Raw genomic sequence first — 72,089 nt, forward strand, 5'->3', positions numbered from 1 at the left:
AGGTCCCGCCCGAGAGACAACACTCCGCATTATCCGCTTCACATACACCCGCTGTGGGCCTCAGGCCATGAACTACAACCTGCGGCTGCGGCCTTTCCTCGAGCGGGGCCCCCGGGGAGGTGGGCTCTGGACCGTGCGGGGCCCCCGGGGAGGTGGGCTCTGGGCCCGTGCGGGGCCCCCGGGGAGGTGGGCTCTGGGCCCGTGCAGAGCCCCCGGGGAGGTGGGCTATTGGCCCTGGGCCCGTCCGGTGTTGTAATTTCCTCGACCCCGAGTTGGACTCAGACAATTAAGAACATAATAATTCGGAACAGAAGTAGGCCATCGAGCCCCTCGAGCCTGCTCCGCCATTCAATAAGATCACGGCTGATCTGGTCGTGGACTCAGCTCCACTTACCCGCCGTCTCCCTGTAACCCTTAATACCCTTATTCGTTAAAAATCTATCTATCTGTGATTTGAATGCATTCAATGAGCTAGCCTCAACTGCTTCCTTGGGCAGAGAATACCACAGATTCACAACCCTCTGGGAGAATAAATTCCTTCTCAACTCGGTTTTAAATTGGCTCCCCCGTATTTTGAGGCTGTGCTCCCTAGTTCTAGTCTTCCCGACCAGTGGAAACAACCTCTCTGGCTCTATCTTGTCTATCCCTTTCATTATTTTAAATGTTTCAATAAGATCAACCCTCATCCTTCTGAACTCCAACGAGTAAAGACCCAGTCTACTCAATCTATCATCATAAGGTAACCCCTCATCTCCGGAATTAGCTTCGTGAATCGTCTCTGTACCCTCTCCAAAGCTAGTAAAGCCTTCCTTAAGTAAGATGACCAAAACTGCATGCAGTACTCCAGGTGCGGCCTCACCAATACCCTATACATTTGCAGAAGGACCTCCCTGCTTTTGTACTCCATCCCTCTCGCAATGAAGGCCAACATTCCATTCGCCTTCCTCTCGCACTTTCTTCGCTTGTCGCACTTTTTTTATTTACTTGCGAAAGGGGGAGCAGCTGCTCAATCACCGGATGAGCTGGTCACTCCCCCAACACAAGATATCGCACATATTTATACACACAAGTAAACAGGCTCCGTGTATTAAGTGTAATGAAATTAATGTCATCAGTTAGTTGCAGGAATAAGTCACATTATTAGAAAGTCTCACAGGATCTCAGGTTAGCTGATTAAGTTAAAAACAATAAATTCTTTACATATCGCAAGCCATAGGTTTTAGATCTGCGCTTATCTCTGTCAGCCTTAGTTGTCTGATCGCAGTTTTTCTTATTTTAGGCCATCCTGAGTCTGCCTTACAAACTGTCGTCGTTTATCTTCCCCTTTCTGACCTTTGTGTAACTATGTCACACGATAACGATAGCACAGCATGTGGTTTCAACTGCTGATGCCTTGATTTAAAAGTTTTGGGTTTTTTTAAATTCTAAGTTGGCCAAGTCATATCCCAATCGAACCTTGTAACTATATTTTCACAAGGTGTAACTTTCCTGTTTTCCTCTTATATCCTCACTGATTTCCTCTCATTAAATTTTATAAAGTGTTCACCATTTCATTCATGAGCCCGGAGGAACTTTACTGTCTAATAAAATATCATTAAAGCAGGAATGGGGGAAAAAAGTTGCATGTTCAGCCATGAACTCATTGAATGGCGGTGCAGGCTAGAAGGGCGGAAAGGCCGAATGGCCTCCTCCTGCACCTATTTTCGATGTTTCTATGTTTCTATGTATCATACTGTCTTTAAAACATCGATCAAACATTCCCACCAAGTTTTGACCCAGTTTCTTTGTTTAATTTTATTTAACCGAACCTCTTCTTGGACCTTTTATTCTCCAAAATATGCCACAGAGCAATTCAGTCTACAAGAGGAATGATGGTAGTTACCTTTAGCATAACAGTCACCCACAAAAACCTATTTCTGAATACGTAGTTTGGACAGAACCACAGAGACCGGACTTTTTCAAAAATAAAACTTAATTATCACAATTTTCAGCTAAATTTTCCTTCCCATTTGTTTGACCAGCAACGCTTAGCAATATATATATATATATATATTTAGAAAATGTTTTATATTACACAAACAAATTATGCCCAGACTTTGTCATTTTACAAAGAAGACAAAAGTAACAATTGCGTTTGGATGCAAGTCATTTATCTTCCCCTTCGAGCAGGGTATCTTGGACAATAGGATTACATCGGATATACGGCACAGAAACAGGCCATTCGGCCCAACCAGTCCATGCCGGTGTTTATGCTCTACTCGAGCCTCCTCCGTTCTTTCCTCATCTAACTATATCCACATAACCCTCGATTCCCTTCTCCCTCATATACTTGTCTAGCCTCCCATTAAATGCATCGATACTATTCACTACAACCACTCCCTGTGGCAGTGAGTTCCACATTCTCACCACTCTCTGGGTAGAGGTTTCTTCTGAATTCCCAATTTGATTTCTTGGTGACTATCTTATGTTGATGGCCTCTAATTATGCTGGTCCCCACAAGTGGAAACACTGTGTCTACTCAATCAAAACCTTTCATCATTTTAAAGACATTAGCTCACCCCCTCAGCCTTCTTTTTTCAAGAGGAGAGAAACCCGGCCTGTCCATCCTTTCCCGATAGGTACACGCTCGCCTTTCTGGTGTCATCCTTGTAAATCTTCTCTGCACCCTCTCCAGTGCCTCCGTATCCTTTTTATAATATGGTGACCAGAATTGCACACACAAAGTCTAACCAAGGTTCGATACAAGTTTAGCATAACTTCACTACTTTTCCATTCTGTAACAATTCAATTCTATAACAATGGATCCCAATAATTTAAATCAATACTTTAAATTCTTAATTCCAACTTTGTCAGCTTGCTGCGACATTCGATGTTTGCAGATAACTGGAGATAATTTTGTTTTAACTGCTGAATCTTTTGCTATGCCATCAACCTCTTATCCAACTGGAACTGGCATTGCCTAATATGGTCGTCTTTAGCTACGGCATAGTCCAGAGACACAAGTCTGCATTTTCTTCAACACACATCAGCAATGTTAGAAGCACGTAAATCACTGGTCTTCCTGTGGCAAGCACATATCACTTGTGTCTGAACTTTTCTTATTCTAACACAATATTTCTAATCTAAACATTCTATGATGAAAATATCCACGGCCAGTTGGTTGGAAACACCAACTGTTGCTCAGTGAAATTTCTCTCTAATGATAACAACCACATTTTCCCCGATATGGAATGAACTAAACATGAACACCTTTCAGAAGCTGAATTAACCGAGTTCCCGATGCCAACACCCCTCACATCTTCCATTCACTTCAACTGAAAGGAAAACGCCAGATTGTATCAGTCGGGATTTGAAAGATATTTACAACAGATGCTAGATATTCTTAGAGTTAGCTTTGTTCTCTATTCTGTCTACTCGAGGAGTTTGATAACAGACTTTCTCCTGTGAATGTAGAGCTGGAATATTGGGCCGGGATGTATTTACTTGTTCATCTTGTTGACTCGAAAACGTTGTCAATTATTTGATGTGATCTGTATTTTCTTAAATACATTTCCTGAGTGGATTCAAATTTAAATTGAATCCAGGTTTGCAGGCGTGATGCTCCATTCACACATCGAAAGTGAGAGAGATGCTGTGGGGAACACACTAAGTCCAGTATCTGAAAGTGATTCACAGACTGGGTTTTGTGTTCAGTGATCACAGGCATGTTATCGACACGTTCCCTCAATACCAAGGCTAGGAGAGTCACTCTGGAAGGTAAGGGGAACTGGCACTTTTCCACGAGAGTAACCAAAGGTATGAGAACTGAAATAATCCAGAGTTAGAAAGGAGGAAAGGCCCTAAAATGGTGCACTCAATAACAGGACATCAATTAGTCTCCTCTTATCTTGGAACATTAAATGTCGACACACTCTGTTATTGAAACATCAAAATATTATATTCCAGCCCAGTTATAGGGGTTATTATCATCGGAAACAAACTTCAACTGTTGGAATAGACATGATTCAGTCGGGATGTGATTAACAGCAGCAATGATAGCAGAATCCAACCCCTGCAGTCACTTGTGTACTCGCTGGTGTTTCAGCAGGTTTGATGACCGAGCGAATCCCTTCCCACACTCAGAGCAGGTGAACGGCCTCTCCCCAGTGTGAACTCGCTGGTGACTCAGCAGGCTGGATGACACACTGAATCCCTTCCCGCACTCAGAACAGGTGAACGGCCTCTTCCCCAGTGTGAACTCGCTGGTGTGCCAGCAGGTCGGATGACTGAGTGAATCCTTTCCCACATTCAGAGCAGGGGAACGGCCTCTCCCCAGTGTGAACTCGCTGATGTTTCACCAGGCCGGATGGCTGAGTGAATCGCTTCCCACACTCTGAGCAGGTGAATGGCCTCTCCCTCGTGTGAACTCGGTCGTGTTGCAGCAGGTGAGTTGACTGAGTGAATCCCTTGCCACACTTTGAGCAGGTGAATGGCCTCTCGCCGGTGTGAACTCGCTGGTGTTTGAGCAGGTTGGATGACCCAGTGAATCGCTTCCCACACACGTGGCAGGTGAACGACCTTTCCCCGGTGTGAACTCGCTGGTGTTTCCGCAGGTCGGATGACTGAATGAATCGCTTCCCACTCACGAGGCAGGTGAACGGCCTCTCCCCTGTGTGAACTCGCTGGTGTTTCACCAGGCTGGATGGCTCAGTAAATCGCTTCCCACACTCTGAGCAGGTAAATGGCCTCTCCCCAGTGTGAACAAGCTGGTGTTTCAGCAGTTCGGATGAATGAATGAATGGCTTCCCACACACGGAGCAGGTGAACGGCCTCTCCCCGGTGTGAATGTGTTGATGAATTTCCAGTGCAGATGGCAGGTGAATCCCTTCCCACAGTCCCCACATTTCCACGGTTTCTCCGTGCTGCTCGTGTGCTTCCGTCTCTCCAGGTTGGATGATCAGTTGAAGCCTCCTCCACACACAACACGTTTACAGATTCTCCACGCTGTGAATGATGCGATGGTTTTTCAGGCAGTGTAACTGGTTAAAGCTCTTTCCACAATCAGTGCACTGAAACACTCTCACTCGGGTGTGTGTCTCAGTGCTTTTTCAGTCACACTGATGTTTGTAATCTTTCCCCACAGACAGAATAAACTAACATTTCTCCTTCCACATTCAAAGGCCGATGATATTCAAGTCCTGATGAATCGAATGACTCTATCAGATCTTGACGTGATGTTTAGTTTGAGTTTCCCTCCTTCAAATCCTCCCCTTCTAACACCCTGCAAAAGGACTTTACAAAAGTCATCACTGTAAGTACAGGATCGAAATTCAGAAAAGACAATTCTAGTTTCTATGGAACATTCTTTCCTTCTGCTGTGTGATTTTAAGTATTGACTTAATAAAAAATAATAAAGAGGGAGAAGATAGATTGAGAGTAAACTGACAAGAAATATAAATACAGTCACAGCTTCTACAGATATATAAAAAGGAAGATATAGCTAAAATAAACGTTGGTCCCTTAGAGAATGAGACGGGGAATTAATAATGAGAAACAGGGAAATGGCAGAGACTTTAAACAAATATTTTGTGTGGTCTTCACGGTGGAAGACACTAAAAACATCCCAATAATAATAGATAATCAAGGGGTCACAGGGAGCGAGGAACTTAAAACAATCACTATCACTGGAGAAAAAGTATGAGACAAACTATTGGGACTAAAGGTGGACGTCCCCTGGACCTGATGGCCTGCATCCTGGGGTCTTAAAAGAAGTGGCTGCAGAGAAAGTGGATGGATTGGTTGTAATCGACCAAAATTCCCTGGATTCTGGCAAGGTCCCAGTGGATTGGAAAACCTCAAATGTAACACCCCTATTCAACAAGGGAGGGAGGGAGAGAGAAAGCAGGAAACTATAGAGCAGTTAGCCAAACATTTATCATTTGGAAAATGCTGGAGTCCATTATTAAGGAAATAGTAGCAGGACATTTAGAAAATCATAATAGTCAAGCAGAGACGGCATGGTTTTATGAAAGGGAAATCACGTTGACAAATTTGCTCGAATTCTTTGAGGATGTAACGAGCAGGGTGGATGAAGAGGAACCAGTAGCAGTTGTGTATTTGCATTTCCAGAAGTCATTCGATAAGGTGCCAGATAAAAGGTTACTGCACAATATAAGAGCTCACAGGGTTGGTGGTAATATATTAGCATAGATGTAGGATTGGCGAACTAACAGAAAACAGAGAGTGGGGATAAATGGGTCATTTTCAGGTTGGCAAACTGTAACTAGTGGGGTGCCACAAGGATCAGTGCTGGGGCCTCAATTATTTACAATCCATATTAATGACTTGGATGAAGGGACGGAGTGCACTGCAGCCAAATATGCTGCTGATACAAAGATAGGTGGGAAAGCAAATTGTGAGGAGGACACAAAGTATCTGCAAAGGGTTATAGACAGGCTCAGTGAGTGGTCAAAAATTTGGCAGATGGAGTATAATGTGGGAAAATGTGAGGTTATGCACTTTGGTTGGAAGAATAAAAAAGCAAACTATTATTTAAATGGTGACTACAAAATGCTGCGGGACAGAGGGATCTGGAGGTCCTTGTGCATGAAACACAAAAAGTTAGCATGCAGGTACAGCAAGTAAACAGGAAGGTAAATGCAATGTTGGCCTTTATTGCAAGGGGAATGGAGTATAAAAGTAGAGAAGTCTTGCTGCAACTGTACAGGGTGTTCTTGAGATGATTTTGAGGAATAGACAAAATGTCTAAGCATTGATAAATGCATCGTCTAACATCTCCAACTGAGATATAAATGTACAGCATTTGTTTATCAGGATATAGAACTATGCAGATTCTCCCAGTGGGACGAAAGTTGCTGAAATGACTTTGAGGTATCCTGTCATTAAAGAGCTTCTCTTTGTCTCCAACCTGTGGTGTATATGAGCTGAGAGCGCTGAATGTAACAGCTTTGGCCACAAGTCCGACAAATATTCTGCTTCAGATTAACAGCCCGCCCCTTGGCTAAAATAGGCAACAAAATTAATTGAGCGGCTGTGTGTGTAACTCACGATTGGAAGAAAAGGCCTTTATTATTTTTTATTTAAGAACTGAAAGGCAATCGAGAGATTCTCATTGATAAGAATTGATGTTGTCCATCAGAACAAGAGAAATATTCACAAAACTGGGTTTACCTCTGGATTTATTGACGGTTCTGTTGGTGATTTTCAAGGAAATCGGTTTATGTCCCACCACACAGGAGTAAGAAGCGCCGCTGGCCCACTCCTCGGCTGCAACGGATAGCAGGCTGTACATGAAGAATGATCTGCTGCCGTTCTCCGCCATCACCTCGGTGTTCTTGTAGTTGTTGGAATCCACCGTCTTGTCATTGACGGTCCATTTGACGAAGATCTCTCGGGGGGAGAAACCTCTCACTAAACAGGTGAGGCTGACCAACTTCTCAGCAGAGACATCTTCTGCCGAGGGCAGGAGGACAGACACGGCCGGTACCCGTGGATCTTTCGCTGTAGAACAGTTACAATAAAGGCCAATGAACTGGACAGTTCCAGAGACAATGGTGGGAGTTTTAATCTAATAAAGCAGGCGTGTTGAGGGTGTGGGGGTGATTAAATTGGTAAAAATCGGAATCCCGACATCAACCCGACCACTCCTGGTTGTAATATTGTATTTGAATAATATATTTATAGGAGGCTGGAATCCTCTATTTTAACCTCCATTCGGTGTTTAACTGTAGCTGGTCCGGCTTGACATACTGTGTAAATCCCAGCAGTTACAGCGATGCGTGGACTGCTGCACCCAGGTGGTTATTGCCCTTACACCTCCATCCTGGATCCAGGGTCACTGCCTAACCCACCCCCCGCGATCCGAGAGCTCCTCACTCGGATTCCAATCCTCCTCTTCTCCCGGGTGGCCTGTGAGACCACCACCACCAACTCGCCTTCTCTGTTTAAATTCGCCAATGTCCCGTAGTTACACGTCAGAGAAATATGCTCTTCGTTGACATTTAACGCTTTATTATTTCTCCTCTGGGGCCTCCCTGGTTTACCATCCCGCAGCAGAGTGAACATAATCTTTCTCTCTGAAATCTTGAAGGGTTGGACTTGAATTTACTGCACAGATCAAGGCGATTTGGCCAACTGGTCTCTGCCTGTGTTTATGCTCCATACAAGCCTCCACCTGACTCAGTTCATCTAACCCTAATAACATACCCTTCTATTCCTTTCTCGCTGATGGACTTATCCAGTTTCCCCTAAAATACATAACCTCAGGTCCAAGAGTGGGATTACTAAACTGAATGATCAGAGTAGCCCATTAAACACTTTATATAATGAATTGGCCCTTGCACATGCACCGGAAATAGTCACAGTATCTCACTTATTGCAACAATCTCCCCGCTCACCCTTTTCCTTGTGGATGGAATCTCTGATAGGAGTCGGCATATCCTGATGGCTCACCACGCAGTAGAACTTATCCCCACTCAGCCAGTCTTGTGTCGAGATGTTTAAGTTGCTGATCACACTGTTGGGATCCTCCCCGGGTTGGACGGCAATCTCTGATTTAAAACCTCCTTTTCTCGCGTCCTGGACATGGTGAGCCCATAAAGAGCGTCAGACACGACGCAGGTTAAGGTCACCGTCGCCTCCAGTAAGACCTGTTCCAGTGACGGTGGGCGAAGAGTGATTTCTGAATCGCTGCATGGGACATCCACTGCAAAACAGGAATGAAAGTCAGGAAAAGCTGCAGCTTCAGAATCCGGACACAATATTTAGCCTTAACTCGTTCAAGGGTAATACATCACTTTTGAGATATCAACCTCTCGCTGTTGCTTTAACACCGGCGGTATTGGAAGGACAATCAATTGGCAACGATTCCGGGAGATCTGTAACATTTCTTGTGTATTTGCAGCCAGAGCCACCTGTAATGGGCTGTGAAGCAAATAACCAGCGTAAAACGGGAATACATTGTGGTGCAATTGTGTTAGGCACTGAATAGCGCTCTTCCTGAAATCTCTTGCTTCTTTACACCCATCTATAGATCCTTGCATCCAAACGCATCTCCACTGGTTATAATAGTGAAGCCCAAATAGCCCGAAGTTCAAAACAAGTGTCAAATTGATTTCAGGATTTATGGGATAACAGAAAACAAAGTTAAGTTTCTGGTCACTTGCTGTGATCTTTATTGCGGTGAAAATGTGCAGGAACTAGTCACAGCCCCCGTCAGAGGAGAAGTGCAAGGTCGGGAGAATGGAGTTCCAAGGGGTCTTTTGTGGTGGGGCATCATTTTTAATGAGGTGAGGTAGTTTGTTAATTTCTGTCATTACTGAACATTTATCATGTCTGGTGAGAGAGAGTCAGAGTTAAATATGACCTCAGGGCATTAATAGCAACATAGGAACTGGATGAGGCCACTCAGCCCATCCATCCTGTCCCGCAATCCATTTAGATCAGGGCTGATCTACACTCAACACCATCTTCACGCCTTGGTTCTGTAACCCTTGATAATCTTGCCTAACAAAAATCTATCAATCTCAGTTTTCAACTTTTCAATTGAAACCAAGCTTCAGCAGCTTTTGGGGAGGGAAATCCAGACTTCCTGTGAAGAAATCCTTCCTGACATCACTTCTGCACGATCTAGCTCTAATTTTAAGATTCTGCTATTTGTTCTGGACTTTTCCATCAAAGGAAATAATTGTTCAACATCTACTTGATCAATTGTATTTATCTACTTGAACACCTCAATTGTATCACCTCTTAATATTCTCTACTCGTCTCCTCATCATTTTATTTTATTAGCCCCGGTATCATTCGGATAAACCTGAACTTTACCGCCTCCATGACCAGTATATCCTTCCTGAGCTGCGGAGCCCAGAATTGGGCTCAGTGCTCTGAATAGAGTTGATGCCCATTCCAACAGTGGGTTCCTGGACAGCTAGCAGTAAAGGGTTCCAGACTCTGACTGCCGCTCCGTATATGCTCAGCCAACTCAGGATAAACCTGCGAATAAGGGCACGTTACTCACTGCCTGAAATCAGAGCAGGGGGAAAGCTTCGTTGGCGAGTTTATTAAATCCTGAACAATGAGGAATCCTGAACCAGAAGATCGTGGGTTGAAGTCTCACTCCAGATACTTGATCACAAAATGTAAGCTGAGTCTCCCAGTGCAGTACTGGGGGCGTGGTGCACTATTGGAGGTGCCGTCTTTCGGATCACGTGTTAAACCGAGGATCCGTCTGGCCTCTTAGGTGGACGTAAATGATTCCCTGGATCTATTTCAATGAAAAGCCGAGGACTTTTCCTTAGTGGCCTGGGAATATTTATAGCTCAAAAAACACCACTAAGCAAAATATAATCTGGTCATTATCACACTGCTGTTTGTGGGAGATTGCTGTGCACTAAATGATTGCTGCACGTTGTACATTACAACTGTGACCACATTTCACCACTTAATTCATTGGCTGGCAAGCGATTTGGTTCAGACTAAGGTAGCTGAAGGCGCTGTTTCAAGGCAAGTTTGTAATCACAAGAATACACAAACTGCATGATTGGAAATTAGGAATATTTCGGTGCTTTTTACTAATTTCAATAAAAGTCCTGACTGAGATCAGCGCTCAGAATGGTCTGTAACCTCCTGGGATTGTGCCTCTTACTCGGAGATCTGGTGAAGTTACGGCTTTGCGTGACCCCTTCATGAGTGTCCTGGCAGGTGTAGACCGAGCCGGTGAACCATTCCTCGGCGGGGACTGTCAGCCGACTGGCCACCGAGAAGTTCCCATTCACCTCAAATACGGGAGAGGTGACGGTGCCAGAATCCAGGAGTTGTCCACTCTCCAGCCAATTCACGGTCAGTGACTTTTGCCGGAAATCGATGATTGAACACACGGCGCTTGCATATCTGCTGCTGGTGATTTGTTCAGTAGAACTCAGCGTGAGGAGAACAGTTGGAGGGATGATGTCGCGTTCAGAATCTTCAAGAGAAGACAAATTATTGACATTGCTTGCAAAATCAATCATTAAGAAATGCAAAGTGTCCTTATATTTTAACAGGTTCTTCGCTGTCAGACTAACACTAACCTGGCATTTACAGAGAGCAGACTGTGCACAGTCTTTTCAGTGTAATCTGCAGACCGGAACTGTGCATAATATTCTTAGTATGATCTGGAGACCAGAACGTTACACAGTATTCCAAGAGTGATGAGGAGACCAGAACTGTAAACAATATTCTTAGTATGATATGGAGACCTGAACTGTGGACAGTATTCTAAATGTGATATGGAAACCAGAACTGTGCATAATATTCTAAGTATGATAGGGAGACCAGAACTAAACACAGTATTTTAATTGTGATATGGGAGACCAGAACGGTGCACAGTATTATAAGTGCGACAGGGAGACCAGAACTATACACAGTACTCTAAGTGTGATATGGAGAACAGAACTGTACACAGCATTCTAAGTGTAATATGGAGACCAGAACTGTACACAGCACTCTAAGTGTCGTCTAACCAAATTTCTGTACAAGTTGAACATACCTTCTCTTCTTATCACAGTTTGCCCTGTATCCCACATCACTAACCTAGGATTGTGATGGCCCAGACCGACACACCACGTCAAACCTCGCAGTAGATGGTGCTGCTGCACACCTCTGACTCGCTGATGGTTAACCGGCACTTTATCTTTCTTCCAGGAAAGGCTGGTGATTTTATCTTTCTTCCAGGAAAAGCTGGTGATTTTGGGGGAGTAGTCCATCGCCAAACAGCTGAAGCAGTTTCTCCCTACTCAGCGCACTGTGACCTGGGCTCTATTCCATCCTATTGAATGGACGTCTCTTGAGTTTCCTCCTTCCTCCCACTCAATAAATAATCCGAATTAAATACCATTCCAAAATCCGGTTAATTGGAAGTTTCTCCTTAAAACGGTCCATTTCAATTCCCATTGTTGTTCTTGTTATATAACAATGACCTGGACTTGGTTATAGGGATTCCATCTCAAAGTTCGAAGATGAAGCAAAACCTGGCAACGTAGCCAATAGTGAGCATGATAGTAACAGACTTGAAGAGGAATCAGAGAGATGAGTGAAATGGGCCGGGACATGGCAGGTGCAATTTAATGCGGATAATTGAGAAGCGGTGCACTTTGGGTGGAACATGTAGAGGCAGTATCATCTCAATAGTATTGTTTTGAGGGGATACAAAAACAAAAATATCTGGATATTGCCCCCGTGTGAATATTACTAAAAATGTTCGTAAATGCTCACTGAAAGCCGATGTGCATGTGTTTGTATGTGGGGTTGGGGTTGAAGCCCAGATTCTCACAGAGACAGAATCCAGGTTCTCACAGGACCAGGATAGCCGAGTGGTTGAGGCGTTGGCCTTAAAATTCAATGGGTTTTTCCCGCGTGGGTTCGTACCCAACTCCTGGTATTTCTCTAATTTAACACGGGGATTTCCTCCCATTCTGATCAATGAGACCGGATTTTCATCGGTTGAATCAGCAATTTTCTGTAACAATGTGACACTCTGAACCGATAATGAAATGAAATTGTGAAATGTATCTGTGTCGCTCGGTCTCTGCCTCTCTCTCTCTCTTCAGAGAGTTGTGTATGTGTTTGTATGTTTGAGTCTTTGTCTCTCTCAGTCTGACTCAATCTGTCTGTCCCTGTTTCTCTGTTTGTCTCTGTCTCTCAATCTGTCTCTTTCTCACGGTGCCACGTCTGTTCCAATGGGATTCTATCAGACTCTTTGCCTGACTGGCTCTCTCTTTCCCATCATTTCGGTCTGTCCATGCCTTTGCCTGTCTCCATTAGTCCCTGCCTGTAAGCTGAGAAGTATTTCCATCATTTTCTGTTTTAGTCTCTTTCGCTCTCTCTCTATCTGTCTCTCCCCTTGTCACTGTCTTTATCATTGTCTTTCTCTCACTCTTTCCCTGTCTCTCTTAATAGATCACACACACACATCTCTGTTTATGTATATGTTTGAGTCTTTTTCTCACTCAGTCTGTTTCTCCTTCTCAGTCTCACACTTTCTGTCTCTCGTTGTCTCTATCTCGCTGTCTGTCTCTCCCTGTTTGTCGGTTTGTCTCTGACTCTCAATGTGTCTGTCGACTTCTCATGGTGTCCAGTTCTGTTCACAGTGGCTCGATTCCTGCTCTGACAGAGCTCGTACCCGTCAGTTCCTCGTTAGTATAATGGTGAGTGTCCCCGTCCGTCACGTGGGTGACCGGGGTTCAATTCCCCGACGCAGAGGCAGTTGTTTCAAAATGTAGAATTTTACTTCTGTTTCTTGGTAGAGATTCATATTAAAAAGTTCCAGAGCAACAAAGAACTGTAAAAGTACACGTAGAGGTTAGAGCCTCTTCCAGATTTTGAGCAAACGGAGACTTTTTCACGATTCTATGGCCGTCTGCTGCACAGAGTTGGATGACTGAATTTGTTCTGAGTGAATCTCTACCAAGTACTCACCAGGTTCTCACAGGACCAGGATAGCCGAGTGGTTAAGACGTTGGCCTGAAAATTCAGTCGGTTTTTCCCGCGTGGGTTCGTACCCGACTCCTGGTATCTTTTTAATTTGACACGGATTTCCTCCCATTCTGATCAGTAAAACCGGATTTTCATCGGTTGAATCAGCAATTTTCTGTAACAATGTGACACTCTGAACCGATAATGAAATGAAATTGTGAAATGTATCTGTGTCGCTCGGTCTCTGCCTTTCTCTCTTCAGAGAACTGTGCATGTGTTTGGATGTTTGAGTCTTTGTCTCTCTCAGTCTGACTCACTCTGTCTGTCCCTGAAAGACACAGTAGTCGTGGCCGAGTGGTGAAGGCGACGTTATCGAAATCCATTGGGTTATCCCGCCAGGTTCGAATCCTGCCGACTACGATTCTCAGCATTTTTCATTCCATTTCACAATTTAACCGGTTCTCTGCCAAACTGATCCTGAGATAGATGGAATAACGTCCCACACCTTTCAACACTGACATTTTTTTCTCATTTTTATTAATCTGCAATATTCACGATATATCCGTTTCAAAAATCGCAAACATCAGTCAAAGTTGCGACAGTGATTCAGCCTGTCTATCCCTCGAGATGTCTGAGGCATCTGTGCATGCCCGTTGGTGCGTGCAAATTTTTGGTTATGTGTGTGTGGGTCTTTGTGTCTGTCTATCTCTATATATGTATCTGTGTATGTGCAACTGTCTGTGGAAATCATCACCATGAATTTGGTATGTCCTGGAACTTATAAAAAAGACTTGGGGAAAATAATACGTTTGTGAACTTTTGTATCGGCTTTGGTTCAGTGGCAGCATTCTCGACTGAATCGGGAGTTTGTGTGTTCAAGTCGCACTCCTGAGACTTGAGCATTATCATCTTGGCTAACACTCAAGTGCAGCACTTGGGGAATTTTGCAATGTTGAAGCTGTTGATTTTCGGATGAAATGTTAAATTGAAGCTCCGTCTGCACCCTCGGGTGGATATGAAAGGTCCCAGAGCATTACTCGAAAAAGAATAGGAGAGTTGCCCCCGTGTCCATATTACTAAAAATGTTCGTAAATGCTCACTGAAAGCCGATGTGCATGTGTTTGTATGTGGGGTTGGGGTTGAAGCCCAGATTCTCAGAGAGACAGAATCCAGGTTCTCACAGGACTAGGATAGCCGAGTGGTTGAGGCGTTGGCCTTAGAAGTCAATGGGTTTTTCCCGCGTGGGTTCGTACCCCACTCCTGGTACCTCTTTAATTTGACACGGATTTGCTCCCATTTTGATCAGTAAAACCGGATATAAATCGGTTGAATCACCAATTTTCTGTAACAATGTGACACTCTGAACCGATAATGAAATTAAATTGTGAAATGTATCTGTGTCGCTCGGTCTCTGCCTCTCTCTCTTCAGAGAACTAAGCATGTGTTTGGATGTTTGAGTCTTTGACTCACTCTGTCTGTCCCTGTTTCTCTGTTTGTCTCTGTCTCTCAATCTGTCTCTTTCTTACGGTGCCACATCTGTTCCAATGGGATTCTCTCAGACTCTTTGTCTGACTGGCTCTCTCTTTCCCATCATTTCGGTCTGTCCATGTCTTTGCCTGTCTCTGTTAGCCCCTGACTGTAAGCTGAGAAGTATTTCCATCATTTTCTGTTTTAGTCTCTATCGCTCTCTCTCTATCTGTCTCTCTCCTTGTCACTGTCTTTATTATTGTCTTTCTCTCACTCTTTCCCTCTCTCTCTTAATAGATCACACACACACATCTCTGTATATGTATATGTTTGAGTATTTTACTCACTCAGTCTGCTTCTCCTTCTCAGTCTCACACTTTCTGTCTCTCGTTGTCTCTATCTCGCTGTCTGTCTCTCCCTGTTTGTCGGTTTGTCTCTGTCTCTCAATGTGTCTGTCGACTTCTCATGGTGTCCAGTTCTGTTCACTGTGGTTCGATTCTTGCTCTGACAGAACTGGTACCCGTCAGTTCTTCGTTAATATAATGATGAGTATCCCCGCCTGTCATGCTGGAGACTGGGGTTCAATTCCCCGACGGGGAGGCAGTTATTTAAAATTGTAGAATTTTACTTCTGTTTCTTGGTAGAGATTCATATTAAATGTTCCAGAGCAATATCGAACTGTAAAAATACAGATAGAAGAGATTGCCTCGTCCAGATTTTCAGCAACGGAGAATTTTTCAGGAGTCTTTGGCCGTCTGCTGCACAGACATGGATGACTGAGTTTTTTCTTAGGCCAAGTACGGACCACGTTCTCAAAGGACCAGGATAGCTGAGTGGTTAAGTTGTTGGTCTTAAAATTCAATGGGTTTTTCCCGCATGGGTTCGTACCCCACTCCAGATATATATTTAATTTGACACGGATTTACTCCCATTCTGATCAGTAAAACCGGATTTAAATCGGTTAAATCAGCAATTTTGTGCAACAATGTGACACTCTGAACCGATAATGAAATGAAATTGTGAAATGTATCAGTGTCGCTCGGTCTCTGCCTCTCTCTCTTCAGAGAACTAAGCATGTGTTTGGATGTTTGAGTCTTTGTCTCTCTCAGTCTGACTCACTCTGTCTGTCCCTGAAAAACGCAGTGGTCGTGGCCAAGTGGTTAAGACGACGGACTCGAAATCCATTGGGTTATCCCGCCAGGTTCGAATACTGCCGACTACGATTCTCAGCATTTTTCATTCCATTTCACAATTTAACCGGTTCTCTGCCAAACTGATCCTGAGATAGATGGAATAACGTCCCACACCTTTCAACACTGACATTTTATTCTCATTTTTATTAATCTGCAATATTCACGATACATCCGTTTCAAAAATCGCAAACATCAGTCAAAGTTGCGACAGTGATTCAGCCTGTCTATCCCTCGAGATGTCTAAGGCATCTGTGCATGCCCGTTGGTGCGTGCAAATATTTTTGGTTATGTGTGTGTGTGTCTCTGTGTCTGTCTATCTCTATATATGGCATGTTCGCCTTCATAGCTAGGTGATTTGAGTACAGGAGCAGGGATGTCTTACTGCAGTTGTACAGGGCCTTGGTGAGGCCATACCTCGAATGTTGTGTTCAATTTTTGTCCCCGAATCTGAGAAAGGACGTCCTTGATATTGAGGGAGTACAGCGAAGGTTCACCTGCATGATTCCCGGGATGGCAGGATTGACATCTGAGGAGAGACTGGATCAACTGGACTGGTATCCACTGGAGTTTAGAAGAATGAAAGGGGATCACACAGAAACATATAAAATTCTGACGAGATTGGACAGCTTAGAGACTGGAAGAATGTTCTCGTTGCTGGGGAGTACGCGACCAAGGATTAGAGTCAAAGAGTAAGGGGTAAGCCATTTAGGACCGAGATGACGAGAAACCTATTCACTCAGAGAGTGGTTATCCTGTGAAATTTTCTACCGCAGAAAGTAGTTGAGGCCAGTTCGTTAGATATAATCAAAAGGGAGTTAGATATGCCCCTTACGGCTAAAGCGATCAAGGGGTATGGAGAGAAAGCAGGAAATGGGTACTGAGGTTGAATGATGAGCCATGATCTTATTGAATGGTGGTGCAGGCTCGAAGGGCCGAATGTCATATTCCTGCACCTAATTTCTATGTCTCTATGTTTCTATGTTGATGCATGTATATTTTTGATTATTGTGTGTGCGTGTATCTGTGTATGTCTATCTGTATGTATATCTCTGTGTATGTGCAAATGTCTGTGGAAATCATCACCATGAATTTGGTACGTCCTGGAACTTTTTAAAAAACTTGGGGAAAATAATACGGTTGTGATCTTTGGTATCGGTTTTGGTTCAGTGGCTCCATTCTCGACTGAATCAGAAGGTTGTGTGTGTAAGACCCACTCCTGAGACTTGAACACATCATCTTGGATGACACTCAAATGCAGTATTTGGGGAATGTTGCATTATTGAAGCTGTTGACCATCGGCTGAAATTTTAAATTGAAGCTCCATCTGCCCCCTCGGGTGGATGTGAAAGTTCCCAGAGCCTTAGTCGAAAAAGAATCGGAGAGCTGCGCCCGTGTCAATATTACGAAAAATGTTCGTAAATGCTCCCTGAAATCCAATGTGTCTGTGTGTCACTGTGGGGGTGGAGCTGAAGCCCAGATTCTCACAGAGATAGAGTCCAAACACTGACAGGATCAGGACCAGGATGGCCGAGTAGTAAAGGCGTTGGACTTAAGATGTAATGGGTTTATACCCGCGTGGGTTCAACCCCGCCTTCTGGTAATTCCTTAATAAAACGGAGATTTTTCCCATCCTGCTCAGTGATACCCGATTTTCATCTGCTGAATCTCCAATTTTCTGTAACTCTGTGACACTCTGAGCCGAAAAAGAAATGAAATTTTGAAATGTATCTGTGTCGCTCTCTCTCTTTAGAGAGCTGTGTTTGTGTTTGTGTGTTTGAGTCTTTGTCCCTCTCAGTCTACCTCTCTCTGACCCACTCTGTTTGTCCCTGTTTCTCTGTTTGTCTCTGTCTCTCAATCTGTCTCTTTCTCACGGTGTCTAGTTCTGTTGCCATGGGATTCTCTTAGACTCTCTGTCTGACTGCCTCTCTCTGTCCCATTATCTCTGTCTGTCCATGTCCTTGCCTGTCTCTGTTAGTCTCTGTCTCTAACCTGATAAGTATTTCCATTATTTTCTGTTTTTGTCTCTATGTCTCTCTCTCTATCTGTCTTTCTCTCTATCTGTCTCCCTCTTTTTCTCTCTCTTTGTCCCTGTCTTTTTCTCTGTCATTCCATCACTATTTGCCTCCCTCTCTTTATGGAGCATGCAAATACATCTCTGTGCATGTATGAGTTTGAGTCGTTTTCTCATTCAGTCTGATCCTCCCTTTCAGACTCAAAGTTGATGTCTCTCTTTGTCTCTATCTCACTGTCGGTCTCTCCCTGTTTCCCTGTTTGTCTCTGGTTCTCAATGTGTCTGTCTCTTTCTCACCGTGTCCAGTTCTGTTCGAACGGGATTCTCTCAATCTCTCTGTCTGACTGTCTCACTCTTTCCCATCATCTCTGTCTGTCTATGTTTCTGCCTGTCTGTCTCTCTTTGCCTGTCGCTGGTAGTTCCTGTCTCTAACCTGCTGAGTATTTCCATCATTTTCTGTTTATATCTTTGTCTCTCTCTCTATCTGTCGCTCTCTCTCCATCTTTCTCTCACCTTGTCACTGCTTTATCACTGTCTTTCTCTCACTCTTTCCCTCTCTCTTTTTATAGATCACACACGCGCATCGCTGTATATGTAGGTGTTTGAGTCTTTTTCTCGCTGACTCTGACTGACTTTTCAGTCTCACCCTTTCTGTCTCCCGTTGTCTCTCTCTCGCTGACTGCCTATCCCTGTTTATCGGTTTGTCTCTGTCGATCAATGTTTCTGTCGACTTCTGTTCACAGCTCGATTACTGCTCTGACGCAACCCGTTCCCTCGTCCGTGTCATGCCGATTATGCCCCCCTTTTACGTGGGACAACCGGGTTCAATTCCCCAACGGAAAAGCAGCTTTTTCAAAATGTTGAATTTTACTTCTGTTTCTTGGTATAATTTTTATTAAAAAGTTCCACATCAATATAGAACAGTAAAAATACAGCAAGAGGAGATTGCCTCTTACAGATCTTTTGCAAACGGAGACTTTTTCAGGATTCTGTGGCCGTCTGTTGCACAGAGATGGATGACTGAGTTTTTTCTGAATAACATTTAAAGTGCCAGAGAAGCAGTAGTTGTTGCCGAGTGGTTAAAGCGAAGGTCTAGAAGTCCTGTGGGTTTGCTGCTTGTAGTTTCGAATCCTGCCGACTACGATTCACAGCATTTTTCATTCCATTTTACAATTTAACCAGGTTTTTGCAAAACGGATCCTGAGATAGGCAGAATAACGTCCCACACATTTCAACACTGACATCTATTTCTCATTTTTATTAATCTGCAATATTCATGATTCATACGGATAGAAAAACGCAAAAATTAGCCAAAGTAGCGACAGTGACCCTGCCTGTCTATCCATCTACTTGTCAAAGGCAATCTATGTATATCTTGATCTGGGTGCCATGGTACATCAGTCATTGATTGTTGGTGTGCAGGTGCAGCAGGCGGTGAAGAAGGCCAATGGCATGTTCCCCTTCATAGCTAGGGGATTTGAGTATCGGAGCAGGGAGATCTTACTGCATTTGTACAGGGCCTCCGTGAGGCCACACCTGGAATACTGTGTTCAGTTTTGGTCTACGAATCTGAGGAAGGACGTCCTTGCTATTGAGGCAGTACAGCGAAGGTTCACCAGCATGATTCCCGGATGGCAGGACTGACATATGAGGAGAGACTGGATGAACTGGGCTGGTATCCACTGGAGTTTAGAAGATTGAGAGTAGATTAGAAGAAACATGAAAAGTTCTGACGAGATTGGACAGCTTAGAGGCTGGAAGCATGTTCTCGCTGCTGGGGAGTTCGAGACCAAGGATCAGAGTCTAAGAATAAGGGGTAAGCCATTTAGAAACCGAGATGAAGAGAAACGTCTTCACTCAGAGAGTGGATAACCAGTGAAAATTTCCATTGCAGAAAGTCGTTGAGGCCAGTACGTTAGATATATTCAAAAGGGAGTTAGATATTGCCCTTACGGCTAAAGGGATGAAGGGGTATAGAGAGGAAGCAGGAAAGGGGTACTGAGGTTGAATGATCAGCCATGATGTTATTAAATGGTAGTGCAGGCTCGAAGGGCCGAATGGCATATTCCTGCACCTAATTTCTATGTTTCTATGTTGATGCGTGTATATTGTTGGTTATTGTGTGTGTCGTGTGTCTGTGTATGTCTATCTGCATGTATGTCTCTGTGTATGTGCAACTGTCTGTGGAAATCATCACCATGAATTTGGTACGTCCTGGAACTTTTTAAAAAACTTGGGGTAAAATAATACAGTTGTGAACTTTGGTATCGGTTTTGGTTCAGTGGCTCCATTCTCGACTGAATCAGGAGATTGTGTGTGTAAGTCCCAGTCCTGAGACTTGAACCCATAATCTTGGCTGACACTCAAATGCAGTACTTGGGGAATGTTGCATTGTTGAAGCTGTTGACCATCGGCTGAAATTTTTAATTGAAGCTCCATCTGCCCCCTCGGGTGGATGTGCAAGTTCCCAGAGCCTTAGTCGAAAAATAATAGGAGAGTTGCGCCCGTGTCAATATAACGAAAAATGTTTGTAAATGCTCCCTGAAATCCGATGTGTCTGGAGCTGAAGCCCAGATTCTCACAGAGGCAGAGTCCAACCGCTGACAGGTTCAGGACCAGGATGGCCGAGTGGTAAAGGCGTTAGACTTAAGATCTACTGGGTTTATACCCGCGTGGGTTCGAACCCCACTCCTGGTAATTCCTTAATTAAACAGAGATTTTTCCCATCCTGCTCAGTGATACCCGATTTTCATCTGCTGAATCTCCAGTTTTCTGTAACTATGTGACACTCTGAGCATGAAATGAAATTGTGAAATGTCTCTGCTGCTCTCTCTCTCTTTCGAGAGCTGTGCATGTGTTTGTGTGTTTGAGACTTTGTCTCTCTCTGACCCACTCTGTCTGTCGCTGTCTCTCAATCTGTCTCTTTCTCACGGTGTCTCGTACTGTTGCAATGGTATTCTCTCAAACTCTCTGTCTGACTGCCTCTCTCTGTCCCATTATTTCTGTCTGTCGCTGTTAGTCTCTGTCTCTAACCTGATAAGTATTTCCATTATTTTCTGTTTTTGTCTCGATGTCTCTCTCTCTATCTGTCTTTCCCTCTATCTGTCTCCCTCTTTTTCTCTCTCTTTGTCCCTGTCCTTTTCTCTGTCATTCCATCACTATTTGCCCCCCTCTCTTTTTGGAGCATGCAAGTACATCTCTGTGTATGTATGTGTTTGAGTCTTTTTCTCATTCAGTCTGATCCTCCCTTTCAGTCTCAAACTTTCTGTCTCTCTTTGTCTCTATCTCACTGTCTGTCTCTCCCTGTTTCCCTGTTTGTCTTTGGTTCTGAATGTGTCTGTCTCTTTCTCACGGTGTCCAGTACTGTTCGAAAGGGATTCACTCAGTCTCTCTGTCTGACTGTCTCACTCTTTCCCATCATCTCTGTCTGTCTATGTTTCTGCCTATCTGTCTCTCTTTGCCTGTCGCTGGTAGTTTCTACCTCTCACCTGCTGAGTATTTCCATCATTTTCTGTTTATATCTGTCTCTCTCTCTCTATCTGTCGCTCTCTCTCTATCTGTCTCTCTCCGTGTCACTGTCTTTCTCTCACTCTTTCCCTCTCTCTCTTTATATGTAGGCGTTTGAGTCTTTTTCTCACTGAGTCTGCCTCACTTTTCAGTCTCACCCTTTCTGTCTCGCGTTGTCTCTCTCTCTCGCTGTCTGTCTATCCCTGTTTGTCGGTTTGTGTCTGTCGATTAATGTGTCTGTCGACTTCTGTTCACAGCTCGATTACTGCTCTAACGCAACCCGTACCGTCGTCCATATAGTGGTGATTATTCCCGCTTGTTATGCGGGAGAACTGGGTTCAATTTCCCGACGGCGCAGCAGTTTTTTAAAAATGTCGAATTTTACTTCTGTTTCTTCGTATAGATTTTATTAAAAAGTTCCAGAGCAATATAGAACAGTAAAAATACAGCAAGAGGAGATTGCCTCTTCCAGATTTTTTGCAAACGGAGACTTTTTCAGGATTCTGTTGCCGACTGCTGCACAGAGATGGACGACTGAATTTTTTCTGAGTAACATTTAAAGTGCCAGAGATGCAGTAATTGTGGCCGAGTGGTTAAAGCGATGGACTAGAAATACTTTGGGTTTTCTGCGCGTAGGTTAGAATCCTGCCGACTACGATTCTCAGCATTTTTCATTCCATTTTACAATTTAACCTGGTTTTGGCAAAACTGATCCTGAGATAGATGGAATAACGTCCCACACCTTTCAACACTGACATTTTTTTCACATTTCTATTAGTCTGCAATATTCACGATACATACGGATAGAAAAATGCAAAAATCAGCCAAAGCAGTGACTCAGCCTGTCTATCCCTCGATATGTCAAAGGCATCTGTGCATGTCCGTTGGTGCATGTATATTTTTGGTTCTGTGTGTGTGTGTGTGTTTCTGTGTCTGTCTATCTGTATATATGTCTCTGTGTATGTGCAACTGTCTGTGGAAATCATCACCATGAATTTGGCATGTCCTGGAACTTTTTCAAAAGACTTGGAGAAAATCATACGGTTGTGAACTTTTGCATTGGCTTTGGTTCAGTGGCAGCATTCTCGACGGAAAAACGCAAAAGCCAGCCAAAGCAGCGACAGTGACCCTGCCTGCCTATCCGTCTATTTGTCTAAGGCACTCTGTGTATATCTTGATCTGGGTGTCATGGTACATCTGTCATTGAAAGTGGGCATGCAAGCGCAACAGGCAGTGAAGAAGGCAAATGGCATGTTCGCCTTCATAGCTAGGTGCTTTTAATATAGGAGCAGGGAAGTCTTCCTGCAGTTGTACAGGGCCTTGGTGAAGCCACAAATTAAATATTTTGTTAGTTTTGGTCTCAAATCTGAGGAAGGACGTCCTTGCTATCGATAGAGCACAGCGAAGGTTCACCAGCTTGATTCCAGGGATGGCAGGACTGACATATGAGGATAGACTGGATCAACTCTGCTGGTATCCACTGGAGTTTAGAAGAATGAGAGAGGATCACTTAGAAACATATCAAATTCTGACGAGATTGGACAAGTGAGAGGCAGGAAGAATGTTTCTGTTGCTGGGGAGTTCGAGAACCAGGGGTCACAGTCTCAGAATAAGGGGTAAGCCATTTAGGACCAAGATGAGGAGAAACAGCTTCATTCAGAGAGTGGTTAACCTGTGGAATTCTCTACCGCAGAAAGTTGTTGAAGCCAGTTCGTTAGATATATTGAAGAGGGAGTCAGATATGGCCCTTACGGCTCAACGGATCAAGGGATATGGAGAGAAAGGAGGATATAGGTACCGAGGTTGAATGATCAGCCATGATCTTATTGAATCGTGGTGCAGGCTCGAAGGGCCGAATGGCCTACTCCTGCAACTAATTTCTATGTTTCTATGTTTCTATGTTGATGCGTGTATATTTTTGGTTATTTTATGTGTGTGTGTGTCTGTGTATGTCTATCTGTATATATGTCTCTGTGTATGTGCAACTGTCTGTGGAAATCATCACCAAGAATTTGGTATGTCCTGGAACTTTTAAAAAAACTTGGGGAAAATAATACGGTTGTGATCTTTGGTATCGGCTTTGTTTCAGTGGCTCCATTCAAAAGGTCGTGTGTGTAAGTCCCTCTCCTGAGACTTGAGCGCATCATCTTGGCTGACACTCAAATGCATTACTCTGGGAATTTTGCTTTGTTGAAGCTGATGACCATCGGATGAAATGTGAAATTAAAGCTCTGCCTGCACCCTCGGATGGATGTGAAAGGTCCCAGAGCATTACTCGAAAAAGAATAGGAGAGTTGCCCCGTGTCAATATCACGAAAATTGTTCTAAAATGCTCCCTGAAACCCTCTGTGTCTGTGTGTGTCTGTGGGGGTGGAGTTGAAGCCCAAATTCTGACAGAGACAAAACCCGTTTCTGCCAGGACCAGGATGGCCGAGTGGTCAAGGTGTTGGACTTAAAATCCAATGGATTTATAACGGTGTGGGTTCGAACCCCACTCCTGGTAATTGTTTAATTAAACAGAGATTATTTCCCATGCTGCTCAGTGTTACCCGATTTACATCTGTTGCATTTGCATGTTTCGGTGATACTCTGAGCAGATAATGAAATGTATCTGTGTCGCTCAGTCTCTGCCTCTCTCTTTCGAAAGCTGTGTCTGTGTTTGAGTCTTTGTCTCTCGAAGTCTGCCTCTGTCTCGTTCTCACTGTGTCCAATTCTGTTCCAAAGGGATTCTCTCTGTCTGACCGTCTCTCTATTTCCCATCATCTCTGTCTGTGTTGGACCCTGTCTCTAGCCTGATGAATCATTCCATTATTTCTGTGTGTGTCTCTCTCTCTCTATCTGTCTTTCTCTCTATCTGTCTCCCTCTTTGTCTCTGTCTTTTTCTTGTCTTCCATCACTATTTGCCTCCCTCTCTTTATGGAGCACGCAAACACATCTCTGTGTATGTAAGTATTTGAGTCTTTGTCTCACTCAGTCTGACCCTGCCTCTCAGTCTAAAACTTTCTGTCTCTCTCTGTCTCTATCTCGCTGTCTGTCTCTCCCTGTTTCCCTGTTTGTCTCTGTCTCTCAATGTGTCTGTCTCTTTCTCACGGTGTCCAGTTCTGTTCGAATGGGATTCTCTCAATCACTCTGTCTGACTGTCTCTCTTTTTGCCATCATCTCTGTCTGTCTATGTTTCTGCCTATCTGTCTCTCTTTGCCTGTCGCTGTTAGTTCCTGTCTCTAACCTGCTGAGTATTTCCATCATTGTCTGTTTATATCTTTGTCTCTCTCTCTATCTGTCGCTCTCTCTCTATCTGTCTCTGTCCTTGTCACTGTCATTAACACTGTCTTTGTCTCACTCTTTCCCTCTCTCTCTTTATAGAGCACACACACATATCTCTGTATATGTATGTGTTTGAGTTTTTTTCTCACTGCGTCTGCCTCACCTTCTGAGTCTCACACTTTCTGTCTCTCGTTCTCTCTATCTCGTTGTCTGTCTCTCCCTGTTTGTCGGTTTGTCTCTGTCTCTCAATGTGTCTCTCTACTTCTCATGGAGTCCAGTTCTCTTCACAGCTCGATTCCTGCTCTGACCAAACCCACATTCATTGGTATAGTGCGTAGTATCCCGGCCTGTTATGTAGAAGACAGGGTTTCAATTCCCCAACGGACAGCAAGCTTTTTCAAAATGCAGGATTTTACTTCTGTTTCTTGGTATAGATTCATATTAAAAAGTTCCAGTGCAATACAGAATAGTAAAAATACAGGAAGAGGAGATTTTTTTCAGAATTCTGTGTCATCTGCTGCAGAGAGGTGGATGACTGAGTTTTATCTGAGTAACATTTAAATAAATAACGAGTCAGTAGTCGTGGCCAAGAGGTTACAGCGATGAGCTAGAAAATCCATCGTATTTTACCCCGGAAGGTCGAATCCTGCCGACTACGATTCTCAGCATTTTTCATTCCATTTCACAATTTAACCAGGTCTTTGCAAAACTCAACCTGAGATTGATGGAATAACGTCCCACACCTTTCAAAACTGTCATTTTTTAAATAATTTTAATTAAACTGTAATATTCACGATACTTACGCATAGAAAAACGCAAAAATCAGCCAAAGTTGCGACAGTGATTCAGCCTGTCTATCCCTCTATATGTCGAAGACATCTGTACATGTCCGTTGGTGCGAGTATATTTTTGCCTATGTGTGTGTGTGTCTGTGTCTGTCTATCTGAATTTATATATATATCTGTGTATGTGCAACTGTCTGTATAAATCATCACCATGAATTTGGTATGTCATGGAACTTTTAAAAAGATTTAATGAAAATAATACGGTTGTGAACTTTGGTATCGGCTTTGGTTCAGTGGCGGTATTCTCGACTGAATCAGGAGTTTGTGTGTTTAAGTCGTACTCCTGAGACTTGAGCAGATAATCTTGGCAGACACTCAAGTGCAGTACTTGGGGAATTTTGCATTGTTGAAGCTGTTGACTTTCAGAAGAAATTTTAAATTAAAGCTCCGTCTGCACCCTCGGGTGGATCACAGCATTACTCGGAAAAGAATAGGAGAGTTGCCCCCGTGTCAATATTACAAAAAAATGTTCCTAAAAATGCTCACTGAAACCCGATGTGTATGTGTGTGTCTGTGGGGTGGAGTTGAAGCCCAGATTCTCACAGAGACAGAATCGAAACACTGGAAGGACCAGGATGGCCGAGTGGTAAAGGCGTTGGCCTTAAAATTCAATGGGTTCTTCCCACGAGATTTCGTACCCCACTCCTCGAATCTCTTTAATTTATCACTGATTTCCCCCCATGCTGATCAGTGATACCTGAGTTTCATCTGTTGAATCAACAATTTTCTGTTACTCTGTGACACTCTGAGCCGATCATGAAATGAAATTGTGAAATGTATCTGTGTATCTCAGTCTCTGCCTTTCTGTCTTTAGAGAGCTGTGCATGTGTTTGTGTGCTTGAGTCTGAGTCTGCCTCTCTCTGACTCACTCTGTTTGTGCCTGTTTCTCTGTTTGTCTCTGTCTCTCAATCTGTCTCTTTCTCACGGTGCCCACGTCTGTTCCAATAGGATTCTCTCAGAATCTCTGTCTGACTGTCTCTCTCTTTCCCATCATCTCTGCCCATGTCTTTGCCTGTCTCACTTTGTCCCTGTCTCTAACCTGATGAGTATTTTCATCATTTTCAGTTTTAGAAACATAGAAACATAGAAAATAGCTGCAGGATTAGGCCATTCGGCCCTTTGAGCCTGCGGCGCCATTCAATATGTTCATGGCTGACCATTCCTTCAGTTCCCCTTTCCTGCTTTCTCTCCATACCCCTTCACCCCCTTATCCGTAAGGGCCATATCTAACTCCCTCTTGAATATATCCAATGAACTGGCATCAACAACTCTCTGCGGCAGGGAATTCCACAGGTCAACAACTCTCTGAATGAAGAAGTTTCTCCTCATCTTAGTGCTAAATGGCCTACCCCTTATCCAACGACTATGTCCCCTGCTTCTGGACTTCCCGAATATCGAGAACTTTCTTCCCGCATCTAACCTGTACAGTCCCGTCAGAATCGTATATATTTCTATGAGATCCCCTCTCATCATTCTAAACGGCAGTGAATAAAGGCCCAGTTGATCCAATCTCTCCTCATATAACAGTCCTGCCATCCCTGGAATCAGTCTGTTGACAATATCGGACTGAGTCAGCATGGATTTATGAAATGGAAATCATGCTTGATGAATCTTCTGGAATTTATTGAGGATGTAACGAGTAGAGTGGACAAGGGAGAACCAGTGGATGTGGTGTATTTGGACTTTCAATAGGCTTTTGACAAGGTCCCGCACAAGAGATTGGTGCACAAAGTCCAAGCGCATGGTATTGGGATTAATGTACTGAGGTGAATAGAGAACTGTTTGGCAACTGGTTTGCTGCACTCCCTCAATAGCAAGAACGTCCTTCCTTAGACTAGGAGACCAAAACTAAGGCCTTGTACAACTGCAGTAAGGTCTCCCTGCTCCTATATTCAAATCCCCTAGCTATGAAGGCCAGCATGCCATTTGTCTTCTTTACCGCCTGCTGTACCTGCGTGCCCACTTTCAGTGACCGATAAACCATGATACCCAGGTCTCGTTGCACCTCCCCTTTTTCTAGTCTGCCTCCATTCAGATAATATTCTGCCTTCGTGTTTTTGCCCCCAAAATGGATAACCTCACATTTATACACATTATACTGCATCTGCCATATATTTGCCCACTCACCTAATCTGTCCAAGTCACCCTGCAGCCTCTTAGCATCTCCACATCTCCATTCAGCTCCACTTACCCGCCCTCTCCCCGTAATCCTTAATTCCCTTATTGGTTAAAAATCTATCTATCTTTGACTTGAAAACATTCAATGAGCTAGCCTCAACTGCTTCGTTGGGCAGAGAATTCCACAGATTCACAACCCTCTGGGAGAAGAAATTTTTTCTCAACTCGGTTTTAAATTGGCTCCTCCGCATTTTGAGGCTGTGCCCCCAAGTACTAGTCTCCCCGACCAATGGAAACAATCTCTCTGCCTCTGTCTTGTCTATCCCTTTCATGATTTTAAATGTTTCTCTAAGATCACCCCTCATCCTTCTGAACTCCAAGCAGTAAAGACCCAGTCTACTCAATCTATCATCATAAGGTAACCCCCTCATTTCTGGAATCAGCCTAGTGAATCGTCGCTGTACCCCTTCCAAAGCTAGTATATCCTTCCTTAAGTAAGGTGAACAAAACTGCACGCAGTACTCCAGGTGCAGCCTTAGCAATACCTTATACAGTTGCAGCAAGACCTCCCTGCTTTTGTATTCCATCCCTTTCGCAATGAAGGCCAATATTCCATTTGCCTTCCTGATTTCCTGCTGCACCTGCAAACTAACCTTTTGGGATTCATGCACAAGGATCCCCAGGTCCCTTTGCACCACAGCATGTTGTAATTTCTCCCCATTCAAATAATATTCCCTTTTACTGTTTTTTTCCCAAGGTGGATGACCTCACACTTTCCGACATTGTATTCCATCTGCCAAACCTTAGCCCATTCGCTTAACCTATCCAAATCTCCTTGCAGTCTCTCTGAGTCCTCTACACAACCCGCTTTCCCACTAATCTTAGTGTCATCTGCAAATTCTGTTGCACTACACTCTGTCCCCTCTTCTAGGTCATCTATGTATATTGTAAACAGTTGTGGTCTCAGCACTGATCCCTGTGGCACACCATGAACCACCGATTTCCAACCACAAAAGGACCCATTTATCCCGACTCACTGCTTCTGTTCGCCAGCCAATTCTCTATCCATGCTAATACATTTCCTCTGACTCCGCGTACCTTTGTCTTCTGTAGTAACCTTTTGTGTGGCACCTTATCCAATGCCTTTTGGAAATCTAAATACACCACATCCATCGGTACACCTCTATCCACCATGCTTGTTATAGCCTCAAAGAATTCCAGTAAGGTAGTTAAACATGATTTCCCTTTCATGAATCCAGGCTGCGTCTGCTTGATTGCACTATTCCTATCTAGATGTCCCGCTATTTCTTCCTTAATGATAGTTTCAAGCATTTTCCCCACTACAGATGTTAAACTAACCGGCCTATAGTTACCTGCCTTTTGCCTGCCCCGTTTTTTTAAACAGAGGCGTTACATTAGCTGCTCTCCAATCCGCTGGTACCTCCCCAGATTCCAGAGAATGTTGGTAGATTATAACGAATGCATCTGCTATAACTTCAGCCATCTCTTTTAACACCCTGGGATGTATTTCATCATGACCAGGGGACTTGTCTACCTTCAGTCCCATTAGCCTGTCCAGCATTATTCCCCTCGTGATAGTGATTGTCTCAACGTCCTCCCTTTCCACATTCCTGTGGCCTGCAAATTTTGGCATTGTTTTTGTGTCTTCCACTGTGAAGACGGAAGCAAAGTAATTGTTTAAGGTCTCAGCCATTTCCACATTTCCCATTATTAAATCTCCCTTCTCATCTTCTGAGGGACCAACATTTACCTTAGTCGCTCTCTTCCGTTTTATATATCGGTAAAAGCTTTTACTATCTGTTTTTATATTTTGCGCCAGTTACTTTCGTAATCTATATTTCCTTTCTTTATTGCTTTCTTAGTAATTCTTTGCTGTCATTTAAAATTTTCCCAATCTTGTAGTTTCCCACTAACCTTGGCCACCTTATACGCATTGGTTTTTAATTTGATACTCTCCTTTATTTCCTTGGTTATCCTCGGCTGGTTATCACTTCTCTTGCCGCCCCTCTTTTCACTGGAATAAATTTTTTTTGCGCACTATGAAAGAGGTCCTTAAAAGTCCTCCACTGTTCCTCAATTGTGGCACTATTTAGTCCTTGTTTCCAGTCTACTTTAGCCAACTCTGCCCTCATCCCACTGTAGTCCCCTTTGTTTAAGCATCGTAACCTCGTTTCTGATACAACTTCCTCATCCTCAATCTGTATTACAAATTCAACCATATTGTGATCACTCATTCCGAGAGGATCTTTTACGAGGAGATCGTTTATTTTTCCTGTATCATTGCACAGGACCAGATCCAAAGATGGCTTGCTCCCTTGTAGGCTCTGTTACATACTGTTCTAAGAAACAGTCCCGTATGCATTCTATGAATTATCTCTCTCTTTGTCCCTGTCTTTGTCCCTGTCATTCCATCACTATTTGCCCCTCTCTTTATGGAGCACACAAACACATCTCTGTATATGTATGTGTTTGAGTCTTTCTGTTATTCAGTCTGACCTTCCATCTCAGTCTCAAAGTCTCTGTTTCTCTTTGTCTCTATCTCGCTGTCTGTCTCTCCCTGTTTTCCTGTCTCTCAACTTATCTGTCTCTTTCTCACGATGTCCAGTTCTGTTCCAATGGGATTCTCTCAGTCTCTCTGTCTGACTGTCTCTCTCATTCCCATCATCTCTCTCTGTCCATGTCTCCACCTGTCTCTCTCTTTGCCTGTCTCTGTTAGTTCCTGTCTCTAACCTGCTGAGTATTTCCATCATTTTCTGTTTATATCTCTGTCTATCTCTCTATCTGTCGCTCACTCTTTCTCGGTCTCTCTCTTTGTCACTGTCTTTGTCACTGTCTTTCTCTCACTCTTTCCCTCTCTCTCTTTGAAGAGCACACACACACACATCTCTGTATATGTGTGTGTTTGAGTCTTTTTCTCACTCAGTCTGTCTCTCCTTCTCAGTCTCATACTTTCTGTCTCACGTTGTCTCTATCTCGCTGTCTGTCTCTCCCTGTTTGTCGGTTTGTCTCTGTCTCTCAGTGTGCCTGTCGACTTCTCATGTTGTCCAGTTCTGTTCACAGCTCGATTCCTGCTCTAACAAAACAAATACGCGTCAGTTCCTCGTTAGTGTAGTAGTTAATATCCCTTCCTGTCACGCGTGAGGTCGGGGTTCAATTCCCCGACGAGGGTGGAGCTTTTTCACAATGTTGTATATTACTTCAAAATGTCCTGGAACTTTATAAAAAGACTTGGGGAAAATAATACGGATGTGAGCTTTGGTATCGGCTTTGGTTCAGTGGCAGCATTCTCGGCTGAATCAGGAGGTTGTGTGTGTGAGTCCAACTCCTGAGACTTGAGCATATAATCTTGGCTGACATTCAAATGCAGCACTTGGGGAATTTTGCAATGTTGAAGCTTTTGACTTTCGGATGAAATGTTAAATTGAAGCTCCGTCTGCACCCTCGGGTGGATGTGAAAGTTCCCAGAGCATTACTCGAAAAAGAATAGGAGAGTTGCCCCTGTGTCAATATTACTATAAATATTTGAAAATGCTCATTAAAAACCTATGTCTGTGAGATGGATCTGCAGCCCATATTCTCACAGAGACAAAATCCGAATACTGACAAAACCAGGATGGCCGAGTGGTTTAGGCGTTGGACGTAAAATCCAATGGGTGTATAGCTGCGTGGGTTCGATACCCCACTCTTGGTAAATCTTTAAATTGAAACCGATTTCTTCCCATCCTGCTCAGTAATACGCGAATGTATTCTGTTGAATCTGTACATGTCGATAACTTTATAGCATTCTCAACTGACAAAGAGATGGGGTTATGCAATGTTTCTGTGCCTCTCACTCTCTGTGTTAAGAGAGCTCTTTATGTGTTTGTGTTTGAGTCTGACTCACTCTGTCTGAGGAATTACGAGCTGAATTTAAGGAGCCTGGAGCTAAATTAACAAATAGGACATCAAAGGTAGCAATTTCAGGATAGCTACCACTGAAACCTGCTAGTCAGAGTAGGAATCGCAGGATAGCTCAGATGAATGTGTGGTGCAGAATGGAGGGATTCAATTTCCTGGGACATTGGAACCGTTTCAGGGGGAGCTGAGACCAGTGCAAACCAGACGCTCTGCACCTGGGCAGAACCAATGTCCACGGGGGAGAGTTTGCTCGTGGTTTTGGGGAGTGGTTAAACTAATATGGCAGTGGGATCGGAACCTATGCAGGGAGACAGTGGGAAGTGAAATGCGGGCTGAAAAGTAAAGGTGGACGGCAGACAAACCCAAGGCAAAAATAAAAAAGGGCCACATTGCAGCCAAATTATAAAGGGGCAAGATGTGTCAAGATAACACGCCTGAAGGCACTGTGCCTCAATGCGAAGAGTATTCGTAATAAGGTGGACAAATTAACTGCACAGGCAGCAATTAATGAATTTGATGTAATTGGCATCACGGAGAAATGGCTCCAGGGTGACGAAGGCTGGTAACGCAACATCCAGGGATATTCACCAATCAGGGAGGATAGGCAGAAAGGAAAAGGAGGTGGGGTGCCATTGCTGGTTGAAGAGGAAATTAACGCAATAGTAAGGAAGGACATTTGCGTGGATTCTGTGTGGGTGGAGCTGCGGAATATCAAAGGGAAGAAAACGCTAGTGGGAGTTGTGTATCAACAAACAATAGTAGTGCGTTTGGGGACAGCATCAAACAAGAAAGCAGGGATGTGTGCAATATAGGTACAGAAGTTATCATGGGCGACTTTAATCTATATATAGATTGTGCTAACCAAACTGTTAGCAATACGGTACAGGTGGATTTGCTGGAGTGTATTCGGGATGGTTTACTTGACCAATATGTCGAGGAACCATCTAGAGGGCTGGCCATCCTAGACTGGTTGATGTGCAATGAGAAAGGACTAATTAGCAATCATGTTGTGCGAGGCCCCTTGGAGAAGAGTAACCATAATAAGGTAGAAATATTTGTTAATGTGGAGAGTGAAACAATTAATTCTGAGACTGGGGTCCTGAACTGAAGGAAAGGTAACTTCGACGGTATGAGACATGAATTGGCTAGAATAGACTGGGAAATCATACTTAAAGGGTTGACGGCAGATAGGCAATGGAAAACATTTAAAATCACATGGATGAACTTCAACAATTGGACATCCCTGTCTGGAGTAAAATAATAAAACGGGAAAGGTGGCTCAACCGTGGCTAACAAGGGAAATTAAGGATAGTGTTAAATCCAAGGAAGAGGCATATAAATTGGTCAGAAAAAGCATCAACCTGAGGACGGGGAGAAATTTAGAATTCAGCAGAGGAGGACAAAGGGTTTAATTCGGAGGAGGAAAATAGAGTATGAGAGGAAGCTTGCTGGGAACATAAACACTTCTATAGATATGTGAAGAGAAAAAGATTAATGAAGGCAAACGTAGGTCCCTTGCAGTCAGATTCAGGTGAATTTATAATGGGGAACAAATAAATTGTAGACCAGTTGAACAAATACTTTGGCTCTGCATTCACGAAGGGAGACATGCATAACCTTCTGGAAATAGTACGTGACCGAGGGGCTAGTGAGAAGGAGGAACTGAAGGAAATCCTTATTTGTGGGAAATTATGTTAGGAAAATTGATGGGACTAAAGGCCGATAAATCCCCGGGGCCTGATGGTCTGCATCCCAGAATACTTAAGGAAGTGGCCCTAGAAATAGTGGATGCATTGGTGATCATTTTCTAATAGTCCATCGACTCTAGATCAGTTTGTATGGACTGGAGGGTAGCGATTGTAACACGACATTTTGAAAAAGGAGGGAGAGAGAAAACTGGTAATTACAGACCAGTTACCCTGACAACAGTGGTGGGGAAAATGTTGGAATCAATTATTAAAGATGAAATAGCAGCACATTTGGAAAGCACTATCAGGATCGGTCCAAATCAACATTGATTTATGAAATGGAAATCATGCTTGACAAATCTTTTAGAATTTTGTAAGGATGTAACTAGTAGAGTGGACAAGGGAGAACCAGTGGATGTGGTGTAGTGGGACTTACAAAAGACTTTTGACAAGGTCCCACACAAGAGGTTGGTGTGCAAAATTAAAACACATGGCTTTGGAGGTAATGTATTGATGTGGATAGAGAACTGGTTGACAGAGTCGGGATAAACGGGTCCTTTTCACAATGGCAGGCAATGACTAGTTGGGTGCCGCAGGGCTCAGTGCTGGGACCCCAGCAATTTACAATATACATCAATCAATTAGATGAAAGAATTGTGTATAATATCTCCAATTTTGCAGATGACATTATGCTGGATGGCGGTGTGATATGTGAGGAGGATGCTAAGAGGCTGCAGGGTGACTTGGACAGGTTAGGTGAGTGGGCAATTGCGTGGCAGATGTCGTGTAATAACGATAAATGTGAGGTTATGCACTTTGGTGGCAAAAACACGAAGGCAGAATATTATCTGAATGGCGGCAGATTAGGAAAAGAGGAAGTGCAACGAGATCCGGGTGTCATGGTACATCAGTCATTGAAGGTTGGCATGCAGGTGCAGCAGACAGAAAGAAGGCAAATAGCATGTTGGCCCCATATCTTGGGGATTTGAATATAGCAGCAGCGCGGTCTTGCTGCAGCTGTACAGGGCCTTGGTGAGGCCTCACCTGGAATACTGTATTCAGTTTTGTTCTAATCTGAGGAAGGACGTTCTTGCTATTGAGGGAGTGCAGCGAAGGTTCACCAGACTGATTTCCGGGATGGCAGGACTGATATATGAGGAGAGATAGGATCGACTGGGTCTGTATTTACTGGAGTTTAGAAGAATGAGAGGGGACCTCAGAAACATAACATTCTGATGGGACTGGGCAAGTTAGACGCAGGAAGAACGTTCCCGATGTTGGGGAAGTCCAGAATAAGTGGTCACAGGCTAAGGACAAGGGATAAGCCATTTAGGACCGAAATGAGGAGAAACTTCTGCACTCAGAGAGTTGTTAACGTGTGGAATTCTCTTCTGCAGAACGTTGTTGATGCCAGTTCATCAGATATATTCAAGAGGGAGTTGGATATGGCCCTTAAGGTAAAGGGATCAAGGGGTACGAAGCGAAAGCAGGAAAGGGGTACTGAGGTGAATGATCAGCCATGATCTTATTGAATGTTGGTGCAGGCTTGAAGGGGCGAATGGTCTATTCCTGCAACCTTTTTCTATGTTTCTATGTTTCAGGGTGCATGCATCTAATGGCCCAGTGTGCTGTGCCATTTCTTTCAACTGGGTGCTATTAATTGAACCTGCAACTCGCCCGGTTTGTATCTGATCCATATTGTGTCTCACCTGACCAATCATCCATCTCCCATAGGCATGACATGTGTCTCTTTTCCTGTCCTCGGCATCGTCCTCTCAATTCCTGCTTATTTTTCTCATTAATTGTTCCTGCATGGCCTTCCAATACGGATACACCATCTAGCATTTTTTGGGGATGTTTTAGATCCTAACTCTGAAGATTCTATCCCAATCCTGGCCTGTTTCCTGATTAGTACCTCCGTTGTTCCCCTCAAGCTATCTACACGTGCCTGGTTCGCCTGTCTATCTGGTGCATCTACTAGAAATGACTCTGTAAAGTTAATACGTCATTCACTGTAAATCTCCTCTGTCTTCCTTCTTTGTGTCTCCGCTTCTTGTGTTACTCCCTTGCTCCTGATGTGTCACTAGCTATTCTCAGGATTGTGTCCAGCAATCGTATTTACACCGCTTTAGTCTTGTGGCTAATTTTTTCTGGCAGGTATAGGGCTGATTAATTTATGCTCACAGGTAACATTTCATGCTGCACATTGTCAATTAACAACATTACTTCTGTTCCAGATTTAACTACCACGCAATTTCCCAAGATTAATTTCCCTGGTTTACAATATTCAGGTAACATTTTTTACATACTTGTCTTATGGCTTCAAGACAAACGCTCCTGACACTTAGATGCCGCTCTCTAGAGGCTGCTTTACGTAGTTGTTGTACCCTCCGCTGTGGTTAAATGCTTCTGGGCCCCCGAGGGGCGGCCTTGTAGCTTGTCTTTGTAGAATCGGAAGGACGGTGATGATCACGTTTACATTCTGTTGATAAAACACATCCTGGATATTCCAGGTTTTAGTTAGAGTCTTACCATTTCCATTACAACCGGATTTTCCTTTCACTAGCCACTGTATTGGTTCTGCAATTGCTGTGGTTAGGTACAAAATTCCTGCAATAGCTAAAGAACCCCAGTACCTTACAAACCCCTCAGACTGGTTTTGGTCGGGGCATAATCCTAATGTCCTCCTTCCTGTCATTGGACATGGTCCGAGTTCCTTGGGATATTTCGTGTCCCAGGTACTGTACCACAGCTTGTCCGATTTGTGCCTTTTTGGGATTTACTTTAAATCCTGCTTTCCGTTATCTCAAATGTTTCAGTTTCAAAGCCTTTACATCTCACTTTCTGTGGTTCTTCAATCACTGTATCTGAAGTCACAAGTTCAACTTATATTGTCCTTTGTTCTAAACTGCTAAAGCCTGCCGTTTTAAAATTTAATTTTTTTCAAAATTCCTTTTACACTTTCGCAGATAGCTCCCCACTTGCCCAGGAGTTTGACCTGATCCCTGAAGGTATTTCTATATTGTTTCCAAACATGATATTTTTACTTATTTTTTTTAAGAGATCAGATTTAACTTTTTATGTTAAATGTATTTCATTTTGTTGTGTATTTTCTTAAACAGTGGTACTTGAAATCTTCAGAACAAAATTAACTCTTCACGGCTCCCATCCTGATTTCTGCTCCCCTTTTGTAGTATTTGTATTTATTGTTGGATTATGAAATGTTAAATATGGTAATACTGTTTTTTAATCGGACTTATCATTTATGCTTATAGTGATTCACAGATCACAGAATGCAAAGTACTTTTTTTTATAATTATGTGCCTGACTTCTGTTTTAGAAGCTGAACATCAAAAACTCTAATCTTTTGCGCTGTAACTTCAATTTTGTGATACAGTATCTCATAAATTTAATCTTTTTAAGCTTCAGCTTCTGACACAGTATGTTTACTTTGATTAAAAGTCTTCCAAACCCAAGATTTTCCAATACAACCAAAATGTTTATTAAGGAGAATCACCAGAAATATCTCAAAATCCCAATTCAAATATGCCAATCTTTTATTTAAAAATCTTTTTACTGAGCTCGAAGCTTTCGCATCAAGATTTAACACAAAGAAATATGGGGCGTACTTCCCAAGCCCGCAGTCTTGAGACACCTACGCAGGATTCTTTTTTTAAGGCATTATAATTTCCCTTCTCCGTTCTTTATCTCATTCCTAGACTAAATGTATTGTCTTTCAAACAAATGTAATCAATGATTACATGTTTTCTTTTGACAAGTGAGCGTGTCGAAACATTTTTTTTAAAACCATCGGGACCACACATTTTTAATCTTTTGCTCAACAAACCTATCCTTTGTGCATTTCCTAGCACCATAACATATCATCTGAATAAATCCACACCTGGGTTTCTAAATTAAAATGTCATTCAATTCTAGGTTCACACTTTCTTAAAACTTCCTTCATACAGGACAACACTGCAAAGGGTTAAAACAAATTCACTCTGTCTGAAAAAGTGGGTGGGGCCATAACAACAGACAGCTCTACCACTTTCTGAAGCAGGCTTTCAGACACATGAAAAATTCATTAATTCCCACCTCAAATATTCCGAAGTCCAAAATCACACAAGCACTTTCATTCAAAGACAGACATTCACAAAAATCTCTCTTCATTCAACAAAGCTTATTGTTTGGCCGGCTCTATTTTTATATCCATACTTCACTTAAGAAAGTCACTAACAGTTTTTGTTATGGACTTCCGAAAAATATCTACTAAGCGAACCTTCTGGCCCCCAATCAATACTTTATTTTCCTCAGGTCCTATTCATAACGCTGTTAGTGGGGGATACAAATTTGGGCCAAATTCTTCTGTCCATTCCCTTCTGTCAATTATATCTATTTTTAAACTTACATCCTGTTGTCTTTTGTCACATTCTCTGTCCATCTCACCTTCGGGTATCTTTCTATTCATCTTTCCGGCTGTTAAAATGATATTTTTCCCTTCATCATATCCTGCCTTAACCATCTTCATGACCTTTTCAGATTTATCTCTCAGAAACTCTTCTGGTAGTTTATACCTCAGCCCTCCAAGGGCCTTGGCAGATTCATTTGTCATTTCATACATTGGGGCTGTTTCCCCAGTTCCTGTTTTACCATCTTTATTAAGCAGAACTTTTTAAACCAAGGCTTTTTACCTTGTGTTGTTTTTCCGCTTTTACTTCTGCGGGACTATTTACACTGAGGCTTTTTTCCTGTATACGTACTAATTGTACCAAAACTTACAGTATTTATTTACAGTGTCCTGACGCGCCCCTCAACTGGATTTACTGGCTGCATGGACTCTAACTCAGATTCGTTGGATCTCTCGTTACTTTGCATGGAGAATTTCTCAAGTTAATTCTCTACTCACTCGTTATTCGGTTGGTTTGGCTTTTTGAGTCTAATCTGCCCGTCCAGTAGATCCTGCTGACTGCGCCACGTTGTTAGAGTTAACTTCAAACCACCACTCGGAGTCCGTTGGTCTTAAAGTAAACGCAGTTTTTATTAATAAAAGATACAAGCTGGCAGGTGAGCTATCCTTGAATGAATGCTCAGAGAAACTGCCAGAGACATCTTATTTTATACAGTTTCAGATTATAGTCTTACTTAATTACACAAGTTACAATTAATATGTGCTGATTGATTAATACATGATTATCTGGTAGGTTGCTTCCTCCAATCTGGCCTCTATATACTTTAATTAGTAATTCAGGATACATGTTGTTATGATTCTTTTTATTTAACTTGTATCTTATTACAGAATTCAAATTCTATGTTATCTGTGTCTGTGCCCAGCTCCCAAGGCCTTTGGTCTATGCATTGGAACATCTGACCCTCTGCGGAAGGCATCCCACACATGCTTCCCACAGACTGAAAAACAGGCTGTGGGATCTATTTTAAAAATCTGTTAACTCCATTTCAAAAAATCACAATTATTATTATTAATTGGAATTAAAATTTGTGATCTGCCCTTTCAGTCTATTATGGGGCATCTTATCGAAGGCCTTTGGAAATCTAGAAAAATTACATCTACTACATTACGTTAGTTTACGCTATCTGTTACTTCTTCGAAAAATTCAAAGAATTTGGTCAATTCAAGACTTTCCCTTTTCTTATCCATGCTGACTATTCATTTTTGGTTTCTAGTTGTTCTTCCACTTTCTCCTTTAGTAGGGAATCCATTATATTTCCTCCCAACGACGTTAAGTTGACGGGACTATAGTTCCTCAGTCACGTTCTACCTCACTTCTTAAAAATGGGTATTACATTAGGTATCTGCCAATCCTCTGGCACTGCACTTTATTCTAACAAAATATTAAATATGTTTATTAATGCTCTGCTATCTCTTCCCTTGATGTAATTTTTCCGAAGCCGGCATTTTATCCATTTTCGGTTTGATTAGTTTACATAATATTTTCCTCTTGTTATTTTAAATGCAGTTATTTCATTTCTAATGTCTTCCAATGTCATGTCCACCTGTGTTGACTCCCTGATAAATACTGATGCAAAGTAATTGTTTAATATTTCTTCCTATCTCTGTCTGTGGACAACCTTCTGAGCCACGTACCTTGGTATGTTTTGTGGATGTCCTCCACGCAATCATTATCCGTTTCGTTGGGCAAGAGCAGTGTCTCATTCTCAGCCTCTACTCAGTTCTCGCTACACGGCACCCAATCAGACACGGACTTTACTGAACCTGCGCTTTTCTGTGGGATGTGATTGTTTTCTGGATTAAATCACTTCTCCTGTGTGTTTCAGAGTGTGTCGAACTCGCACTCCAGGCCAATTATTCTGAGCCAGAGAGAATAAAGCATAGACATTTCCTGCAGATGTGGGAATGTGCGGCAGATTTGATGTCCACAAACTCACACACATTACAGTCTCGACTCATTGCCTACCCTGCCACCTTTAGTTATTTTTTATAAATCATTTGCTTATTTACAGACTGAATTAATTTAATTACTTAGTTTTTATTCAAATGGTTATTTATAATTATATTAATTAATTAGTAATTATAGTTAAATTATTAATTTAATAAAGTATTTTTATTGCTCCCAGGTCTTAGTGTGGACCAAGCTTCGAGAAAAAAGTTAATACTCTCCAAACGTTCATCTACCTGCTGTATTTTGGAGGCCAAAGCAGCACCTCCTTCAACCACTGTTCCCATTCAAACTCTCACCAAATTCCGTTTAATATCACTATGCAGAACACACTGTGAATCAGCAGTTAGTGTTTAGTTTTATACCTTTGGAGCCACACACAAGTTACAAGTGCTGTCTCAGCTCCATGCCCATTGCTCGCAGTAATTAGCACATATTTAAGACTAACACTTACAGCTGACTGATAGTTAACTACCACTAACAGGCAGTTTCTGCTAACTTCTGTTTTTAAAGTTCGAAGTTCAATTCAAAACGTTAATCTAAATGTCCCTTCTTACAGCTAATACTCAGCCAGACTCACCCCGGACTTACCACTGAATCTCACTTTCTCTACGTTCCCAAATTTACCACTCTCTTTGTGCACTCCGTTTAAGATCAGGATGTGGTGATAGATTAAGCTCTGACATGCTCTGCTGGGCCGAAAGGGTCGGGGTGGGGAAGGTCGCTCTGTAAATTTGCAGTCCACAGGCAGATGGGCTGCTAACACTCAGCACCCCCAGGGAAACCTCAGGGGAACGGCCTCAGACCAGTTTGCAGCCGCGAGCACCGAATGGCCTATTTCTGTGCTGCAGACATTAAGTAACTCTTTGTAAGGTGATGGGTGAAGGAGAAGGGATGTCTGAAATGCGATTCTGGGTCAACCACAGACCAGGGCGTGGTCAGAAGGGCAGGTCTGTGATGTCACAATACTCAGGCACAATGTCATGCGAGTTTCCCCGCTTTATTACATCACACATACTGCAATACCTAGCAACAAAGCTCGTTACCACCCTCCCTGAACACTGCATATTATGGCCTATGTTTAGCTCGGAGATTTTGCAGAGAGTGAGGAGGAGCTGAGTTTAATGTGTGTCGAGTTTGTGCACTGAACACTTCATCCTGCAGCTCACCGCATTGTTCAGGCAAATTTACAAAGGAACGTTACAGTGGTGAATGTCACTGGCATATACTCCGTCTGCAGGAGACCCTTTAATCCCAAAGGTAGATTATCTGAAACAAGGATACGTCGCTATCACCAGGTGCTGGGGCTGCTCAGGTTAAACCCCACTGGGAGAAAAACACAAGGAGCCTGCAAAAGGATGAAAGCACTGACCTTTGATCCTTTGAAACCTTCCCTCCCTGGCTGTTGTTTGGTCCCAGGCCATTTCCCCCCAGCTTTCCCTGGGAGTGCTGGGGACTGAGCGACCCGCCCGTGGACTGAAAAGTGACAGAGCAACCTTCCCCGTGCCGCTCCCTTTGGGTAAACACATCCGACACGAGCCTGGCGGTCTGGAGCATTATAAACCCGTTCCAGACCGCAGCAGACGTCTTAGCGGGGATAAAACCGGAAGGAGTCCAACGGGACTGATCTCCTTGGACTTCCCCACCACTACCATTTTTGTTAGTCGCTGACTCCGCGCGGTGAAAGATGAAAACAGGCCTCACTGTGTGTGTACCACAGAGATGAGTGGATTGGGCAGAACACCCGCCCAAAACATTGTGTGATTCTTATTATTTAATGCATTTAACAATTACAGTGAAGGGATATTTCACCACATTCTTCAACTCCTCTCTGAATTTCGTCTGGGTTACGGCATAAATACATGTGTTGGTGCAGCAACTCAGGAGCTGAAGCATTGATCCCATTTCCTGTACATATTGAGGTAGAGATACACGAATAACGTTTAACGAATACAATCGTTCAACCACAGAATATAACAGAAACACTGCCCATAACAGGATAAAATTGCCGGATATAACAAACAGTAAAATGATGGATTTCCTTCTCCATCTCTGGGTCACTGGGACTCTCCCCACTGCTGTGCGCCCTGAGTCTCCTGCGGGCTCTGCTCGACACTAAAACGTGTCTGACAGTTAAAGTATTGAGCAGAAGGATCAGAACAAATGGAATAAACGGTGTTATAATATAATGAAGGAATTCAATTACTGCCCATGATACTGATTCATAGACTTCCCATCGAACAAAACAAAACCAGGGACTATTGGAAATCTGATACATACCTTCATACATAAAGTACCAGAAAGTGTTCTTTACACAGAACAGCGCACTCAATGTTCCCACAACCACAGTCGCCGTTTTCCCGGTGCAATATTTGGTTTTGAGCTTCTGACAACAAATGGCTATACATCAATCAAAGGTAAAAGCAACTGTGAACCAGACGGAACAGTCTGTCACTGCGTAAAGCAGGATAGCATGGATATTACAAACATTAATCTTCCACATGAACTCAAACACGGTTGAATAAAAAATAGGAATCTGCCTGGATATCAGGTCGAGGATAACGACCAGTAGATCCGCCGCTGCCATTGCCACCAGGTAACGGCTGACACACTTGGAGAGACCGCACCTTCCTCGAGGCAGGATCATTATCGTCACGAAGTTCACTGTAAGAAAGAGAAAAACAGGGAATGTATACTTCAGATTGAGAGCAACAACAGCAGTCTCAAAGAATTATGTGTGAAATGTGTCAGGATTAAATGAACCAGCCAATGGGACTTGTGGTGTTTGGGTCAGGTCTGATGAAATCATCGGGTGGGACGTGTGCTGTTTGGGTCAGGACTGATTACACCAGCGGATGGGACGTGTTGTGTTTGGCACAGGTACTGAAATAACCAATATATGGGACGTGTGGGTGTCGGGACAAGGACTGAATGTACTAATGGATGGGACGTGTGGGTGTTGGCTCTGGACTGAATGTACCAGTGGATGGGATGTTTGGGTGTTGTGACAGGGAGTGAGTGAAGCGTTGGATGTGATGTGTGGGTGCTGGGTCATGACTGAAATAATTAATGTGCTGGAATTTTGCCAGGTGGGTAAAGCTCCGAATGAGACTCTGATAGAACGCCATATCCAAGTCAGAGGAAGCAATAATTCAGCAAAAGAGCCGCGAGTTTTTGAACAGCCTGCGTCCATTGAGGGGAATAGAGTCATTGTCCAGGGATGGGAATGTAGTATGGGGACAGCGAGGGGGATGAATTCTGTGTCCAGGGAGGAGAATGGAATTGGGGGCCAAGGAAAGAAATGGAGTCTGTGACAGGGAGGGGAATGGAGTATGTGGCCAAGGAGAGGAATCGATTTTTTGTCCAGGAAGGGGAATCGAATCTTTGTACAGGGAGGGGAATGGAGTATGTGGCCAAGGTGTGGAATGAAATCTGTGGCCAGAGAGGGGAATGGAGTCTTTGGCGAGGTTACTGCGGTTGTGTCGTAGGCTGAAGAAGATGACTTTAATTGTATTATGTGTCGAAATCAGAACCTTTCCAACCATTGTTTTGAAAGTACACTTTGTAACTGGCTTAAGCTGACTTTCCAAGAATATTGCAAATAAGCTTTAAAGAAGGGACTGTCGCTTTACAATAGACTGATGATGACCCATGTTGTAAGATGTCACAGAAGATTTTCGAACATGTCTGTTTACAGCTGGAACTGTGTCAACCAACTTCCTTTCACCGGGTATGAGAAAGTTACAGACTTCCAGTTGACAGAGAGAGTTTGAGACTGGAAATATCAAAATATTTCACAATATAGTGCTCCATTTTGAATAGTTGCTACCGTGCGGCCCACCCCGAGATCTCCTGAACTGTGGCTGAACAAGGGAAATAAATCAATTCAAACACAACTGAATAAACATTTTACTGGAATCCGTATTGCAGTTTTAACCCTGTCCTGACCATCTGGAATTAGTGACTGTGAGGCAGAGCGGGAGGCGGTGGAAATTACGACAACTGTCTATAGCTGAATCATTAGTGAATAATGTCTCATATCTCAGTGTATTTGTGAAGGATCTCTCAACGCTGATTTCCACAGATCAGTGTCATTAACAATAACCAGTGGACCTTAAAACACTTATTACCTCTGAACACATATTTATTATCCAACACTGGGCATCAGTGCAGAAAGCTGACTGCAAGCTGTTCAGTAATCTAATCGTTCACTAACATATCTTGTGTCAAAATCAAATTTCTGTCAAATCCTGTAAACCACTATCACTGGAAACAAGTTGTGGAAACAACACACTGTTTAATGAACTGGGAGCAGCGAGTCAGCAAATGATCGAACATTACATGACAGAAATTCTGGGCATTGCCAGACACAGAACAAGAGATTTAAATTGTGAAAACAACATACTGTTCATTGAACTGGGGTCAGCGAATCAGCAAATTATCAAACATTACATGACAGAAACTTCCGTGCATTGCCAGACACAGAAAACAGGTTTAAATTGTGAAAACAACATAATGTTCATTGAACTGGGAGCAGCGAATTCACAAATGATCAAACATTACAAGACAGAAACTTATTTTCATTGCCAAACTCAGAACAAGAGGTTCACATTGAATACAATTAATAACTAGAACTAAAGGACAAGGACAGCAAATACAGAGAAACATGGGTTACATAATTAATTGCAGATTAAGGACTCACCAGGAACACCAACAGCAGCGAGGAGCGGGTAATAAATACGTTCCACATTGAAAAATGCCCACAGGATCCAAAGCTCAGTTGGAATCTCCCAGAACATGATTTGACTTTCTGTGAGCTCCAATGAGCGCTGTTCGTTTTAGACAACAACTTAAGTCAAACATTGCTGCACAGACTGAAAAAGAAATCCCTATTTATAGCCTGAGGGAACTCTCCAGTGAGACAATTAAACTGGACACTGAAGGATATTAATCACAGTCACTGAATAAACAAGTTGTCCGAACGTTTTCTTTGCATCACTTTCAATTGCAAAATATATTAAAAGCAACGTGGCTATCAGATCAAATAACCTAATCCAAAACCAAGCACTATTGGTAAAAGCAGAAATAGTTAATTCCACAGAATCACAGCTTGCATGTAAAGGGAGCAGCTTCATTTAGGGAGTTTCTATTATTACTGAGATGTAAAATAACTCTGTAATTTCAGATTTTCAATTCACTTCTCGGGGTAACACAAGTGAAATAAAACAAATGGAAGGATAGATGCAGGCTAAGTAAAGGTCAGTAACATACAAGGGCACTAACAGTACAGTGCTAATTAAGGATACATGGGCACTGATAAAACAATGGTCAGTAAAGATATACATCGACTGATCACACAATGATCAGTAAGGATACATGGGGACTGATAATACAGTGGTCAGTAAGGGTACATGAGGACTGATAATACAATGGTAAGTAAGGGTACATGGGGACTGATAATACAATGGTCAGTAAGGGTGCATGAGGACTGATAATACAATGGTCAGTAAGGGTACATGGTGACTGTTAATATAATGGCGAGTAAGGATACATGGGGACTGATAATACAGTGGTCAGTAAAGCTACATGGGGACTGATAATACAATTGTCAGTAAGGGTCCATGAGGACTGATAATACAGTGGTCAGTAAAGGTACATGAGGACTGATAATACAATTGTCAGTAAGGGTACATGAGGACTGATAATACAGTGGTCAGTAAAGGTACATGAGGACTGATAATACAATTGTCAGTAAGGGGACATGGGGACTGATAAGACAAGGGTCAGTATGGTGCATGAGGACTGATAATACAATGGTCAGTAAGGGTACATGGTGACGGTTAATATAATGGTGAGTAAGGATGCATGGGACTGATAATACAGTGGTCACTAAGTGTACATGCAGAGGGATAATACAGTGGCCAATAAGGATACATGGGGACAGATAATACAATGGTCAGTAAGTGTACATTGGGAAGGATAATAAAATGGTCAGTAAGGGTACATGGTGACTGTTAATATAATGGTGAGTAAGGATACATGCGGACAGATAATACAGAGGTCAGTAAGGATACATGGGGACAGATAATACAGTGGTCAGTAAGGGGACATGGGGCAGATAATATATTGGTCAGTAAGGGTTCATGGGGACAGATAATACAATGGTCAGTAAGGATACATGTGTGCTGTTAATACAATGGTCAGTAAGGATTCATGGCGACCAATGCCATACTGATAGTTACACGGCATCTTATCGTTTATTTTCCTCAGAACAGGAATGGAGAGAGTGGAGGTGAAGAAAGGAGATGAAAGGAGCAGAGAGGTGAGGAGGGGAGAAGAGAGAGGACAGGAGGCTGGAGGGGAGTAGACGAGAGGATATGAGTGTAGAGGAGAGGAGAGGAGGGGAATAGGAGAGCAGAGGTGAGGGGAGGAGATGAGTGGAGTGGAGAAGACAGCAGAGCAGAGTAGAGGATAGGAGGTGAGAGGAGAGGTGGGAAGAGGAAAGAGAGAAGATGAGCAGGAAGGGGAGGAGGGTTTAGTGGAGGAGAGGATAGAGGAGAGGGGAAGTAGAGAGGAGAGCAGAGCAGAGATGAGTAGAAGAATGGAGAGGAGAGTTGATAAGAGGACTGGAGCGGACAAGAGAGGGGAAAAGAGGGCAGAGGAGAAGATAGCATAGGGGAAGAGAAGAGATGAGGGGAATGGAGATGAGAGTGTAGGGGAAATGGTAGGAGAGGAGAGTGGAATAGATGTGGGGAGAAGGTAGGGGAGAGAAGAGAGATGAGAGGGGAGAGGAGGAGAGGAGCGGAACGCAGAAGGGAGGAATGGAGAGAAGTGGAGAGGGGAGAGAGGATGCAAGGGAAGGAGAGTAGAGCAGAGTAGAGGGGAAGGGTGGCGGGAGAGCAGAGGAGAGACCATCAGAGGGGAAGAGAGGAAGAGAGTGGGGAGAGCAGGGGCGAGAAGAGATGAGAAGGGAGGGGAGAAGATAGGGGAAGTGGGGAGGAGAATGGAGGGGAGAAGAGCTGTGGAGAGTCGAGCAATGGAGAGCAGATGAGAGGAGAGGAGAGAAAAGAAGAAAGCAGAGTGGAGAGAGGAGGGTAGTAGATTAGAGGAGAGGAGAGGACAAGAGATGGGACAAGAGAGGAGAGTAGAAAAGAGGGCAGGAGAGGAAAGAAGAGTGGGTATTTAGAGGGGAGTAGAGGTGAATGGAAAAGAGGGGTGGTGAAGTTAGGGGAGAGAAGAGGAGAGAGAAGACAGTGAATGAGAGTAGGAGGTGAAAAGAGGGTAGAGGAAAGGAGAGCAGATGGGAGGAGAGGGTAGGAGGGCGAGGAGAGGAGTGGAGAAGAGAGGAGTGGAGAGGGTACAGGCGAGCAGAAGGAACGAGAGGAGCGGGAAGGAGAAGAGAGGGGAGAACATCAGAGGACACAAGTTGAGGAGAGGAGTTAAAATGAAAGGGGAGAAGAGGTGAGAAGGAGGGGAGAGGAGAAGAGGGGAGAATTTAGGGGAGCGGAGTAGAGATGATTGGAGTGGAGAGGAGAGTGGAGATAGAAGCGACTTGAAAACAGGGGAGAGGAGAGGATGGGGAGGAGAGGAGATGATTGGAGATGATAGAGCAGAGGAGAGGAGATGAGAGGAGAATGGAGGAGAGGAAAGGGGAGGAGAAGAGGGTCGGGGTGAGGGGAGAATGGAATGGAGGCGTGGAGAAGTTAGGCGAGAGGGGAGAAAATGAGGACACAAGAGAGTTGAGGAGAGCAGCTGAAAGGGGAGGAGAGTTGTGGAGAGGTTGGGGAGATGGGAGAGGAGAGAGGAGAGAACGGGAAAACAGGTGAGGAGAGAGGTGGAGAGGAGAGAGGAGGAGATGGGAGAAGGGATGAGCCGAGTGGAGAGGATAGAGGAGGAGATGGGAGAGGAGGAGAGAAGATGAAAGGAAAAGGAGTTGAGCAGAGGAGAGAGGAGATGAGAGGAGTGTGGAGGAGAGGGGAGGCGAGAGGAGGAGAGTTGTGGAGACGGGAGGAAAAGAGAGATGAGTGGAGAGAGGAGGGTAGAGATGAGCAGGGAGATGACGAGAGTGTAGGGGAGGAGAGGTGAGAAGTAAGCAGAGCAGGGGAGAGTAGAGGAACGGAGAGTAGATGTGATGAGAGGCGAGGAGAGGAAATTGGAGTGAAGAGGGGAGGGGATTAGAGGAGAGGACTGGGGAGAGGAGAGGAGAGGGTAGGGGCGAGGGTAGGAGAGGAGAATAGAGTAGAGGAGGGGAGAAGGCAGGGGAGAGGAGAGGAGACGAGCATAGGAGAGATGTGAGGAGAGAGGAGAGGAGAGGGGAGGGGTGAGGAGAGGAGGTGTTGGGGTAAAAAGGAGGCTTCTCTCCTTTAAGGTGGACTAACTGATGTAGTTAAACGACACCTCGCCCAGCTTCCCACTGTATAACGTCCAAGGAATTAAACAAACGAAACATCGGGTTTATTGGTTTTATTCCGAGCAATGCACGGGAAGGTTCAATTTGGAACCTCTGAAATAGAAGGGTTTTCAAGCATAATTTATACAGGTGTTGGAGAGGAGCTTTCCTCCTCCAAAATCAGCGATAGTTGTATTGCTATTAGCGAAGTTACATTGATTTGTTGACTCTTATCAGACGGGCTCTGAGTGGTACATGAAACTGCCCATCTCTCATCTTTGTTTTGTTCCATTTTGCCCTCTACCCCAGTCTATCCGATGCCTGGTATGGTTGTCCTGGTTTCTTTATCTCTTCTCAGGGACTTGTAAAGAAAACTGCTGACTTTGGCTGCTTAAGTCTTACTAAGGTTAAGCTATAATATACTGCGTATAAGCGTGTTATACCTTTATAAGCAAGTGTTACATACATAGGCAATTGATAAGTTCACAACCTTCAGCATAATTCTGACCCCCTATCTACAACCTTACTATTTATCCTTTACAATTCCCCCTAATGGCCCAAGATAGCCAATGTCGCAATTAATTCCACATGGGTGAGCTTCCATGGGTGTCCTTTCACTTGGGTAGTGCTACTTCCCGAGCTCCTGGACCTATCTGTTGGTTTTCCCATCCAGGTTATACTATGTAAGTCCTTTCTGCCGGACTGTCTGATTTCCCTTTCTTCAATGTTTAATCCATAGTACGGACAAGGGCCTGCCTCTTACGTCGGTTACAGCTTTTTAAAGGATAATACTAGTAAGGTGAGTTCCATTGCACTACAACCAGTACATTGAGTCCAGCATAGTTCGTGTATAAGTCCTTTCTAGCCAATATTTTCTCGGTGTTCGAATAATGCCCCGCCTGGGGTATCCTCTCTTTCTTCTATTTTTCCTCCACTTGTGGTCTTCTCTATTCTACCGAATTCTTGCCCTGCCTGGGGTATCCTCTATGTTGACGAATGGTGTCCAATTCAGTCCAGTTTCTTTCTCTTTCAGTTCGAGTATCGGTTTTCCTTGTTGTCCGATGGCCTTCGCATAACCTCCTCAGGTAATGTCCATCATTGGCCCGTCGATCTTTCCTCCTTTAGCTCAGGGGTTGTAATAAACCCATTTATATCTGTCTCGTCAAGTGGAGTAAAGCAGAAGTCAATATCCATAATGGTGCATGAAGTGTTCCTATCTTCATTTCAGTTGCCGTGATGCTCACACATCAATCTCCATATCGTCGTGGAACAGCGATAATTTAGTAGTAATGTGTTAGCGGGGTGATACTCAAGGTGCACCCGTCCACTTGGTTATATCCACAGTCATCTTTGATCATTCGTAGTGGATCTCGACATAAAGCAACTTGGTTATTTTTATAATAATCTACATATGCTGGGACTCTTAGTAATGTTGTTCTCCTCAGTTACATTTCTGGTTTTTCATCGTACCGCACACGAGTTTGATTCCTTTTTTCTCCTACATTGTTTGATGTAGAGTATCTACCATTGTCACATCATCCTGTCATATAGATAATAAAAAATCTATTTAATGCGCGGTTACACAGCAGGCCTTTGGGACCCAAGCATTACTGTTTCTCTACACCTCGCAGGCATGAGTCATGTTTTTGTCTAAGGTCCAGTTGGTAAATATATCGAGTGTTATCCAATCCGGCACCTTTCCATTCTGAAGCTATTCAATGTTATGTTTTATTCCATTCAGCAACCATACTCCATATCCTACACATACTAGTTCTGTCTGTATGGTTTTACTTAAGTTCGTTTCTGCTCTATTCATTTTTAGTTCTGGCGTGGTCTCGCAATGTGTGGGCCAGTTTAATCATTCCCTTTCTGCGCCATTACCTAGTTCTGTCTGTAACTTTTCAGGATCCTCATCCCTTTCCAGCAATCCCTGTAAGGTTTGTGTTTCGGCGTTAACTCGATCATCTATCGTGTCTGGCTCTATAGGTTGCAACTCCCGCAATGTATCCCACCGTATACCATTTCTAGCATCCCTCTTTTTCCCCTGTCCCGTTTTTTACCTGACCCTCTTTCGACAATAAATTTCATGGCTTTTGATTGAGGGACTTTAAGTGCTCGCAGGGTCAGGTTTCTATACAGGCTTATACTGTTTAACCTGCAGAAGTTGGTGTTAGTTATATTGTTTAAATTTACAAATACAGTAATTATTCGCTGACGTACCCTGAAGTGTATCTTATCCTTGGTCTGCCATAGCAATTTCTCTTTTGCCCCAGCGTTCACAGTTGGACACGTTTGTGGCGCTGGGCGTGTGATGGTCGAGGCCCTGGTTATGCTCACTGTTGCTAAAGTAGTGGGTGGGGCCGTGTTGGTGGGTCTGTCTCTGGAGATGTCCCTCCACCACCATTCATAGATGTTGAGTGAAATCTGCACCCACTTCCCCGGGTGCAGTATGTCTGTCCCTCCTGATTATAAAACACACCGCGGTCTTATTCCCACTAATTATGGTTATATATTATTGACTCATCCCCAATGTTGTTTAGTTTCCTTGTTACTTTGTTTTCTGCCCGTTATTTAACTCTACTATTGTTCTGTCCGTCACCATCAGTGTTTTTGATTCTTTATTAAATTAATGTCACCCAAGTCCCTGTAATACTGGCCTTGCCATCCCTCAGTCTGTTGTCCCTGATATGAGGCTGCGTTACTCCACGTTATTTCTATGAGCACTTGAGTCCTGCAAAAAACAATCTTTTCCGGTCGTCACCGGTTAGTTAGTGACCATGCTTTTTTAACTGGGTTCAGTGTTTCCACTTGCTGATACTCCTTATAAGTACCATAACTTACCATGATTACCTGATAGAGTCCAGTCCAGTTGGATGCGAGCCAGGACCTCTCTGGGGTAATGTCTTGACTGCCTATTTGGGGTGTTTGGAACTTCTGTTTCTTAGTGTCGCTATCTAAATCCTTGATTTGCTAATCTCTAGCCTGTGTCTTTACATCATGTAACTGCTTACAGAGTTCCATTACAAATTTCCATTTTTTTTTAGTTCAAAGGTATCATTCCTGTCGTCCGACTAGGGGTTGCTTTGAGCTTTATTTCTACTCGGGATATCCTATCTACCCGTCCCTTTCCATTCTCCTTTATGTGGGATATTTTTGGCTAATCCCTAGGCGCAGGCCTGTTTCATTATCTTCCCTGTGAAGTGTGTACCTTGATCTGAGTTCAGCTGCAGTGCATTATTTTGTTTGCTAGGATCCTGGCCATGGTTTCTACTGAACAATTCCTAGTGGCGAAAGCTTCTACCCACTTCATAAACATGTCTATTATAACTAAGCAGTATGTTTTCCCCTTGTTGCTGGATAATGGTCCAGTAAACTCTACCTGCAAATTTTCCCAGAGTCCCTTCGGTGGGGGCTGATGTCCCATTTTGACCTTTACTTTCCCCCCTGGGTTGTATTTTGTGCATATCATGTACCTTCTACAGAGGTGCTCTATATCTCTACCTAGTCCCTTCCATCACCAGCATCTGGACATCGAGCTTACCATGCTGGTTCTACCTGTATGGACATACCCGTGGTGTAAATTTAACAGGCTCCCCTGGATACATTCCAGGGCCACCACATTCCCATCTTTCCTCCATATCCCGTCGGTCCCTTGTTGGACCCTCTCTGCTTCCACCCCTCCTGTTCCTGCGGAGTGACTTCTCCCTGTACCGTAAGCATGTTTACTTCCTCAGGCCCGATTGTACATGCTCCGCCTTGGGCTTCCCCGGCCAGTGTACCTGCCACTCGCTTGGTTGCTTCATCTGTCCATGCATTCCCCTGTTCATACTGATCATTAATTTTTACGTGTGCTTTGATCTTTATTATCGCACACTCATGGGGTAGGAAGGAGGCTTCCAATAGATGTTTATCAATCTCCTCATGTTTAATCGGTCCTGCTCCTGAGGTCGTGTATCCCCGTCTGCTCCAGGCTATCATATAATCATGCTCTACTCCGAAAGCATATCGACTGTCTGTATAGACGTTTACTCATTTTCCCCTAGCCAGCCTCAGAGCCTCAATTAGAACCACTAATTCAACCACTTGAGCTGATAGATTCTCTTCTAACCGTCCTTCCCCTTTGGCCTGACCGCTGCTATCTACCACGGCCCATCCTGTCTGTGGTGTCCCATTGATATAGCGCCGAAACTCATCTACATATAGATCCATGTCTGCCTCCTCAAGCAGGGTTTCACTTGCCTGACTACTTCCCTCATCTTCTGTTGTGCTACAATGATGCTCCTCTCCCTCTGTAATGATCCACCCTGCAGGCGTCTTTTATTATTGTTACCGTCCCGTTGAGTGCGGTGGTGGGGGGGTGGGGAGGAGGGGGGAGAGCGTTATTTACCACCTTGCCCTTTGTGCATCGAATACATTTTTAGCCTTCCAGTGTTAAGTAATTCTACTGAGGTACGCTGGGTTTGTAGAATAATGCACCCTGACATTATTATTGGTTCGTTAACTCTGATGGCCCAAGCCGCACAGTCGAGGGCAGCAACGCACCTGGACAGTCCTGCAGCGACAGGTTGCGGTTTGTCTGAGTAATATGCCACGGTCTATGCCTGTCTCCATGTAATTGAATCACCACCGCGTTATAATAATGGTTAATATGGTAGGTATAGACGTAAAAGGGCCTATTCTAGTCTGGTAGTCCCAGGGCTGGAGCACTTGTGAGAGTTTCTTTTAACAGCACACATGCAGTTTCTTGATCTAGGCCCCAGTTTACTGGCTCTTAGGAGGGTTCCCACCCTTTGACCTGGTCAATATAGGATAGGTCATCTTGGCATATTCGGGAATAACATTTCTGCAGTAGTTGAATAACCCTAGTACCTGCCTGACCCCTTTCACGGTTCCTGGCCTGGGGATTGATTGAAATGCTTCCTTACTGTCCTCGGGCATCTGGCTCTTCCCTTACGATATTATGTATCCCAGATATGTTACTTCGCTCCTTCCTTCTCCTAAGTCTACTGGTTCCAAAATCCCTGACAATATTCGATGAAATATGCTCCGGCTGTGATTGAATCCCTGTGGTACCTTGGCCCATGTGTATTGTTTTCCCTTTACCGTGAAGACAGCATTTCCTTGGATCACTTTGTCTAAGGGGATGGTCCAAGTTCCATTCACTATACCAGCACGGTGAATATCTTACGATCTGGATCCAGGCCATTAAAAACTGTGGCCGGACTTGCCACTATTGGTTGTTCTCCGGATGTCACCTTATTCAGGGCGTTATAATCGATAGTCAGTCGGTAAGACCTGTTGGGTTTCTTTATCAGCCACAACGGTGATTTAATGGAGGCTATTACATGTTTCAATACACTTTGCTCCTCTAATTCCTGCACTATCTGAAGACCGCTACCTCAGTTTCAGGTGTTAATTGGAACTGCCGGTGAGCTTTGTGTTCGGGTCCAGGAATTTTGATGGGTGATATCTCTACTAATCCATAATCTTGTTGCATTGTGCCCACAGAATCGGGTATAATTGGCACACGCTACCCCATACAGCCTTTGTTTCCCACTCAGCTTGGATTATGGTTGTTCCTACCACTCGTTGCTGCTGGTGTCCCGGATGTTCGAACTTAATTCGGTTTTCGTGCTTATCTCCCAAAATAATCCGGTTATGCTGAGGATCTATCAGTACCCCTATCTCCCTTAATGTATCGATGCCCAATATGTTGTCTTCTGTATTCTGACAGCACCAAAACTGAGCAGGTAGCATTACCCCTGTACTTCTAACAACACCATCTCACTTCGGGTTGCTTTCTAATATCCCCCACCCTCTATTTGTAAGTTGACGGTCCTATGGGTCAGGGGCAAATCTAAGTTGGTTATTGGGTGTTCTCGGGTTGGGGCAGTGGTGGCAGTGGTACCAGTGGTGCTGGTACCTGTCTGAGCATGTCCATCAGATCTTTCCTGGTTAATGGTGTTCCCTTCTTTGCCTGTTGGTGGCCTCGCCTTCCTGCGCCTCCCCCATTACTCCAGCAATCTTTGGCCAAATGTCCAAGTTTACCACAATTTTGACATCTCCCTTTAGAATTTCCGTAAACTCTGCTTTTCAGCGGGCAATCCCTACTGAAGTTGGCTTCCTGATTGCAGTTTAAACATATCAGGTGAGCTGCGGGGGAGTGCGTCTCTTCCTCCTTCGTCTCGGCTGCTACTGCTGTAGCTGCTATTTTTGCTCTTTTATCCCTTTGTTCTAACTTTAACTCCTCTGCATGTTCTGCCCATTCCAAAGTTTCATCATAATAATCTCCAATGTTAAATACTCACTTAATTATCTTTTGATGTGCCTTTCAAAGTCTTTCCTTAAACATTTTCAAGAATTCTTCATCATTTCTGTTGCGGTCATCAGCCCCAGAGTGGTTTTTATATTCAATCCACTTTCGTTCCCCATACTCCCCAACCCTTTTCCCTGCCTCTTGAGTCAAAATATTCTACTCCAAACTTTTGTCAGAATTCTGTATTTCTACTATTTTGCTTTAGCGGTTGGTAACTTATTCAATAGAATTTGACTCCTGTGGGCTGAGGGGCACCTCCTGTTTGGTAATGTGGGCTGCTCTACATCCGCTGGAGGGAATGTTGGTGGTGCGTATCGGTGTCACTGATAAATAGCCATTATCATGTACCGGTGCCCATCTACTCTGCAGTCATTATCCCTGTCTGATTGACTGTTAGATTGGGGTTGTGGACTACACTTACCCACCGTGGGGTACACCGTAGGGAGAGTGCACTGCACTATCCGTCTGGTCCTGTCTTTATCTCTTCCAGCTTATTTATCTTAGCTTCTAACGCTTGAATTTATTTTGTTTGAGTATCTATCTGTCCTCTGTATCAGGCAAGTATTATTGCAGAGGCTTTCTTTGTTTTATTTTTATTCTGACTATCCCACCATGTCTTCTGTCTGTCGGGTGAGTCTTCTTTCTTTTATTAAGAAATCCAAACTAATAATGTTCAGTGCAAATAAAATAGCTGTCAATGGAATGGGTTAACACTACAGGTTTGTAAGAAGGTCTGACGTCATTACGTGACTTCGGGTATTCATCTGAAAAACTTCCCCAAGTCTTTGTGCTTTCAAAACTTGATAAGAAATTAGGAATCTGTTAAAATAGCAGAAATTATTAGTAAAGTTGTGAAAATAAAACCTTCTCAGCGGCAAAGGCAGCATTTTAGATTAAACTCCAATTTCTCTACACATCCAATTCAAATACTTGCCAACGAGTTTTTCATTGATTTAAAGCGAGACCACACATTTTTAACAGCTATTCTGTTTACAGAAATCCAATTTCCACGCAATCTATATACATTCCAGCAGCTTGTTTTTTTTACAATCCCGTTCACTGAGCAAATCTTATGTTTTATTTCTCTCGGCACAAAATCTAATCTTCGGTGCCGGTCCAACTTTTTTAAAAATTCTGTAACTCCCAGTTTTTTCTTTCTGTGCTGAGTTCGCCTAGCTTACTACTTTTCCCCCTTTTGAATCCGAACTTAATCATTTTTTGATGACCTTACTCCAGTCCATAGTTAAACATCGTTGTTTCTCTTTCTCAGCACAAAGCTTTGTCGGGTTTAACTCGTAAGTTTTTATATTTAAACCAATATCTTTTTCACAGCCAATTTAAATCTCGTTTCTTCAAATGAGGTTTTGTAATTTGATGATCTTCCTCCAGTCCATTTTACTCAGCATCTTTGTTTCTCTTTCTAGCTGCTGCAGCTTTCAAGTTCGCATTTGTATCTTTTGGTAAAAACAAACTGTCCTTTGTAAATTCAATTTGCTTTTCCAACATTTTTCTTTTCTTTTATTAATTTTCCATTTATTTCAGCTAGCATTTTATCCCACTGGCCAGTTTTATTAGGATCCTGGGGTCCCACCCCACTTTTTAGCTTGAATTCCTTCTTGCTTGCATTGCACACGATCAATACCAGCTTCACTGTGTTATTACCATGTCATGCTTCAGGACATACGCCGTATATTTCCTCTAACGATCGCTGGGGTACACTCTCCCTTTAGTTGTATTCCTTCTTTTTCAGGCAATACACCTATCCCACCCTTGGTTTTCAGCCTTCTGTGATTAATTATAACTTGTCCTACAGCTTAACCCTTCTAATTCTTTATACAGATTACCTCCTTCCCCGTCAATGCTACAGCCATGTTGCTCCTTTCAGAGTACAACACTGCTTATCTGGTGCTATCCAAGTTCCTCCCTTCTCAATCAGATATCTTGGATATTCCTCATACTGTTTATGGATCGGACCTAACTCAGTCTTCCACCCTTGCAAACGATTCTACCCTATACACCATCCAAGGTTTCGTTTCATTTTTATTTTTCCTGAGCAAAGGCAAGACCAATCCCACTGGTCTAATATCTTCACTTCTTTCTCCTTCCCTAGGGGACAAAATCCACATTCCTATTGGCTGCATCACATCAAAGCCTGTGACTTTATTCCCCTAAACCATTTTCTCAGTTGTCCTTCATGAATAAACAAAGGGATTTGATTACTCTCTCTCTTGTCTAGTCCCTTCTGTACCACATTCATCATAAATGTCACAGAGGCGACACATGATACCTCTAGTAAGCCACATCGTGTTCCCATTCACTTTCTGTATCTATTCTGTTTACTCCTGCTAACCTTGCTGTGGCTCCTATTCTGAGCTATCCTGTCAGCTCTCACTTTCCTTGCGATTTAAACTGATTCTCCTTGTGTTCCCCATCTTCCTCATCCCTTGGTTCCTGTTTTCTATTCTTTACTAACACATCCTTTCCTAATTCTCTTCCAATTTTGTCGATTAACTGTGAATATCTCCCTTCACATAATCCAGTTGATAGATTCAAGCTCATATTTAAATCTTTTGATTTCAATTCACAACTTAAAAAAAAACATTTCCAGATACATATGATACATTTCCAGATTCAGTTACTTCTAGTCCATTAAAATGTGGGTTATTTTACTGGATCGGACAGGTCAAGTTCTTTTTGTGAGGTGGGATGTCATTTTATTAAAGTCCCACATATGATGATCACTATCAGCGTTTGTACTTGGCAAACCAATAGTTAACATTACTGATCAACATACGACATGTCTTACTTTAAAATAACCTGCCGTCATTACCTTTTTAGTTTGTATTGAAGTATTTTATAATGGTCTTGAATTCCTTATTGTCCTGGAGTGATACTAACTCTTAAGTGAACACTATTAATTTAGTGTTTGTGGTCAGGATGTGTCCCAACCCACCTGGTTCAGGGGAGTCTTTCTGGTCTCCCAATCTTCCTAAGGAGCAAGCTTTAGGGTTCTTTCTCTATTGCCACCAAAATTATGCTTTTGAGGGTCTCTGCATCGGTTTATCACGGATTGCAAAACTAACCCTTTTGAGGTCCTCTGCTTCCTCCTGGAGATCGCCTCTCACTTGGATCCATGTTTTGTTATGGAGCCTGTGAGGTCTGGCCTCCTTATCTCCCACCTTCAGCTTGTAGCTGATCTGTACACAGCCATGGCCACCTTGTCCAGACTGAGACAGGCTGACTTTTTTTGTTTTTAGCCTCTCTACAAGCTTTCTTTGTTCAGTACTTAGTGGAGGCCTTGAAACTGATGACCATTCCAGCTGTAAGGAAATCCTATTTTGATTAGCATTCTCGCTACTGTTAATTATATTGCCTCTGACAGGTAGCAGTGTGTTTAACTCTTTCCTGATTATTTCAAAGTCGCTTTCTCCATGGAGAATGTGTCACGACCTTGATGGTTTAAAAATTGCTCTCACTCTCCTGAGCCACATTAGCCATTTCATGTTGTGCTGTTGTCGATAACTGAGCATGCCTGAGACTCGTTCACACAAAGACGCAGCGGTATCCCAATATCATGCCACATGTGGCATCTGATCCAAACCATTTGAGGTGATCTTATCAAAAGATCGTGGGGTGTCTATAGATCTTTGTTCATCTCCCTCTGCACGGTCCCGATGTCTCGGGTAGTGGACAGGCGATCAAATTCAGTTTTCTTATTGTTCAGTATCGGCAATGATACAAACATCTCAGAGAGAAATATTAGCAATTTCCTACACTTCCCTGACTTAAACAAGAATTTACATTAACACCGGATTGTACCCAGGTGATTTATGACAATTCGCCCAGGAACAATGAGTTAAGAAACATTTCTATTTGGAGGTGTAACTTTCCTGTTTTCCTCTTATATCCTCACTCATTTTCTCTCATTACATTTTATACAGTGTTCACCATTTCATTCATGAGCCCGGAGGAACTTTACTGTGTAATACAATATTATCATACTGTCTTTAAAACATCGATCAAACATTCCCGCTTGGTTCAAGTTTTGACCCAGTTTCTTTGTTTAATTTTATTTAACCAAACCTCTTCTTGGACCTTTTATTCTCAAAAATATGCCAGAGAGCAATTCAGTCTACAACAAGAAGGATGTTAGTTACCTTGAGCATAACAGTCACCCCCGAAAACTTATTACTGAATACATAGTTTGGACAGAACCACAGAGACGGGACTTTTTCAAAAATAAAACTTAATTATCTCAATATTCAGCTAAATTTTCCTTCCCATGTGTTTGACCAGCGAAGCTTAGCAATATATATATATATATATATATATATATAAAATCAGTTTTAATTTCACAAACAAATTATGCCCAGACTTTGTCATTTTACAAAGAAGACAAAAGTAACAATAGATACAAACACTGTATCTACTCTACCAAAACCTTTCATCATTTTAAAGACATTAGGTCACCCCTCAGCCTTTTTTTTCAAGAGAAAAGAGACCTGGCTTGTCCATCCTTTCCCGATAGGTATACGCTCGCCTTTCTGGCATCATCCTTGTAAATCTTCTCTGCACCCTCTCCAGTACCTCCATATCCTTTTTATAATATGGTGACCAGAATTGCACACACAAAGTCTAACCAAGGTTCGATACAAGTTTAGCATAACTTCACCACTTTTCCATTCTATAACAATTCAATTCAATAACAATCGATCCCAATAATTAAACTCAATATTTTAATTTTCTAAGTCCAACTTTTTCAGCATGCTGTGACATTCGATGTCTGCAGATAACTGGAGATACTTTTGTTTTAACTGCTGGATCTTATGCTATGCCATCAATCTCTTATCCAACTGGAACTGGCATTGCCGAATATGGTCGTCTTTGGTTACGGCATAGTCCAGAGACACAAGTCTGCATTTTCTTCAACATACATCAACAATGTTGGAAGCACTGGTCTTCCTGTGGCAAGCACAAACCACTAGTCTTTGAACTCTTCTTATTCTAACATAATATTTCTAATCTAAACATTCAATGATGAAAATATCCTCGGCCAGTTGGTTGTAAACACCAACTGCTGCTCAGCGAAATCTCTCTCTAATGATAACAACCACATTTTCCCCGATATGGAATGAACTAAACATGAACACCTTTCAGAAGCTGAATTAACCGAGTTCCCTATGCCAACACCCCTCTCATCTTCCATTCACTTCAACTGAAATGAAAATGCCAGATTGTATCAGTCTGGATTTGAAAGATATTTACAACAGATGCTAGATATTCTTAGAGTTAGCAGTGTTCTCTATTCTGTCTACTCGAGGAGTTTGATAACAGACTTTCTCCAGTGAATGTAGAGCTGGAATATTGGGCCGGGATGTATTTACTTGTTCATCTTGATGACTCGAAACAGTTGGCAATTATTTGATGTGATCTGTATTTTCTTATATACATTTCCTGAGTGGATTCAAATTTAAATTGAACCCAGGTTTGCAGGCGTGATGCTCCATTCACCCATCGAAGGTGAGAGAGATGCTGTGGGACACACGCTAAGTCCAGTATCTGAAAGTGATTCACAGACTGGGTTTTGTGTTCAGTTATCCCAGGCATGTTATCGACACCTTCCCTCAATACCAAGGCTAGGGGAGGTACTCTGGAAGGTAAAGGGAACTGGCATTTGTCCACGAGAGTAACCGAAGGTATGAGAACTGAAATAATCAAGAGTTAGAAAGGAGAAAAGGCCCCAAAATGGTGCAGTCAGTAACAGGACATCAATTAGTCTCCTCTTATCTTGGAACATTAAATGTCGACACACTCTGTTATTGAAATATCAAAATATTATATTACAGCCCAGTTATACGGTTATTATCATCAGAAACAAACTTCAACTGTCGGAATGGACACGATTCAGTCGGGATGTAATTAACATCTGCAATGATAGCAGAATCAACCCCTGCGGTCAATTGTGAACTTGCTGGTGTCTCAGCAGGCTGGATGTCACAGTGAATCCCTTCCCACACTCAGAGCAGGTGAACGGCATCTCCCCAGTGTGAACTCGCTGGTGTATCACCAGGCTGCATGAATGAGTGAATCGCTTCCCACACTCTGAGCAGGTGAATGGCCTCTCCCCAGTGTGAACTCGCTGGTGTGTCAGCAGGTCGGATGACCGAGTGAATCGCTTCCCACACTCAGAGCAGGTGAATGGCCTCCCCCCAGTGTGAATGTGTTGATGAATTTCCAGTGCAGACGGGTAGCTGAATCCCTTCCCACAGTCGCCACATTTCCACGGTTTCTCCGTGGTGCGGGTGTGCTTCCGTCTCTCCAGGTTGGATGATCAGTTGAAGCCTGCTCCACACACAACACGTTTAAAGTTTCTCCCCGCTGTGAATGGTGCGATGGTTTTTCAGGCTGTGTAACTGGTTAAAGCTCTTTACACAATCAGTGCACTGATACACTCTCACTCGGGTGTGTGTGTCTCAGTGCTTTTTCAGTCACACTGATGTTTGTAATCTTTCCCCACAGACAAAAAAAAAAATCATTTCTCCTTCCACATTCAAAGGCCGATGATATTCAAGTCCTGATGAATCGAGTGACTCTATCTGATCACGACGTGTCGTTTAGTTTGAGTTTCCCTTCTTCAAATCCTCCCCTTCTAACACCCTGCAAAAAGATTTGACAAAAGTCATCACTGTAAGTACCGGATCGAAATTCAGAAGAGACAATTCTAGTTTCTATGGAACATTCTTTCCTTCTGCTGTGTGGTTTTAATATTGACTTAATAAAAATAATAAAGAGGGAGAAGGTAGATTGAGAGTAAACTGGCAAGAAATATAAATACAGGCAGAGCTTCTGCAGATATATAAAAAGGAAGAGATAGTTAAAATAAAGGTTGGTCCCTTCGAGGATGAGACGGGTAATTAAAAATGAGAAACAGCGAAATGGCAGAGACTTGAAACAAATATTTTGTGTGGTCTTCACGGTGGAAGACACTAAAAACATCCCAATAATAATAGACAAACAAGGGGTCACAGGGAGCGAGGAACTTAAAACAATCACTATCACGAGAGAAAAAGTACTAGACAAACTATTGGGACTAAAGGTGGACGTCCCCTGGACCTGATGGCCTGCATCCTGGGGTCTTAAAAGAAGTGGCTGCAGAGAAAGTGGATGGATTGGTTGTAATCTACCAAAATTCCCTGGATTCTGGCAAGGTCCCAGTGGATTGGAAAACCTCAAATGCAACACCCCTATTCAACAAGGGAGGGAGGGAGACAGAAAGCAGGAAATGAAAGAGCAGTTAGCCTAACATCTATCATTGCGAAAATGCTGGAGTCCATTATTAAGGAAATAGTAGCAGGACATTTAGAAAATCATAATAGTCAAACAGAGACGGCATGGTTTTATGAAAGGGAAATCACGTTTGACAAATTTGCTCGAGTTCTTTGAAAATGTAACGAGCAGGGTGGATGAAGAGGAACCAACAGCAGTTGTGTATTTGCATTTGCAGAAGTCATTCGATAAGGTGCCAGATAAAAGGTTACTGCACAATATAAGAGCTCACAGGGTTGGGGGTAATATATTAGCATAGCTGTAGGATTGGCTAACTAACAGAAAACACAGATAAATGGGTCATTTTCAGGTTGGCAAAATGTAACTAGTGGGGTGCCACAGGGATCAGTGCTGGGGCCTCAACTATTTACAATCTATATTAATGAATTGGATGAAGGCACGGAGTGCACTGCAGCCAAATATGCTGCTGATACAAAGATAGGTGGGAAAGCAAGTTGTGAGGAGGACACAAATAATCAGCAAAGGGTTATAGACAGGCTCAGTGAGTGGGTAAAAATTTGGCAGATGGAGTATAATGTGGGAAAATGTGAGGTTATGCACTTTGGTAGGAAGAATAAAAAGGAAAATTATTATTTCAATGGAGACTACAAAATGCTGCGGTACAGAGGGATCTGGGGGTCCTTGTGCATGAAACACAAACAATTAGCATGCAGGTACAGCAAGTAATCAGGAAGGCAAATGCAATGTTGGCCTTTCTTGAAGGGGAATGGAGTATAAAAGTAGAGAAGTCTTGCTACAACTGTACAGGGTGTTCGTGAGATGATTTTGAGGAATAGACAAAATATCTAAGCATTGATAAATGCATCATCTAACATCTCCAACTGAGCTAACCTGCTGTAACTATGTCAGTATTTGTGTCAGCTGTGACTCAGTGGGTAAGACACTTGCCTCTGGGTCACAAGGTTGTGGGTTGATGTCGCACTCCAGAGACATGATCACAAAAATCTCGGCTGATGCTCCAGTGCAGTGCTGAGGAACTGCTGTACTGTCGGAGGTGCTGTCTTTTGGATAAGATGTTAAACCAAGGCCGTGTCTGCTCGCTCAGGTGGACGTAAAAGGTCCCATTGCACTATTTCAAGCAGAACAGGGGAGTTATCCCCGATGTCCTGGCCAGTATTTTCCCTTAACATCAGTAAAGCAAATTATCTGGTCATTATCACATTGTAAATTGGTTGCTGCGTTTCCTACATTACGATAGTGACTACACTTCACAAAGAACTTAATTGACTGTAAAGCGCTTTGGGCCATCTGGTGGTGGTGAAAGGTGTGAAATAAATGCATGTCTTTTATTACTCTCCCTTCTCCCATTGTGCCTCCTTTTGTCTGCTGTCACTTCCCCACCTCCTCTTCCTCACCCAACTTTAAAGTTCATTTATTGTGTACATGGTCTCTCTCTCTATCTCTCCTTTCCCTCACTGTATCGCTCCCTATAAGCTGTCCATCTGCCATATCTCCCAGTTCTGATCAAATGCTCTTCCTGACCCATCACCATTTCTCCTTCCTTTATAGACAACAACTTTCATTTATATAGCGCCTTTAAGAACATAAGAGTTATGAGCAGGAATAGGCCATACGACCCCTCGAGCCTGCTCCACCATTCAATAACATCATGACTGAACATCAACCTCAACTCCACTTTCCCGCCCGATCTCCGTATCCCTCGATTCCCCAAAACACCAAAAATGTATCTATCTCAGCCTTGAAATAACTCTGTAAAATGGCCCCTGGAGCTTCACAGGAGCATTATCAGATAGAATTTGACACCGAGGGTCAAAGCGGCACATTTTAAAGAGGGTTAAAAAGGAAAAGAGTTGCTCAAGTAAATGTTGGTCACCTGGATGATGAGACTGGGGATTTAATAATGGAGAACAGGGAAATGGCAGAGACGTTGAACAAATATTTTGTATTGGTCTTCACGGTAGAAGGAACTAAAAACATCCCAATGGTGGATAATCAAGGGGCTACAGGTAGGGAGGAACTTAATACAATTACTATCAGTAATGAAGTGGCACTGGGTAAAATAATGGGATTAAAGGTGGACAAGTCCCCTGGACCTGATGCCTTACATCCCAGGGTCTTAAGAGAAATGGCTACAGAGTGGATGCATTGGTTTTAATCTACCAAATTCCCTGGATTCTGGGGCAGTCCCAGCAGATTGGAAAACCACAAATGTAACGCCCCTATTTAAAAAAGGAGGCAGACAAAAAGCAGTAAACTACAGACCAGTTTGCCTAACATCTGTCGTTGGGAAAATGTTGGAGTCCATTATTAAGGAAGCAGCAATGGGACATTTGGAAAAACATGATTCAATCAAGCAGAGTCAGCATGGTTTTATGAAAGGGAAATCATGTTTGACAAATTTGCTGGAGTTATTTGAGGATGTAACGAGCAGGATGGATAAGGGGGAACCAGTGGATGTGGTGTATTTGGATTTCCAGAAGGCATTCGATAAGGTGCCACATAAGAGGTTACTGCACAAGATAAATGCTCACTGGGTGGGGCTAATATATTAGCATGGATAGAGGATTGGCGAACTAACAGAAAACACAGAGTCGGGATAAATGGGTCATTTTCCAGTTGACAAACAGTGACTAGTGGGGTGCCGCAGGGATCGGTGCTGGGTCATCAATGATTTACAATCCATATTAATGACTTGGATGAAGGGACAGAGTGTAATATAGCCAAGTTTGCTGATGATACAAAGATGGGTGGGAAAGTAAATTGTGAGGAGGACACAAAAAATCTGCAAAGGCTCAATGAGTGTCAAAAATTTGGCAGATGGAGTATAATGTGGGAAACTGAGAGATTATCCACTTTGGCTGAAATAATAGAAATGCAAATTATAATTTAAATGGAGAAAAACTGCAAAGTGCTGCAGTACAGAGAGACCTGGGGGTCCTTGTGTATGAAACACAAAAAATAGTATGTAAGTACAGCATGTAATCAGGAAGGCAAATGGAATGTTGGCCGTTATTGCAAGGGAGATAGAGTATAAAAGCAGAGAAATCCTGCTAAACCTGTACAGGGTATTGGTGAGGCCACATCTGGAGTACTGCATGCAGTTTTAGTCTGCTTATTTAAGGAGAGATATACTTGCATTGGAAGCTGTCAGAGAAGGTTCACTAGGTTGATTCCGGATGTGAGGGGGTTGTCTTTTGAAAATAAGTTGAATAGGTTGGGCCTATACTCATTGGAGTTCAGAAGAATGAGAGGTGATTTTAGTGAAACATATAAGATAATGAGGGGGTTCGATAAGGTGGATGCAGAGAGGATATTTGCATCCACTCATAGGGGAAACTAAAACTAGAGGACCTAGTCTTAGAATAAGGGGGCCGCCCATTTAGAACTGAGATGGGGAGAAATTTCTTCTCTCAGAGGGTTGTAAATCTGTGGAATTCTCTGCCCCAGAGAGCTGTAGAGGCTGGGTCACTGAATATATTTAAGGTGGAGATAGACAGATTTTTGAACGATAAGGGAGTAAAGGGTTATGGGAAGCGGGCAGGGAAGTGGAGCTGAGACCATGATCAGATGAGCCATGATCTTATGGAATGGCAGAGCAGGCTCGAGGGGCCAAATGGCCTACTCCTGCTCCTATTTCTTATGTTCTTAGGGTGTTAAAGGAGGAGGGAGAGGTTTAGGGAGGGAATTCTGGAGCTTAGGGCCTCGGCAGCTGAAGGTATGGACACCAATGGTGGTGTGATTAAAACCCTTCATCCAAGACAATAATATGGATTGTAAATTGTTGATGACCCAGAGATCCTGGAGGGTTGTAGGGTGGGAGGAAGTTACAGAGGTAGGGAGGGGCGAGGACACGGAGGGATTTGAAAATAAGGATGAGAATTTTTTAATTGAGCTTCGTGCCCAATCATCATTTCTTCTTCCTTTACAGACGCTCCCTGACCACTCTCCATTTCTCCTTCCTTTACAGACGCTCCCTGACCACTTTCCATTTCTCCTTCCTTTACAGACGCTCCCTGACCACTCACCATTTCTCCTTCCTTTACAGACGCTCCCTGACCACTCACCATTTCTCCTTCCTTTACAGACGCTCCCTGACCACTCTCCATTTCTCCTTCCTTTACAGACGCTCCCTGACCACTCTCCATTTCTCCTTCCTTTACAGACGCTCCCTGACCACTCTCCATTTCTCCTTCCTTTACAGACGCTCCCTGACCACTCTCCATTTCTCCTTCCTTTACAGACGCTCCCTGACCACTCTCCATTTCTGCTACATTTTTTGAAATATTTGAATAGTTTAATAAATCTTTGAAGGTCACAGGACAGGTTAACAAAGCTGTTAATAAAGCGTAAAGGATCCTGGGCTTTATAAATTGAGGCACAGAGTACTAAAGCCGGGAAGTTATGCTAAAGCTATACAAAACACGAGCTCGACCCCAGCTGGAGGATTGGGTCCAATTCTGCGCACACTTCAGGAAGGACACAAAGGGTTTGGAGAGGGGACAGAAGAGATTTACTGGAATGGTGTCAGGGATGAGGAACTTCATTTATGTGGAGACTGGAGAAGCTGGGATTGTTCTCCTTGGGGCAGAGAAGGCTAAGACCAGATTTGATAGAGGTGTTAAAAATCATGAAGATGAGATAGAATCAGTAGAGAAACTTATTCTATCGGCTGATAACCAGAGGGCACAGATTTGAGGCGATTGGCAAAAACAGAGGTCACATGAGGAAAACCATTTTCACACAAGGAGTGGTTAGGGTTTGGAATGCACTGTCTGACGGAGCGGTGGAGAGAGAGTCAATAGTGGCCTTCACAAGTGAATTGGACAAACACTTCAAGTAGAATGATATTGCAGGGATTTGGGGGAAGTGGGATAACCGGATTGCTCCCCGAAAGTATCGGCGCAGACTTGATGGGCCGAATGGCCCCCTTCAGTGCTGGAATATTCTGTGATTCTAGAATTCTTTACAGACGCTCCCTGCTCAGTCACCATTGCTCCTTCATTTACAGACGATCCCTGGTCCATTACTATTTCTCGTTGATTTACAGACGCTCCCTGAGAGTTTGACACAGACACAGCGCATGCACTGACCGTTCCTTCGGGCTGGAGCGGACCCAGCAGGCAGGGGGAGAATGTTCCCCGGTTTATATCACCACCCCCCCCCCCGGTGTGGGGAGAATGTTCCCTGGTTTATATCCAGACACCCCCCCGGTGTGGGAGAATGATCCCCGGTTTATATCCACCCAGTGTGGGGAGAATGTTCCCCGGTTTATATCCCCCCTCCCCACGGTGTGAGGAGAATGTTCCCCGGTTTATATCCCGCCTCCCCCGGTGTGAGGAGAATGTTCCCCGGTTTATATCCCCCCCGGTGTGGGGAGAATGTACTCCGGTTTATATCCCCCCCCCCCCGGTGTGGGGAGAATGTTCCCCGGTTTATATTCCCCCCCATCCCCCCGGTGTGTGGAGAATGTTCCCCGGTTTATATCCGCCCCCCCCCCCGGTGTGGGGCGAATGTTCCCCGGTTTATATACCCCCCCGATGTGGGGAGAATGTTCCCCGGTTTATATTATCCCCCCTCCGGTGTGGGGAGAATGTTCCCCGGTTTATATCCCCCCTCCCCCCGGTGTGGGGAGAATGTTCCCCGGTTTATATCCCCCCCACCCCCCGGTGTGGGGAGAATGTTCCCCGGTTTATATCCCCCCATCCCCCGGTGTGGGGAGAATGTTCCCCGGTTTATATCCGGGCCCGGGGCTGCACTCGGTGTTGTTGTCCCCAGCGTTTCTTTAACCCGCTCCCTGGATCTCGCTCACCTCCTGCGTCAACGTCAGCATCTGCCACCGCCGCCTGCACCTGCTCTGCTCACACTGCCCGGGTGATTGACGGCAGCTCACCACCAATAGGAAGAATGGGGCGGGGCTGGAGGACCGAATGAGCAGTTGGTCCTCCAACCAATTGGAGAGTGTGAGGGGCGGGGCTTCCGGCAGGCTGTAACTCGTGGGGTGCAGCAAGGATCAGTGCTGGGGCCTCAGCTATTTACAATCTATATTAATGACCGAGATAAAGGGACCCAGTGTAATATTTGCTGACGATACAAAGCTCGGTGAGACAGTAAGCTGTGAGCAGAACACAAGAGTGCAAAGATATATAGACAGACGATGTGAATGGGCAGTAAGGTGGCAGATCGAGTGTAATGTCGGGAAATGTGAGGTTATTCACTTTGGTAGAAAGGAACGAAAAACAGAATATATTTTAAATGGTGAGAAACTTTAAATGTTGGTGTTGAGAGAGATTTGGGTGTCCTTGTGCAAGAAACACAGAAAGCGAGCATGCAGGTACAGCAATCAGTAAGGGGGTGGAGTATAAGATAAGGATCTATTTCTACAATTGTGCAGGGCCTTGGTGAGACCACACCTGGAGTACTGGGCAGTTTCAGTCTCCTTATCGAAGGAAAGATACGCTTGCCTTGGAGATGGTGCAACGGAGGTTCACAAGATTGATTCCTGGGATGAGAGAGCTGTCTTACGATGAGTGATTGTGTAGAATGGACCGATACTCTCTGGAGTTTCGAAGAATGAGAGGGGATCTCAATGAAAAATACAAGATTCTGAAGGGTATTGACAGGGTAGATGCTGAGAGCTCGATTCCCCCGGGCTGGAGTGACTAGAACTCGGGGGCTCAAGATAAGGGGCAGGCCATTTAAGACAGAGATGAGAAATTTCTTCACTCAGAGGGTTGTGAATCTTTGGAATTCTCTGCCCCAGAGGGCTGTGGATGCTCAGTCTATTCAAGGCTGAGATGGTTAGATTTTTGGACTCTCGGGGAATCAAGGGATATGGAGATCAGGTGGGAAAGTGGAGTTGAGGGCGATGATCTTATTGAATGGCGGAGCAGGCTCGAGGGGCCGTATGACCTACTCCTGCTCCTATCTCTGATATTCTAATATTGACATCTAAGGGGCTCTAGATTTATTAGTCCCACCCTTTATCTTAAGGGAACATACTTGTTCTGAACCCTCACTATCTCCTCCTTGAATGCCTCCCACTGCTCTGACACTAATTTACCTTCAAGTAGCTGTTGCCAGTCCACTTTGGTTAAATCACATCTCTGCGAAGTAACATTATCTTTACCCCAATTGAGAGCTTTTATTCCTGGTCCATCTTTGTCCTTTTCTATCAATACCCTAAATCTAACTGAATTATGATCACCAGCACCAAAATGCTCTCCCACTGATACCCCTTCCACCTGCCCAAGCTTCATTCATTAAATCTAAGACCAGAACCACCCCCTCGCTTGTTGGGCTTGCTACGTAATGGCTAAAAAAGTTCTCCTGGTGCATTTTAAGAATTCTGCTCCTTCTATATCTTTCAAACTAATTCTATCCCAGTTAATATTTGGGTAGTTGAAATCCCCGACTATTACTGCCCTATTATTTTTGCACGTATCAGAAATGTGCCGACATATTTGCTCTTTTATCTCCCTCTGACTGTTTGGGGTTCTATAGTTCATCCCCAGCAGTGTGATTGCCCCTATTTTGTTCTTCACTTCTCCCATGTGGCCTCATTTGATGATCCGTCGAATATATCATCCCTCCCCACAGCTGGAATTGTTTCTTTAATCAACACTGCGACACGCCCGCCTTTTTTATCCCCGTCTCTATCTCGTCTTAAAACCCTGTAACTAGGAATGTTGAGCTGCCATTCCTGCAGTTCTTTTATCCGTGTTTCACCAACAGTTACAATATCATACCCCCACATGTCTGTCTGTGCTCTGAGCTTATCTGCCTTAATCCCTAGACTCCTTGCATTGGCATTGAAGTATTTCTATATTGATTCCTGTAATGAGAGGGCTGTCTTATGATGAGAGTTTGTGTAAAATGGGCCTATACTCTCTGGAGTTTAGACGAATGAGAGGTGATCTCATTGAAACACACTGGCACTGGCATTTAGCGCTGCCAAACTCCAGTGAGGAGATTGTCCGGTCCTGTTGAGGTGCAACCTGTCCGGCTTGTACTGGTCCCACCTGCCCCAGAAATGCTCTCAATGCCTCAGGAATCTAAAGCCCTCCCTCCTGCACCAAACTCCAGCCATGCATTCATCTGCTCTATCCTCTTATTTCTGTACTCACCAGCACGTGGCACCTGGAGTAATCCGGACATTACTACCTTTGACGTCCTGTTTTTTAATCTCTTTCCTAGCTCCCTAAAATCTCCCTGCAGGATCTCATCCCTCTTTCTACCTATGTCATTGGTCCCGATATGGACCACAACCTCTGGATGTTCATCCTCCCCCCTCAACATTGACCTGCAGCTGCTCACTGACATCCTTGACCCTGGCACCAGGAAGGCAACATACCATTCTGGAATCATGTCTGTGCCTGCAGAAGCACTTGTTTGTTCCCCTAACTATCAAATCCACCACCACTATTGCTCTTCCACTCTTCTTCCTCCCGTCCTGTGCAGCTGAGCCACCCACGGTGTCGTGGACATGGCTCTGTCTGTACTCTCCAAAGAAACCATCGCCCTCATCAGTATCCAGAACTGAAAACCGGTTAGTGAGTGAGATTCACTCAGGGGACTCCTGTCCTACTCTTGCCCCATAACGCTGAAAATTTGTTCAACCCATGTTTATCTCTTTCGAAAGTTACAAGTGAATCTGCTTCCAGCACCCGAACAGGCAGTGCATTCCAGGCCAGAACATCTCGCTGCTTCATTCGTCCCCTCATGTAGCATCTGCTTCATTTGCCAATCACATTAAATCTGTGCCTCTGGTTACTGAACTTTCTGACACTGAACATTGTTTCTCCTTATTAAGAGGATTGGAGGGCTGGAGGAGGTTACAGAGATAGGGAGGGGCGAGGCCTTGGAGGGATTTGAACAAGAGGATGAGAATTTTAAAGCCTGAAGCCACCAGCCATCTCCCCCAATGCAGAATGTGACTCACTGCTGACAGAAAGGATTTTTGTTTTCTTACAAAAGATGCATAATGAAGGGAAATGAATCTCTGTATCTTTAACTAACAGCGACATGAGGGAAATGAATGACCTTTAAACATCTGGTCCACTTGGCACTGAAGTGTCTGAAACTCATAATAGGAACTCCAGGGAAACAAAATACTGACAAATGTTAAACTCTTTTGCTGACAAAAGAAATCTCGATTTAACTTTAAAAGATAAATTTTTTAAGAGGGCTTCACACAGGCTCACCTGACATGCCGACTCAGGATCCAGCCCTCAAGCACCGGGATTGGTTGCAGAACACGCTGCTCCCTGGGCTCTCCGGTCTCTGACCTCTCTTCCTGTTGGTTCCCAAGGCAATCAATCACCACTCGCCAACATTACGCTGACAGATCAAGTTGAGGGGCTCGGAGGAAGAAATAAAATGGGGCTGTGAATCTGAGTTAAGAAATAAAATTAGAGAAGCATAATTAAATTTATGAACACAACTATTTAAAGTCAAATCAAATGAATTGTTGCATTTAATACATCCATCTGGGCCAAGTGGGAAACAAGTGATGAGTGGGCTGTGCAGAGTGTCTGTGCCCAGTTGCACAGCGTGATCCTGGCTCCCCGCTCCAAGTGCACATGTTTCAGCTCACATCCAACTGACTGGATAAACCTCGCTCGTCTGAACCCCATCACACAAATAGCAGCATTTGATGTTTAGTTATGCTCAACCTTTATAAACACTGGTTCGGTCTCAACTGACACATTGTGTTCAATTCTGGGCACCACACTTTCAGAAGGGTATCTACATCTTAGAGAGGGACCAGAAAAGATTTACTAGAATGGTACGAAGGAGGAGGGACTTCAGATATGTGGAGATACTGTAGAAGCTGCGGTAATTCTCCTTGCAGCAGAAAAGGTTAAGAGGAGATTTGATAGAATGTTCAAAATCATGAACGGTGTTGATAAACTAAATAAGGAGAAACACTTTCCAGTGGCAGAAGGGTCGGTAACCAGAGGACACAGAGTTCAGGTCATTGGCAAAAGAAGCAGAGGCGACATGAGGAACCATTGTATAAGCAGCGAGTTGTTGCCATCTGGAATGCACTGCCTGATTGGGCGGTGGAAGCAGATGCAATAGTGGCTTTCAAAAGTGAACTGGATAAATACTAAAGGGACAATATTTGAAGAGCTCTGGGGAAGAGCAGGGGAGTGGAACTAAATGGATAGCTCTACCATAGAGCCAGCACAGGCACGATGG

At 43.6% G+C, this 72,089-nt stretch overlaps 4 non-coding genes and 2 pseudogenes across 4 annotated transcripts; 4 read left to right on the plus strand and 2 right to left on the minus strand.

The window, feature by feature from the left end:
- Window positions 1-4,057: 4,057 nt before the first annotated feature.
- Window positions 4,058-5,939, minus strand: LOC139235572 (zinc finger protein 256-like; annotated as a pseudogene).
- Window positions 5,940-7,108: 1,169 nt separating this feature from the next.
- LOC139235574 (Ig heavy chain C region-like) lies at window positions 7,109-11,741 on the minus strand (annotated as a pseudogene).
- Window positions 11,742-14,633: 2,892 nt separating this feature from the next.
- trnal-uag (transfer RNA leucine (anticodon UAG)) lies at window positions 14,634-14,715 on the plus strand. Its single transcript has one exon. It is a non-coding gene; the product is annotated as a tRNA-Leu (tRNA).
- A 6,019-nt stretch (window positions 14,716-20,734) lies between these two features.
- On the plus strand, window positions 20,735-20,817 carry trnal-uaa (transfer RNA leucine (anticodon UAA)). Its single transcript has one exon. It is a non-coding gene; the product is annotated as a tRNA-Leu (tRNA).
- A 3,230-nt stretch (window positions 20,818-24,047) lies between these two features.
- trnal-uaa (transfer RNA leucine (anticodon UAA)) lies at window positions 24,048-24,130 on the plus strand. Its single transcript has one exon. It is a non-coding gene; the product is annotated as a tRNA-Leu (tRNA).
- A 7,352-nt stretch (window positions 24,131-31,482) lies between these two features.
- Window positions 31,483-31,566, plus strand: trnal-uaa (transfer RNA leucine (anticodon UAA)). Its single transcript has one exon. It is a non-coding gene; the product is annotated as a tRNA-Leu (tRNA).
- Window positions 31,567-72,089: the final 40,523 nt, after the last annotated feature.

Source organism: Pristiophorus japonicus, chromosome 23, assembly GCF_044704955.1.
Source record: "Pristiophorus japonicus isolate sPriJap1 chromosome 23, sPriJap1.hap1, whole genome shotgun sequence".
NCBI classification, from domain to species: domain Eukaryota; kingdom Metazoa; phylum Chordata; class Chondrichthyes; family Pristiophoridae; genus Pristiophorus; species Pristiophorus japonicus.